Below are 72,089 nucleotides of genomic sequence, written 5' to 3'. Positions count from 1 at the left end.
AAAGGGCCGTTGGAACCCTGTGCCTCGGGGGCAGTCCTGCAGTGGGTGGTGGCCATGACAGTCCTCGCACACGTGGTCAAAGTGGCACCTAGTTTTGTGGGAGCTTCCAGCATTGAACTCCCAGCAGGGTTGCTTGGTGGCATGTCGCCTGAACCCTGAACCCTCGGCCCTAGTGCGCTCCCCATTGCCCCTATTGTTCACCGCCCGTAGCCAGCTGTCCGGCTGGTCCCAGCAAGTGAGCTTGTTACTGGATGCCTTCTTACGGAAGGTCTCGTCATATTTTAAGGCCGCTTGATCGCCCGATGTGGCTTTGATGTGTGTGACCTCCTTCATATGCATTGTGAGGTGACAAGCGCATTCAGGGTATTCCGCCTGCACCACCCCGGCATACTCGCAGTACCCCAGAACCCAATTAGTGCCGGCCGCTCCCTTTCCTGTCGCCTGCGCTTTCTCGGGGATCTGCTATCCCCCACCGGCTCCTCTGATTGCAGCAGAGTGAACACATCCACATAGTACCCATTCAGGATCCCTTCCCTCACCCGGGCAGGCAAATGGTACCCGATGGGGGCCACCCCAGGACCCACTGGTGGCGGAGAATTCCCTCATCGAGCTGAGTGGGTCTGCTCCCAGGCCGCCCTGGCCCCTGTGGTGGCTCTCCCATGGTGTCTGTGGCACCGAGCCCATTCAGCCAGTCCCAGGACGTAGGCTGCTGCCTCCCAATAGTCCCTTGCCTTCTTTTCCCAATCCTCATCCCCTGATGACTCACCTCTCGACGCCCTGGACGATGATGTGCTGCAGCTCCAGCTCCTTTGATGGGACCTGTATGTTCTTCGACCTGAGGCCCGGGACTGACCTCTGTTCTGTCCCTGTTTTGCGTCGCTCTCCCACACGTCTTCGGGGCTCGCCTTGTCCGCCTCATCTTCTTGCTCAATTAGGCCTCTGGCCTCTGCCGACGGGCTCCTTGGTGTTGGGTGCCTGGCCTCCCTCTGCCTTGCCACCCGGGGGGGGGGGGGGGGTGAGCGGCCATGCGCACGCTTGCCTGCCGCCTCCTTTGGGGGGCTCTGGTGAGCTTCGGTGGACGGGGGCTTGTGGTGGACACCCCACCTCCTCCGAAAGCAGTGGAGAGTACTGCTATGCACTCCTGCATGCCTTGCCAGGCTGCCTGGATGTCCACCCCCTTGCTCGGGGGGGGACACCCGGCGTGCACCTGGCTTCCCGTTGGACACTGGCTGCCCACCACTGGGAGCTTTGCGGGGGCCCCCTGCCCTGCGGGGCACCTGGCAGGGTTCCACCCATGCCTTGCGGGGGGCCCCCGCCGCACCCTTCATGACCGGGCCCTGGCCTTGGTCTTGGCCGTTGCCTTTCTGCTAGCACTAGCACTTGGAGCCATCCTGTTGAAAAGATAGAGAAATGCTCTCCCTGCGAGGTGGTCAGCCGGTCAACCCACAAGCCACCCTTGGCTTGTCCAGATGCCCGGGGCCGCCCCCGTGCTGCTTGGTCCGGTGAAGGGCTGGTGAAGGGTGCCCCCCTGGCGTCCCTACCCCCCATGCCCCAGCTTCCCAGCGTGGGCCACCCGACCCTGTGCGGCCACCCCGCCCTCCGGGTGGGAGGCCCCCTGCACCCAGACAGATGGATGCCGTGCGGCCTGGCACCCACAGGTCAGGGCTGACGGGGTTTACAAGGTGAGTCTCCCATCCTGGCTATGAACTGGGGATGACCCTGCCTAGCTTCTGCAATCTAATGAGATCAGGCTGGCCTGAGCTGTCCGAGTAAGGCCAGGATAGGCCCCAGGGGCCACAGGCCCCGGGGCAAGCAAATGGCCATGTGGCCTGGCACCCAGTATGCCAGCAATGGCCCCACCCCCGACTCTGGTGGCAGCCAGGCAGCCCACCTCACCCCACCACCGACAGAAGGCCCCTGGGCCGGAGGCCACCGTGAGAGAAGGGGGCCGCCACGAGGCTAAAAGGCCCCACAGGCCGCAGAACCCAGGGCGGCCACCCGCGCCTTCACTGCTCGGCTCCGGTGCGGACCGGGCAGCCTGCCCGCCACTGCCACCACGGGAAGGCCCACAGAGGCCGAAGGCCCCTGCACCGGCTGCTGGCCGCACGGCCCAACGGACCGCAGGCCACCACGGACGAGCCCTTTGGCTCTGGTGGCGGCCAGGCTGCCCGCCCTGCACTGCCACTGCAGGAAGGCCCCTCAAGGCCCAAGAGCCTGGTGCTGGTTGAAGGCTGTGCGGCCCGGCGCCCCGTCATCCAGCCGCAGCCACGCCATTTCGCTCCGGTGGTGGCCAGGCTGCCTGCCCGGCACCGCCGCCGAGGAAAGGCCCCCTGGGGACGGAGGCTGTGGTGCATTCTGGCCGCGGTCACGCCACCACAGGAAGGCCCCTCGAGGCCGAAGACCCCGGCGCCAGTTGAAGGCCGCTCGGCCTGGCACCCCATCATCCAGCTGCGGCCAAGCCATTCCGCTCCGGCGGCAGCAGGGCAGCTCGCCCTGCGCTGCTGCCGAGGAAAGGCCCCCCGGGGCCAGAGGCCGTGGTACAGACCGGCCGCGGCTGCGCCGCTCCACTCAGGCAGCGGCTGGGCTGCCCACCCTGCGCCACCGCTGAAGAAAGGCCCTCCTGGGCTGGAGGCCATGTCGCCAGCCGGCCGCGTCTATGCCACTCTCCTTGGCGGCGGCTGGGCAGCCTGCCCAGCGCTGCCACTGAGTAAAGGCCCCCAGGGCCAGAGGCCACAGTGCAGGCTGGCCACGGCTGTGCCGCTCCACTCAGGCAGTGGCCGGGCAGCCAGCCCTGTGCTGCCACCGAAGAAAGGTCCCCCTGGGCTGGAGGCCATGGCGCAGGCTGGCCGCAGCCTCGCTACCCTGCTCCAGTGGCGGCCGGGCAGGCTGCCCCATGCCGCTGCAGAGGGAAGACCCACCCAGGGCTGGAGGTTACGGCGCAGGCTGGCCGCGGCCGCACCACCCCACTCCAGTGGCAGCCAGGCAGCCCACCCTGTGCCACCACCGAGGAAGGGACCCGTGGCGCGGGCCAGAAAGCAAGCAGCCCGGCCCTTCGCGTTCATGGTGCCCCTGCTCGGCCCCCCCAGGGGGGCCATGGGTCATGGCATGCTCTCCCGAAGCGCCCGCCAGGGTGCCTGGGAGCCACAGTGGGGCAGGCGTGGGGGGCCCGGGCGGCAGCCGCTCACCCTCAGCCCCCCCACGCCCCCCCCAGCTGGGAGGAACCTGACCCTCCCAAACGGGGCAAGGCGGAGCCCCAGCGTGTGACCCCCCCACTGGGCGCTGGGATAGGGCAACCACCCACCCGAGCATCTGATTTTACCTGCTGACAAGCTGCTCCTGCAGATGTTCGAGAAGTAATGGCGCTGACCATGCGGCTGGACCAGCGTTGGCTGGATGCTCCTCCTCCACTCTTTGTCCCACCTCCACTCCTTCCTGCACCAGGTGGCAACCCTGCTTGCCAGTGAGTCGGCAGCTTCCTTTTAACATTGTTTTGATTGTCTGGCCCTTTGGGGACCCCATGTTGGGTGAAAAGGCTGCATTTTAGTTTTTGGAATAAATAAATTCCCCCCAAGTTTCTGCTTTTTAACCTCTCTATCTCCTCAGAAAGAATTGTTTTTCCTCTGTGACTTCAAAATTTCCAGAAATTTTACATCTCTAGGCTATCCAACCACCATGAAAGGCATAGCAACTGCAGGGGACAGTGGGTAAAGTTTTTGGTTGTGCCTTCTGACAAGCTGGCACTTGCACAGAGACAAGACTGTTACATCAGTTGCGTGTTGAAGAAAGTGAATGTATACACTTTATTTCAAAACAAAAACAAAGTGTGCATGTGGGCAAGGGAAGCTACAACATGTTTCCTTGTTACATGACTTTAGTACTTTTCTCCAGGCTGTTCCTTATACCAGAATTTAACTAGACTGGTAAAAAGGTTTCCTCCAAATGTCAAAGAAAGCACACACACACACACCCCTTATAAGCAATTAAAACACTCGTTTTTAAAGGGTGACTTGGTGTTTGAATGTGTTCCCCTCTCTCTCTCTGATGAAGTGAGCTTTGACTCACAAAAGCTTATACCCTGGAAAATTTGTTGGTCTTTAAGGTGCTACATCCCTAATCTGGATAACCCAGACTAGCTCAGTCTCATTAGATTTCAGCTGCTAAGCAATTTCAGCCCTGGTTAGTACTTGGGTGGAATACCACCAAGAAAGTCCTGGGTAGAGGTAGCTGTGATGGAGCGCATTTGAAAGCAGGTTTTCTAAGTGCAGCAATCAGAGAGCTGGGAAGGAAAGAGTTAACTGTTGCTTGGAATAGAGATCTTGAGTAATAGGCTGCTCTCTCCTCTCTGACTGGTCAGTTAGAATCCATCTGAAGGGTTGACAGTTGGTTTCAGTCAGGATTGTTCAGAGTGAGTTTGTGAGTTAGTCTGACAGGGAAGGTCAGACAGGTTCCACTCTAGAGTGACGGAAGAGGAAACTTTTGCCTTTACTGTAACATCAGTGTCCTGAGGAATTCAGTTTAAGAAATCTTTGTATAAGTGTCAGCAGAAGCTGAAACCCACTTGACACAGACACTATAGAACAGGGAGTGTGTTTTGGCAAGAGTGATTGGGTATTAGGTTAGACTCTCTTTCAAGCCAAAAGAAGAAGGGTTATATTTTCTTAGGAGAAGAAGGTTAATTCCTGCCCAGGTTCTAAAGGGGGTTTGGCTCTGAGGAGGGCCATGGGTCTGTTGTGAAGGGAAAACAGTTTTAAACTAACTTCAGGAAACCTGAGCTGTCACTGGAATCTCTGTGAAGAAACGTTGTTACTGTAACTAAAGTATTAAGTAAAACACTTCTCACTGCTAAGAAGCAAGAATATAAGAAACTAATCTTCAAGGAAATTATTTTGCCTGTTACTCAAAGTATATTCCATACTAACAATGAAATTTTACTTTAGCACTTTCATTCCCTGATTACACTTATCCAGTACCTGTCTGTTAAATAAAGTTATTTCCTTTTGAATGTTAAACAGTCTCCAGGGCCATTTCCAACAAAAAGAAAAAGGGCTCCTTCTTTCCCCCCATCAAATTCCTAGACTGGGCTAAAAAGCCAAAATTATATCTGACTGTTAGGATGGGACAAACAGAATTTCAGATCACAAGAATTAACACGCTACTTGGGGCTGCTCAGGCAAAGCAGGCAAACTGAATTTTGGCAGGAAAATCTGCCTCACAGTGGGGGAGTGAAGGGGGATCCATCATAGCAGGCAATAGCAAACCACTTCTGAATACCTCTTGCCTTGAAAATCCTATGGAGTTACCCATAGGATGACAGCAGAAAGACAGACAGTTTGACAGCAAAAAGAAAAGAAAAAGAATAAAAGGTCCCACTGGAACCAAATTTTGTTCTCCTGCTACCTCCTGAAAAAGATCCTCCTTTCCCTAGGTAGGTAGAAAGCCAATGTTGTGTAGCAGTTAGAGTGTTGAACTAGGATCTGTAGATCAGGTGGTTTGAATCCCTGCTCACTTGGTAACCTTGAACCAGTCGCATACTCTCAGTGTGAAGTACCTCAGAAGGTTGTTGTGAGGGACGCCACTTTGGGTTCTCATTGGGAAGATAGGGTATAAAATGAAATTAATAATAATAGATGTGGGTGTCTAGATTTTTCTCTAGGTTGTGTGCAAGTGGGGAGAATTCTAATTTTCTATCTGGGAGAAAATATTAAAACACAAGACAAAGGTCTGCTGGCAAGGTCAATTAACCTACCCATATGACTTGTATAGAGAGTGCATCCTTTGTCAAGCAGCTCTGAATATTTTGTTTTATTGGTATACTAGTAAACACATATATTAGATCACTGGTATGCTTAAATATGTCCTAAGATACGGGATTGGGAGGGTTTAGCTCTAACCTACACATTCTTGGTTTTATTTTAAAAGATACTCCCTTTGTTTACTTTACATGTGAACAGGAAAAGTTGCCTGCCTTTTCCTTCTAGCAGGGCTAATAGCAGGTTGAAGGAAGGGTGGTGGTGAAGGTTTGAATTTGGGGGAAAGGGTGTGCATCTGCTTTGTTCTTTTAAATATAGATGTTGAGAGATCACAGATCCTGAATCAGCAGTTTTTGGTCACCTTGAGAGGTGATCTGTTCCTTCCTCATTGCTCATCTCTCACACCCCATCTGTTTTGATGTGTTGTGTGTATAAAAGAGAGACAGAGAAATCAAAGCCCATGCCTCTGTTTGTGCAGTATTTAAGTACATTAAGTAAATTATAAAATAAAATAAACATCCTGGCTTCCCCAAGACAGGCCAGCTGTCTAGCCCGGGGGTATGTGAGTGCAAAACCTGGGAGTCTTTTCCCCATCTCATCTCAACAGCTCTGACTGCTTTCCAATGTGTGCAATAGGCTGCCCCTATTTTAAAAATGGACAAACTGGTATGGCTCTGTGCCTCCCCCCACCCCCACTCTCACCCCCAGTTCTGCTGGTTTGTATAACTGATGTACAACTGAAATATTGTTACCCAAATAGACAGTTTCCTAATTAATAAGTGGAATTTGTTTTAAAGGAGACAAATGAAAAGGAGTAACTGGGATTCTTCACCTATGTTTACAGAGATTATTCCCTTAGAGAACTCTCAAATAAGCCAAGCAGATATTCAAATGGAAAAAGGTTTTTTTATTAAAGAGAAATGAAAGACAAATGTACAGAAAATCACAGACAGCACACATACAAGGCTAACAGAAAACCAGGGAGAAAAGTGGGAGAAAGTTTTGGGAGGGCAATAATTACCAGTCTTGAAGATAGAGGTTCATGAGGCGGCAGCAAAATGACTAGCATTGCACAAGAAGAAGCCAAAACAGATTTGGGGGCATGTGGATGAATCCAGAATACACACACAATGGTGGCTAGGGAGCCCAATTATTGGGCAAAATGCTCCCTGGGACAAGCTGGCATCTTCACCGCAAAAAATAATAATGTAATGGGTTGTCTAGAGGTTGGACAATAAGTTGGGAGAGGTTTGAAGGTTCATACCTGAGGCGGACTATAGGTGAGAAAGTGCTTAATGACCCTTTGAGTACTGGATGGGAAAAGCTACACGGTTTGCTGATTAGGATGTGGGGAAATGAGATTGGACATTCTTGGGAGACAATGTGCGATGGCAATAAAAAAGGCCAACACTATGCTGGGGATTATTAGGAAGGGATTTAAAAATCAGCTAGTATCATAATGCCCCTGTATAAATCAATAGTACGACCTCATTTGGAATACTGTGTACAATTTTGGTCACCACACCTCAAAAAAGATATTATAGCACTGGAAAAAGTGCAGAAAAGGGCAACTAGAATGATTAAAGGGATGGAATACTTCCCCTATGAAGAAAGGTTAAAGCGCTTGGGCCTCTTTAGCTTGGAGAAACGACGACTGAGGGGTGACATGATAGAGGTTTACAAGATTATGCATGGGATAGAGAAGGTAGAGAAAGAAATATTTTTCTCCCTTTCTCACAATACAAGAACTCGTGGGCACTCAATGAAATTGCTGAGCAGTTGGGTTAGAACGGATAAAATGGAGTACTTCTTCACCCAAAGAGTGATTAACAAATGGAATTCACTGCCACAGGAGGTGGTGGCAGCTTCAAGCATAGACAGCTTCAAGAGGGGAGTGGATAAACTTATCAAGCAGAGGTCCATCAGTGGCTGTTAGCCACAAGGTATAGATGGAACTTTCTGTCTAGGGCAGTGATGCTCGGTATTCTTGGTGTTTGGGGGGGGGGCAATCAGTGGGACGGCTTCTAGCGTCCGTTCCCCACTGGCAGATCTCCTGATGACACTTGTTTTTTTGGCCACTGTGTAACACAGAGTGTTGGACTGGATGGGCCATTGGCCTGATCCAACATGGCTTCTCTTATGTTCTTATCTTCTTATGAGACCTCACGTTATGTGTATCTCTCCTGGGCATAGAGGGGCATCAATCAGTCAGCCACTCTGACTCACACTCTGGTAATTTTCCAGGCTCCTGCCTGGCTAGCATCCACTCTGGGCCAGGCAGTGCCTTGGACTTAAGATATATGGGAAAGGGTGTTTATGATATTCCATCCATAAACTGATCTCTTAGTAGTGAGAAGCAGTCTGACTGCTAACAAAATGGAGTATAAATACTTTAAGAAAAAATAAGTAAATAAATAGTAAATTTCCTCTGTCTCTCCTTATTGCCAGGCATGGAAACATCCTGGATGCCTGTTTCTTTCCCCCACCTCTGCAGCCCTACCTATTCACCAGCCAATACAAGCAAAGCATTTCTGATAGTTCTGTGAGGAGCATCACTGCACGATGACTACCTATTTATCATGCAGAGGGGAGCCACAACCTCTGTGCTTCTTTCATCTGCCTTGCTTGTCACTGGATACCAATGAAGCTTTTCTCCCATCTGCCTAGCTGCTGATAACAAATTAGCTCAGGGAACCATTACCTATAGTTCTGTATAATCAGAAAGGTTACCCCAGCCAGTGAGATGGTACGATTAGTGCAAAGTGGAAATGATGAGCACAAAAAGCCAGTCAGGATGATCCTAGGGTTACCAATATCCAGGTGGGACCTGGAGTTGTCCTGGAATTACAACTTATCTCCAGACTACAAAGATTAGTTTCCGCAAAGGAAATGGCAGTCTCAAAGGGCAGAGTCTATGGCTCCCTCCCTAAACTTTGCCATCCCCAGACACTACCCTTCCAAAAGTCCAGGAATTTCCCATGCTGGAGTTGGCGCCCATAGATTATCCAGTGGGACCATTTCTGGCTAAATGTTATCTCTTGCTTTGTATACAGCTGTTCTCTCCCCATCCTGCTCCAGCCCAACTCTCTTCTCAGGAAAGTAAAACTGGACAATGCATACAGCTGTTGATGATGTCTTTGTGTTATTCTTTTTCTCACTGCATCAGCTCCTTCTATGTTCTGCTACCTGAAGGAGAAAAAAACGACGACAGTCAGCAAGGCAGCAGAATAAATATTGGAATTACGTGGTTTGTGACAGAACCTCAAGGGCACATCATTAAACAAAACATGACCAGAACTGAATTTTCAGGGATGCTTATTTTACACAGGTAACAGGACTCTGCTGTAAGGAAATAGTTCAGAGAGAGGCATTGGAAAGGGAGAGGGACTGTAGTCTATAGTATTGTGTACTTTCTGTTGTTGTAAGTATGCTCCTACTGTAGAGTTCTGTGTCATGTAATATGTCATGTAAATCTGCTTCTGTTTTCTACTCTGTATTGGATATCTGCTTATTTTCAAATGTTGGCAATTATTACACTATTACACTAATATATTGTTTATTGAATGTCCCAGCTGTTGTTCGTATTGACCTACACGCTGTAATCTTCATTGAGTCTCAGCGAAGAAATGTGGACTACTAACCAACTAACCAACTAACTTTCATTCTTTTGTTCTTACTTTCTCCCCCCTTCTTGGTGTTAGAGTCTCTTAATGAGTTAAAAGTAAACTCTGTATTCAGCATTTGTGTTGATGGAACATTGCCTGAGGTATTCCCAGCTGCGATTTGGAAAGTACAAGAGAAGCAGCTGGAAAAGGCAACTTTATTGCAAAATAAGTCTTTGTCCTACAATAATTGAATATGGTGGCTGTCAGCACTAACATTACTTTATGCTTTCCAAAATGAAAGTCAGTGATTGCCAGGATGGAATGAAAGTGATTAATTACAATTCAAGCCTGTTATTATATTTGGTGACCTGGATTCCAAAAGCCACATAACCAGTTCTATGCACTCAAGAGAACTTTGGACTTAAGCTTCTCAAACAGCAGTGCAAATTGCTTTGGAAACAGAGGGCAAATCCAGAAGCAATTTCTAAGAAGGCATGGCCATTCCTTGGAAGAATTCCAAGAGGAAGAGGAATCCAATTCCACTGGGCATGCCAAGACCTTTAGGACAGTCAAAAATAGTTATTTGGATCCCAGCTAGTGTTATTTCTTTGTCAATTATCTCAGAATAATTATCTCAGAACTCGTAATATCTTAATCACGAACCTTGCCTTATACTATTATAAACCTAAATGGTAGCAGCATTGCAGTCTATTTTGGTTTGATTTGCATTTGTGGGTATGCTCTTTTGAAAGTGTCAGTATTGCCAAGTGCTTTTGCATTCTGATTATATACTGCAATGAACTTCATTTGTTTTGGCCATAGGCTATGCAGGATATTTATGTTGATTTATCTTGACTGTTTTGAAATCTACTGGAGTCTTTCTAGGTAGATTTGGGACAGGTCTACTGGACACACCATAGTCTTTTGTATCCTCTTATTAACTAGCCTGGTTTCAAGTGGTTTCTATATGAAAGTTCCTTCAGGAAAATAAGGCCAGAACTTGACATTGTGGTAGGTTTGGCAACTCTGAGTTGAGAATTTCCTGGCGTTTAGAGGGTGGAACCTGAGCAGGGCAATGAAAATGCTTCATTTTTCTTTCAAACATATATTTTCCCTAAATGATTCTGCAAAGAATAAGGCAAGAAAATCAGAAACAAATTTGTTTGAAGATTTAGATTATATTTATATGGGTATTAAGAAAGGCTGAAAATCACAGTGTAATCCACCTTGAGTCTCAGTGAGAAAGGCAGGCTATAACTGACATAAATAAAAATAAAAATAAATCATTAATGAAAAGGTCTGAGGGAAAGGGAAGTCCAGGAGTATGGAGCAGGTAGGAGAGAATAGATAAGAAACACAGCTATAGGAAAAGGGGGTCCCTTTACATTAAATAACTATTTTTAAGCTAATAAAATCTTGTCCTTTAAAGTAATGTGATGTTGCTGAACTGGGTTAAATTGGAAGTCAGAGAACAACACAATTAATTAACAGGGAGTTTTCCTTCTGACATCCAACGTTAGGCAGATGCTCGGTCAGTCTTCAGTTTTGAATCAGCTAATTTTCTAAGCTCGCCTGATGTGGTATGAGAAATGGGACTCTTGAAAGGCATAAGGGACTGGTGTGTTTTCCAATAAAAAGGAGATATCCATGTAAAGAATTTATGTCAAATGTCAACATGTTCTTTGGAGAACCCTAGGCTTGCTATCCTCCTGCTCAGGGTGGGGGAATATCCGCCTCCACTTGAAGTCTCCTGGCCCCATCCAGCGTTCCCCCTCCCTCCCTTCAAATTCACTGCAGGCAGTAGGGTGGGACTAGGAGTGTTGCCTGTGTCTGGCAGGGGGTGGGGTGCTACAGCGCTCCTGGTGTCTGACAGGCCAGGCAGAAGACTGCTGCAGGAGGGGGTGAGGTTGATGCTGGGATGGCAAGAAAAGTGTTGCTTTGAGCTTCGGTGTGCTTGCCACTTTGGGATCTGGGTTATTTCAAATTGTTTATCTGAAGCAGGAAATCCAGATCTTTTTCGGGTGCACACTACTACTTGCGAGTCAGTTTAAGGAGCTCCCACATCTGAACCGTATGAGCATGGCAACTACTAGAGCTGGAGTGGAAATTTTCAGAGGTTCTTATAAATATCAAAAATTTCCCTTTCAAGCTTTGACATAAAAAGGTTGGCAGCCTCTAGCACTGCCAACCTTTTTATGTCAAAGCTTGAAAGGGAAATTTTTCTCAACCATAGTCTGAATCCCTTTTTTGAAGACATTTTGTTTTTCAAAAGATACATTGATGATGTATATGTCCTTTACAGAAATGAAAACACAATTGGTGAATTTTGTGAATGAATGAATGCTATCAGTGCACACATTAAATTCTCTTGGCAGTCTGACAGATTCTCCATTGCCTTCCTGGGTGTAACTACCTACAGGACCGCAAATAATTCTGTGGCAATTAGATCATATAAGAAATTAACTGACAAGAATTCAAATTTACATTTTAGTTCCTTCCACCCTGCACACCTGAGGCACAATATTCCTTTCAGGCAATTCCTGAAAATCAAAAAGAATTCGACTTTCACAGCAGACTACCTTAAGAGTAGCTGTGCTCTGAGTGATGACTTTTTAAGGAGGAGATATCCAAAAACAGATAGTAGAGGGGACAGATCAGTAGGCAGGAACGTTTCCATCAGAAGGAGGAGAGACTTGAGCAGTGCCTGAGATGGGCTTTAGAGTTTTTGCTGCTTTCCAATAAGATAAAAAAAAATAATCTTACAACGTTGGTACCTTGTTGTGGACATTCCTGGATGTTCTATTCCCCCCTCAATTGAACACAGAAAGACAAGAACCATTAAAGACGTACTTGTCCATTCCCAATTTAAAGAGACCATGACCAGAGCAGCAAGCTCAGTTGGCCATTTTTGCTGTGGGAATTGCAAAGTTTGCCCCTTAGTTATGGAAGGATGTGAATTTGTCAGCAGCAGAAGATCCATTGCCTTATGGTTTTTTTCCACATGAAGCACTCCTGGAGTAGTATATGTTATTGAATGCACCTGCAAATTGCTTTCCATTGGGAGTACTACATGTCCTGCGAGACAAAGGATCTTAGAGCATCTGTCTCGCATTAGGAGTAAGGTAATGGAGGCTTCATTGGTGTCTCATTTCTCTGAGTGACATCATGATGTGGGAATGTTCAAATTTTTGGTTTTACACACGGGAGGAGCAGACAATGCTAATAATGTTCAAAAAGAGCTACAAAAAGAAGTGTTTTGGACTTTTCATTTAAATACCCTTGCCCCCTTTGGGTTAAACTCTCATACTGACTATTCATGTTTTTTGTGAGATGGGTTGTGGCCAGTCATCCTATTATTTAAAGGTACCACTTTAAGAATTGAAGTTTAGCTGGGGCAAAAGCCTATTTAGTCAATTACCCACTTGGCAGGAATCACCAAGGTGGTCCTTTGGAAACACAGATTGCAACATATACTTGTGTCTATGGCCTAAATAATACACATAAGTTTAATTTGTTAAATGATTTTTATTAAGATATTTTGATTTGGTTAAGTCTATTCAATGGCATCTGCTGTTGATATTGCAGCTTCTGGAGAGCAATCTTTGAACACGGCACATTCTTGAGAAAGATTACTGGAAATGAGGTGGCAAGCCGGGTCCTCATCAGGTGGGGCCATGAAGGTGCCTCTTCTAAAACAGAAGAAAAGAAAATATGAAGAATTAAGTTAGCAATCTTTGGAAGCATTGCACTGGGACACTTCATTGGATAGACCAGAAAAAAGCTAGGACTTATTTTGTCTGTTATTTTGACTTTTGTGTATGATTCTTTTGAGTACATTGACTCATTCAAGCACTATGCCACTTTAGGTGTCTGTTGTACTGTTCTCAAGAAAATCTTCATTATTCATACTTACTCAATGTTTTGCATATGATTCTCTGAATGTACATTGTATTGGCACTACGTCAATTGAAGAGGTCTATTGTGAAACAACTTGGTAACTTTTGCCAACGTTGGTTGTTTTTGTTTGTAAGTGAACTGTTGCCTAATTGTGGATTATATGTAGAAAGAGCAAGAGTCCAGTAGTACCTATAAGAGTAATACAGTTTGGTGTAGGGTATGAGCTTTCATGAGGCACAGGTACAGCTAGAATGTGAGTCCATCTGTCCTTATATCTTGGAGGAATGAGTTATTACAGAAGCCAAATGATAATAGCCTGTGAATAATAATGGCAGGCATGATTGAATAGGGGGGGTGGTATGCAGAGGGGTAGTGGCTGTGGAGAAATTAGCATTGGTAATGAGATAGGTAGCCTGTCATGTCTGTGCCCCATCCATGCCACTACTTAATGCTGATCTGTTGTTCTGAACCAATGTTTCATGCTATAACTTGATGTCATATTGCCGATGCCATAACTGTTTTGCTTTCACAGGCTTATTGAAGCTGCAGGTGCCTTATCTAATGGACTGTAGAAACTCTCATTGCTTCTGACCTTGTATACTGTTCACTCCCATGCACTGCTATGTCTCAACTTTGATCTCTTGCTTTCTCAGTGTCTCAGCCTGATAGTACAAATATGTGAGACATTCTCAGGATGAGTTTGTGCCAAAAGTCCTGTTTTACTGTCGGGAGGGGGAAGGAGTAAACGTGGGTGTTAAGAGAAAGGGTTTTCCCACATGTTACAATTCCTGTCAACCTGTTCTTGCTGCTTAGATGCTTACCTTGCTTCTGAGTAACCCTATGGACATATCTGTGGAAATGATCTGATTCCTGAATAAAACTTTTTAACCAAGAGCCTGGATTCTTGTTGTAATGGTACAGGGGTCTATCTGCCATAGCCTGTCATCCATAGCCTGACAGCCAATGTCTCGATTCAGTTCAGGTAGGTGCATTGTTTTGAGCGTTATCAATTGCAGTTCAGCAGTCTCTCTTTCTAATCTCCCTTTGAAATTCCTCTGTGGGATAACTGTGGATTACATGCAAGTGTCCAGTAGCACCTATAAGACTAACAAAATTTGTGCTAGCATATGAACTTTTGTGAGTCACAGCTCACTTCTTTTTGTTAGTCTTATAGGAGCTATTAGAATTTCACTCTTTTCTATTGCTACAGACAGACTAACCTGATGTAAGGATGCCAGGCAACTCTCAAGAGACTTCATTTCATGAATAACAGTTTTTTATTGATAAGATGCCAGTATCATACACTTACGCCATCCTTGCTAGGACTGGCAACTACAGACAAGTATCACGCAGATATAGGTTCCTCATGGCTACTCCTAATCCCCCCCCCCCACATTTCTCCTAGCAGTCCTCTAACTCTGCAGTCAGGAAAACAGGCTGTGTGATTGATGGACTTCTCAAGGTCAAACAGGCTCACCTTCTGCTCCCAATTTCCCACCCCACGTTCAAATGACAGAAACACCCCAACAGCATCAGCTTCAGCTGCAGGGGAGTATTGAATATGACGTATGGTCCTGAGCACCTGACACACAGCTACCCATCTTGATCCATGTGAATTACATATTCATGTTCATTTTGTATTTTTCAGTGTCTGGGATTGATATTTTGAGTTAGCTAGTTACAATGGGATTTCCACTTGCTTGGCTAACCTTCCTAATCCAATCAAAGAGTTCTCCTCAGGTGAGGTTGGTTGGTTTTAAGGGCCCTAATGTGATTAGTTTGGTAACTGAGGCTGGCATAAAGCAATCACTTAAAGACATCCTCCTCAATATCATAGACATCCAATGAAAAAGTGACTTTCTCAGTGATGGTGGCAAGGAGCTTCTTGCAAGCTGTATACACTTCTGGGTTTTTGCCTGCACAATTGCACGGGACAAAGTTACACATCTTCCATTTTCCTCCAGAATAAGGTTGGCAGCCATGGTCTGGCAATTAGCAGACCCAGTGGGGGCAGCTGTCAGTGACAGTGTAACATCACTTCTGGAAGAACCTGGAAGTGATGTTTTAGCTCTATAGGAATCACTGGAAACTTTGTGGTAAAACCATGGAGTTTCTGACATTTCATAGAAAGACTGACATAACTTCTTTCCTGCACCTTGTCAGGTGGTCTCCTCAGGAGTCAGTTGCTTGGCCTGGAAAGGTGATGGGGGCATGGGGTGGCTCAGAGTTTGGAGCACAAGGCTTGCAGGACATGAACCAGTTGATCCAGCACTGAAACACTGCCAAGCCTCATCCTAAATAGGCTGAGGAGTCATTTGGCTCAGCTACATCTGCCAGCAGGTGTTGGAGCTTAGAAGGCTCTGCTGTTTTCTGGCCATAGTCCTGCAAGGGAGTATCACCGTCAGAGTCTTGATCTGAGTCTGCAGGGAGCTTGCGTGTTGCTAGCCTTGCACTTCACCTCCTCTGTGCCACTTCTGTCTGTGCCTTCTGCTGACACCGTTCTCTCAGAGTAGAAGGTGATTGGGAGGGACTATTGGCCCTAGCTCATGTCCTGCCTGGCAGAACCCTGGTGGTGTTCTCGGAGGCAGGCAGCATGGACAGCCTTACAGGCGGCGAGGACTCACTTGCAGGTTCTGGTGGGATGGTCTTGGGTGCTGCTGGGGCATGGTTGGCCAGGGCCTCACTTCTCGGTTCTGGCAGAGTAATCTCTGGCATATGGTGCTTCTGCAGCACTAGGCCAAGCCTGATCCTGTTGCTCTCCTGGCTCCTCTTCTGAACCCTCCAGGTTCAAGTGGCTGGCCTGGTCAGAGGACTAGTCAGAAGGGGATTATGACACTTTCAAGTTTCCCCCAGAAGTGACATCATGCCATTGGACTGGTTGCTATTTTTCATTTTTTTCTGTAACTGCTACTTCAAGTAGTAGCAAGAAACAAGAGCTGGGTGCAGGTATCCCTTGATCCCACCGGAGGCCTGGCAACCCTACCCCAGAAACACTTAATCCCTGGGAACTATAAAGGTGCATTTTATTCTGTTTCAGCCTGTCCCAAGCAATTGTGAGGATGACAGCTGAGCTAGGAAGCCGGCCTCATTTCACTCCAGCCAGCTCCTCAGCCGCATTGCTTGAGTGTGGTGGGCATCTTCCTGTCCATCTGGAGCAGGCCTCATGCGCCTGTTGCCTTGGCTCCAGCACCCTTCCCACCAAATCCCACCCCAGCCTCTGGGCTAGGGAGATTAGGTTGCCTGCTATGGCAAGCAATCTCCTGCTCTCCAACCTTCAGGCTCCTGCTACTGCTCTGTGGAGCAGCAAGAGCAAAATGGGGGTGGGGAAACTGGCATCACACGATGCTGTAGAAATTCCCTAAATTTCAGTTAAGGACCATAGAGATTTGGCAAATACAGTGATCTCACTTCCAGATAGATACCCTGAAGTGATGTCAAGGAGTCACATTGTCCTACTCACCAGGCTGGAGGTGACAACAGGATTTCAGGCAGCAGTGGTTCTAGTATCACTGTCCAAAGTCAAAGTCCAGGGTCAAGTAACATAACCCAGAAGCAAAGTCCAAGGACTCAGCAAGCAGAAAAGAGCCAGAATGTATGTGAAAGACAGAAAACTCCCACAACACATCAGATGCAAAATCCTTGTGTTATTCTCCAATTAACATGAGAACTTTGTAATGTGTAGATGGAGCCTTAGACATGCTCAGAGCTGGGAAGTCAGTCTGGAAGCTGAACCCAGAGGCAGGGATTCTAAGGACAAAGAACGCAGAATGATAAAAGTACTGGCAGAGTGATAAGATGTGAAACCTGAGGAAAGGGTGAAAGCAAAATATAAAGGTCTGAAATAAAGGAGATCAGAAGGCAGAATGAACTGGGGGAAAGAGGATGCAACCAATAAAAAGAGGGAGTTGAAAGAAAGCCTCACAGAGTAGAGTATTGGAAGGGCAGACATAAAGAAAGGAGGGTATCCATAATATTTCTGGGATCATACGTTGCTGGGCTATCAAGCCTCTTGCCATGATAGGATATCCTTGACCACACACTTTTTGTGACATGTGACACAATGACTTAGCTATACTCAGACTGTTGCTGACAAAAAGGACAAAAGACAAACTTTTAATGAACAGAATTAAAGCCTATTTCTGAGGGGGGCCCAAATTGCCTGGCAACTCTCCCCCAGCTGACATCTACAGGAGCTCCATGCCATTATGCAACAGCTGTATTTTCTTTCATTCTATCATAGTAAATGCAGATGAGAACTTGAGGAATAGTTTATACCCAAACTACAGACTTGGATTCTGAATTCCAGCCCACCTCTTTTATTTCATTTGAGCAATGGCTAGAGCACTGTTGAGAATACAAAGAAAGACTTGCAAAACTTTCTGTGCAATGTGGAAGTGCCATGCTTTCACTGGAACATCCACAGTGATAGAACAAGACTAGCATGACTAGAGCTCTCACTAGTGGAAAGGAGAAGAATTGCTTGTTAACAAATCTGGCAATCTAAAACAAGAATAATCCAGGAAACCAGAAGTAAATAGCAGATCTATGAAGGCAAGAGATGTTTCCCCTTTAAAATCAAACTAAAATTACCATCTCTGTCTCCCCACTTTACTCCATTATTTCTGCCCTGAGCTACTTTCAATCTGTGTATTTATTTTGGTTTGTGCTTACTATATTTTAGAAGTCTTCCCTCCCACCCAGATATGTACATGTTACTCCTTTTTATGCCTAGTTCGCGCATCCTCCTTTGACAGTCTGTTGAGAGTACTAACATGGAATTCTATCTTATGCTATGCCTAAGATCTGTAACATGGTGAGGCACAGCTATCATGCCCAATGCAGATAAAGGCCATGATTCTGACACACTTATATTGTCTGACATAATGACTTATATTGTCTGGCTTACTTATATTCCACATTTGCATTGTCATTCCAATCACACTTTTTTTTTTGCAATAACAGTCTTGTGGCATCTTAAAGACTAACAGATTTAAACTTCTATAGCTCACTTCTATCAGATGCATGAAGTAAGTTGGCAGTGATGGGGCAGTGATAGATGGAAGTTTGTTTTCTCTGTCTTATTTTGCTTAACAGTTTTAAAACTGTCAGATGTGTTGTGTTCCTTGTGATTCATGGGCATCTTCTTCAGCTGTTGCTATAGGATAGGCAAGGTCACTGGTTTGTCCAGGTCAGTATGGTACAATTGAGATGAGAAAAAGGCAACCATAGACAGCCACCCTTTCTGATCTCTCACTTCATCACTTGATGTAACCTCTACAACACTGACAGCCAGAAGATTTTGCATAACAAATGTAATAATAATGTGTTTATATACTGCTCTTCTAGACAGATTAGTGCCTTACTCAGAGCAGTGAACAAAGTCAGTGTTGTTATTATCCCCACAATATAGCTGGGGATCTGGGGTTGAGAGCAATGGCTTACCCAAGGCCAATCTACTAATCTCTCGAATCTCATTAAATGATTGTACATGAGAAATAAACACATAATCACAGATCAGCATGCTAGCCAAATGAGAACTCTGTTACCAGAACTGCTCTTTATTATAATGGGGAATTAGCTTTAGCAGTCTGTAACTTAAAATTAGCGCGGATCTTAACCTATGTTTACGGAGGTCCCAATTCCAGACACTCTAGTGAAAAAGAGGCAGACTACAAATAGTTTCAATCACGTGTATTTGCTAACAATGTGGCGTAAGCCTAAACTTGCACAAGCATACAAGAGAACACACAAGATCTAAGAAATACAGAGTAGGAAATGCTCCAGCCACATTTCCCCCCTCCCCTCCCCCTCCCTCTCCCTGCATGAGCACCCCCTCCATCAAGAAAACAGCCTAGAATTTCAATCAGATCTTTTATTTACAGTTTTTAATTACAGAAGGTAAAAAAGACTCTGAAAACCTTGTAGCAAGAAGTAGGAAATACACCCCTGGATTTCGAGTTTCTCCATTAGTTTACAGGTTTTAAATTTACACCTGTGTAGAAAAAAAGTTTGAAATTCCTGCCTTTAATCAGCCTTTTTAAATTACCTAACAAAAACTTGTCTCCATGTTCCATAATTTTTTCAAGGGCGTTATGCACATTTGGGGCATTTTCCTCCTGGGATATTAAGCTGTAAACATAATCCATGAGTTCCTGTGTAAGATTCAGGCAGCCTAAACAATAGTTTAGTGCTGAAATAATAATCAGAACAGAATTAACAGAGAGTTCATCACAGACAAATTTTACTCTCTTGTCCCTCTCTGTTTCAGTCCAAAAAATGCAATCATGTGCCACTTGCTGCATGCCTCAAATACATGTTCATTAATATAGTGGTCCAGAATTTCATGCACAGCTTCCCTAGCAATATTTCTCATGACTGGATCACATTTCTGAGATTAAATGTGATCTGTTGTATCATCAATTTTCAGTCCCAGAAGACTTCTCATAGCTCTTACCTGTTCAGAGGGACTCATTATTCTTCATGGTTCCTTTTAAAAAACATTTTAGTTTTTCGAATGGAGAATGCATAAGTTGGCCCACTTTCCCAAAATAACAGCCTGTCCTGGGCTCCTGCTCAAGTGTGTTTCCTGGAGCTGGCAAGGGAGTTAATTCATAAAGTTCAAACATCCCTGACTCCTAGAATTGTACAAACTACAGGTTAAGTTTTCTTAAAAATTCCCACAGGAACAACAAGCTGAAAAATTAGCAATGTGTTTTAGAGTTTTCTTTTAAATCCTAACACTCCATGCATGGCAAAAGGGAAATAAATTACCTGGATCTCATTGTTCTTCAATGGAGCAGCATCTGCCTCCCTCTCACAGATTTCAGCTGCCATGGATATGTCTGTTCAGTTCTCCCCATCGTGCCCTGGTATAGAAAACTGAAGCTTTTTGGTTCAAAGTCCTCATTATCAGAGCTAGTGCTAATATAGCATCTTTTGAAGTTAGGCTTTGTCACCAGTGGTAGGCTGGTGAGCTCCTGTGGCCTCCCCAGAGTTTCCGTGATCTCTCATAGGTAAGAGGTTATGTCTGCTAGCATAAAATGGTGGCTTTCCTAAAACAGCCAACTTACACAAGTCCTAAAACTACCTTTTATTGGTTTGGGGGGGGGGCTGGGTGTGTTGATAGAGGGGTCACCTGCCCACTCCGGACCCTTCTCAAAGGTGACACCCCCATTTCCAGGGCAGGGATAGGTCCTATGGAGCTGCTGTGGGTTCCTACTTGTCCTCAGTCTCCCGCTAGGTCAAACTCGGGTGTGGACAAAATGATGGCAGTGGCCATTTTTTCCAAATGCATCATATTTCGCAGAAGTCTAATTCTGAATCTAATAGAAGCCTGCAGGGACTAAAGCAGAGGGAGAGGGAGAATCACTTCCTGCAGCCAAAAACATCACAACCGGGGTGGGGCCTAGGGGGAGTGTCATATAACAAGGCTGCATATCCGGGGATTTTGATGGTTCAACCACATGGGTCCCCAATTTTGACATGAGGTAGTTGTCCCTAACTACTTTCAGGTTATGTTGGTAGAAGTATTAGAAGGTTAAACATTGTTTTAAAATGTTTAAATTGATGTAATCTCTATTCTTATGCTATTAATCTTCATATATGGTGCCTGGCTACAACAGGGATTGGGCTCCAGTAACACAATGTAAATTCTCTCTCCTTTTTTGTTTTTTATTTGCCCCTTATGGAAGAATTAACAGAAAAATGCCTGAAAAGTGCTGGTGTGAATGGCTTCTTTTCTTTACCTCTTTGAAGAATGGTGGAGTTGTGCAACAAATTGAAGTTGCTTGATTTACAACACCTGAAATCTGCTGGGCAAAGTTTTTATCTTACTGAAAATTTTGGGTTTATGCACTAAATAATTCAGGCCAGAACTTTGTAGTTTACCTTTTGAATTATGGATTTATCAGAAAAAAATTATAGGTTATTAGAGGTCTGCAATATCTTAAAGTAATATGTTGCATTTAATATAATAGGGATGATCTAATTTTGGAAATAAATATCCCATTTGTTAGGCCTTCTCTATGGGGATTATTACAAGTGCAATATTTGTTCGCAGTATATGTGATTTCTACAGGCAATATTGTTTCCTTCTGAAGTGATAACTTTAGCCCATATTTTGGATCTTTAGCTCCTGTTGATGGAACTAAGTAGATAAGTCCTTGTTTTCTAATGAATTATTGATTGCTTTCAGTAAAAATGGATTTTATCTCAGGAACAATTCATTCTTATGTATCCAAGAGTGTCATATATTTGCACCAAGGCAGTGATGTACAAACTGAACTGAAATTTTACATCAAATTACAAGCAGCGCTTTGAATAGTCTTGAAAAATGTTCCCTTTTTAAAAATCAAGTACTAAAATTTTTAACTGTATTTTAAATGTTAGTGTGTGTTAGCACCTCTTAATGCTATCCCCTTCCTCTGTATACTCAACCCACATGACATTAAAGATATAAACTTGCATAAAAGAGGTGCGTTCTGAGTTGTCCTCATGCTGCTCTCTCTCCCCCCCACTTCTCTCTGTGTAACATATAAGTCTTTTCTCCAGTGTTCTAGCCTTTTCCATTCTGCCTGCTTGAATCCCCAAGCTGAGCTTAGTTGTGAGAGTTCTAAATTGACCTGTTAATACATTTTACATTATTTTGCTGCTTCCTAGAAACTGTAGTTTGATATTGCAAGTTCTGAGCATGTCCTGATGGATGCTGCCAAAAGCACTGACTTAAAAAAAAAGCACATACACACATACATTTGAACTGTCACAGATTGTAAATGACCCATGACCTGATAATGATCACTTGGGAGCATACATAAACCTAATTTGAGCATGTGCTATACCAGCTTCTTGGCCAGCCTTGATACTAACTTAAATGCTACCAAAATAATTATGAAGAAATCATCAATGTGATCATTTCAGGTATTTGGCTCAAGAGAGTCCAGTCACTGAGAGCAATATAACTTTGATTGTTGAATATTTTATTTGCAGCAATCAAATCTTCATTAAGGCAAAAGAGACTTTTTTGACTGAAGACAAGTAATTCACTGAGGTAACACATCATTTCCTGGGGAATGGTTAAAATATCTATAACATTAATTGAAATATATGCACTTATTGCTGGGAAAAGGTATATTGGTACACCAGCCAACAAATTTACCTCCATTTGCAATAAATATATTATCATATATTAAATAAATTATTATAATCTTTTAATGGTCTCCCAAACCTGCCGCTGAAGGCTATCTCCTCACTCTGCCTAATGGTAGGGCCACCTTGTATCAGATCAGGAAATATGAACCTTGAACAATTTGATCCTGAAAATACTGGAAAAATACTGAGTACTTTTCAACTGGATTAGTGCCAGAAGGTACAGCAATCTGGAGTATATTCTCAAAAGCCTATGCAAAATACTTTAATGCTCAGTTCAGACATCACCCAAAGTCCCAATATAATGACAGGATTTGAGTCCAGTGGTATATTAGAGACCAACAAGATTTTTCAAGTGGGTAGCTGTGTTGGTCTGTATTAGAAGAGCATGATTTGGGTCCTGTAGCACCTTAAAGAAATATATTATAACAGAAAAAAAGATCAGCTAGATTTCCAGAGTAGCGTTTTCAGTGCACAAGCAAGTAAACTTAGCCATTGTGCTCCGGGCTCCAAAGATTGATGATGAATTAACATTAGATTAAGCTCGTTCCTCCCATAATGAAGCGAACAACACGCTCCTGATGAAGGTGCTACGAAATCTGCAGCGTTTAGCCGGCCCCAGATTGGGCGTGGTTTGAGAGTTTGTTCCTCATTTCAAACGGTGACGCTCCCTTTTCATCTGGGAGGTTCCAGGAATTTGCTTGTTCGACACAAGATTTTGCATAGGAATCTACAATAGACTCTGTTTGTGTTTATGCCCGATTGTTGGATGTACAATTGTGAAGGTGTTCCCTGTACAGTTTATTATGGATATGGAATGAGATAATGTGAATGAAATTGATATATGTATGAATTACCACTATTTATAGCACTTGCACTTTGAATACAATTTTGTAAATTCTTTGATTAGTTTTGTGTGTGCTTCCCGTGGGCTTGTTCCCTCTCTGTCCACTTGTATATACGGGGGCAGCCAGCTGCTTTTTTCAGTTAATCTACCTGAAACAAGCCTGGTATAACGAGACTAACAATGGTTAGTCTCTGAGATCATCTGAGGGCCAAACTACACATTCTATTTTTTGACAATTTGGGTCTGGGAGGGGAAAATGATTTTCCTGTCTTTGGAACTGCACATGCATAGAATTCTCCATGAACAGCTTCAAATATGGGAAAATTACTTCATCCTCCCATTTCAGCTCAGGAAAATGGCAAACTGTGAGGAAGGCAGGATTCTCTCCTCCCCTCACAGCGATTCTTGGGATGTTAACAATGCGTTTCCCCACAGCTTCTCTGTGACTGAGAACTGCATTTGTGAATCCAGGGACCCTGGACACAACTCGTAAAAAATGTAATGTGTTGCTTGGCCCCAAGTTCAACCCATTCTAGTAACTACGTTTAGTTTGCGTGCTTCAAATGAGGGTAGGAAATTGATTTATTTTTTTAGAATATTTATGTGCCACCTGTCTAGAGACTTGCATGATTTTTTAACCACATTTAGACTTTACTGTGGTTTCACTTGGCACATCACTTTTTCCCCCTTTTCATCTTGAGTTAACTCTGGCTTGTTCTTCCTCAGCATATGGCCTGATTTCAGAGATGCCTGGCAAGAGTGCTCAGAATCAAAATCTTTGCCTTTTGTCACAGGCAGTAGTTTTCCCATTCATGGTTTGGACTGCTAGTCTAATCTCTCCACCACTTCCTCTGACTTCTTAAAGGTTCAGGAATTCTGGCATTTTCCGTTGTTACATGTTTAAGAAAAGTAAAGTAGCACTAAAGAAAGCTTTGTTTGTTTAACCAGATGCTGAACTGGTTCAAGCCCTTTCAGGACTATTATGGCTGTGGGACAGGTCTGGGCAATGCATCACACACACACACACACACACACACACACACACACACACACACACACACACACACCAGATTTGTGTTCCATAGGAGTTTTAAAAATCCAGGCAGTGCAGGTCTGGAAAGCACTCATCTACTCCCAATCACTCATGCTGTTGTCTTGGATCAAGCTGGCAGGGGTACAGGTTAGGGAAGTTTGAACCTCCTCCACCAACTGCACCATTAGTTCAAACCCCAGGGAGCATGGGCACAGGTCTCAGAATTGTGCTGCCACACCAGATCTTCCTTGCCACTGCTGGAGTGTAAGGCAAGTTCCAGGGGCAAAATAAGTGGCATAAAATTGCCAATTGTGGGATGAAAATTGGGGTGGGGGAGGAGAGATGTAAATACTCTGAACATTACTTTCCTTTCACTTGTCATAGGCTCACTGATCCTGCATTTTTCAACATAGTCTGGCTTCAATGGAGAAATGGAGGCAATTTCTCTTAATTCCGCTATAAACACACATAAAGTTGCCTTATGCAGTAAATAATAAGAGCCAGTTTGGTGTAGTGGTTAAGACCACAGGACTCTAATTTGGAGAACCGGGTTTGATTCCTCACTCCTCCACTTGAAGCCAGCTGGGTGACTCTTCCACTTGAAGCCAGCTGGGTGACAGCTTCTAGCTCTCTCAGCCCCACCCATCTCACAGGGTGCTTTGTTGTGGGGATAATAACAACATACTTTGTAAACCACTCTGAGTGGGTGTTAAGTCATCCTGAAGGGCAGTATATAAATTGAATGTTGTTGTTGTTGTTGTTATTATTATAAATACCAAATTCAGTATTGTGTTCTCTAACTGGCAGCAACTCTCCAGGGCCTCAAGCACACACCTTTCCCATAATTTATTACTTGGCCCATTTAACTGGATATGTTAGACTGAACCTGGACTCTATATGTTCTGTCACAGAGTCACAGCCCTACCATTTATTGGTATGTCAAGAGAGAAGGTGTTCTTCCCAACCCTGAGTATATTTTAGAATTGCCAACTCCAGTTTTGTAAATTCATGGAAGGGCAAAATTTAGGGAGGGGAGGGAGCTCAGCAGTGTCTTCCAAAGTTTCCATTTCCTCCAAGGGAACTCATCTTTATAGTCTGGAAATTGATGGAAATTCTGAGAATGCTCCAGGCCATGCCTTCAGATTGGTAAGGCATGGCCTGGAGCATTTCTGTGTCATAGATTCAGTTCCATCTCTACTCACAAAGCCTCAGAGATTAGCAAAGGAAGATTCTTTTATGAGAGAGAGGGTAACATCATGATTCTCATTATCCTCAGGATTGTTCTGTTCCCTAACCACTTCCTTCAACTCCATTTGCTCAGTGGCACCAGAGGGCAGCATGCGGAGATTCCTTCCTGAGGCCCTGCCTCGTCTTATCCATGTAGATAGGCATTCATCCAGTGTTCCCCTGAATCCTTCAGAGAGCTGCAGAGGAAGCATGAAAAGGTTTTCCATTAATTACAGAATGTAAGATCCAATCACCCCATTCTTCTCCAATACTACTGCCCAGGCTTGAAACTGCCACACCACACTGATCCTCCTCCTATTGGTAGCTCTTCGTAAATTAACACTTACTGCACTATATCTGCAAAGCCAGTGAGCAGGGACTTGCACTGGTACTGAATGCCATGTTTGGCACAGAGGGATTTCACCAGAGGAGCCACTTTCCAATAATTGTGTCGAGGCATAGTTGGGAAAAGGCTGCAAACAGAGAGAGCGTAAGGATAGTGTCAAGGTTACAGAAATTTCAGGAGACCAAAGTATTCCACCCATGCATAAGATCCCCAAACCTTTAATACCCAGAATGGATGTGGCTTTGTTTGTCATGAAGGTTTCTCCCCGACCCTTTAGTAGAAGTGCCTTAACATGTGCCAGTTTTTCGTTATGTTTTTCATACTCACTGATGCTCAATCTGGAAGTTCAAGTGCCCAGTAAACCAGTCATTAAATAGGGATTGATTCACATTACAAGTTGCAGCTGTCTAAATAAGAAAAAAAATTACGTGGATGCAGACATTATGACTACCATTTAGAAGAACAGTTCAAAGTCCTCTGAATTAACACATCTTCTAATTTTGTCCATGCAGCTGTGAAATGATGCTATAGGCATGAGTGAGGGGGGACTGTGCACAGAGTGGGCTTTTTGGTGAAGTTTCCAGTTGCAGTTGCTTGCAATGCTGAAGAGGTAAGCTCATTTAGCTGAAAAGTGGCTTGTCTATTCAACAACTGGAGGAAAATTCAAAGAAATAACTGAATCTTCACTATTTTTTCCGACTATTTTCACAAACAAGTGCGGTGCTATGAGACCTAGGGTGGGGAATCCCATTCTCCCTGCAAGGTTTGCTAAACTGGCCACATTTGTTAATTTGTCCACCTGCTACTTACACACAAACAAGGTTGGTGGCAGCTCCTGCCCCTGCATGTGCCCACCTGGCTCATAAGGCAGTGCTGGCTCTGGCTTCCCCTTCTCTCCCTCTGCCTGCCTGCCTGACCAGCTGGCTAAATTGGTGGCTTTAGATCCTTCCTCCTTTGCCCACTTCCAGCCCTCAAGCCCACCTGTATGTTACCTGTGCAAGTGCAGACAATGTTCCTTGGGTGTGGTGGAGGACACCTCTAGATTTAGAGGCTTTCACATTTTTCTGCAAACCCGGAGAGTCTCCCAGATCTGCAGAAGAATATCTTTGATCTGAATCTAGCTCCATTCTCTGGGTCTATTGAACCACATGGGGGCAAGTTTCAGCATTAGACATAGGATACTTTTAAATGTGAAGTAATTTTGCCTACCAGGCAAAATAGATGCCCAAGTTTAAACATTTTTCCTGCTTTAACAGCCTGATCACGTGGCAGGATTGTTATCTAAGGGGGTGGTATTTCTTTCATCTTAGTGGATAAAGAAATTCATAAATGATTAGTGTTAAAGTTCACTCCTCATGTAAGGAGTTCAGTGCAGTGAACACAGTGTTTCCTTTCCTCCATGCTATCCTAACAATAAATATGAAAGGAAAGATAGGCAGAGATTGATTGATTTGTGAAATAACAAAGAGTTAATCCTGCTCCTCTCTAGTCAAAGTCTAGCATCACTACATCAGCAGGACTACCAAGAGAGAGGAACTAGGGTAGAGGGGCAGATTTTGGATTTTCTACTGGACTCTTGCTCTTTTCCAATTTGTTTATGGCCTTCCTTCTTTTACACAATTGCTGTAGTTAAAACACTACAAAAAGAAATCTTGATGTGATAATGTGTCTCTTTGTGATTCAGATCATGCTGTAAATTCACACATATTCATGACCAAATGAAGAAAGATAAGTTTGAACTGGGATACTCTTAAGATTTGTCAGTAGCCATCTCTATGATATCAGCTGCAGTTTTCCACACAACTAAGTTCATGGAAATGAATCCTGGTTTACACTATGCACCACCCATTTCATACTAATCTTTTTCCACATGATCCCATGTACAGAATTGCATAGAAGAATTTACCAATAACAATATATAACTCGGCCCCGTATTATCAGATTATTAGATGGAAGAAAACTACTGCTTCTAGCTAAAATTAGAAATCTCACCTGGGTAGAGACCCAGTCCAAATTCTTGTCATAATCAATGTGCATTGGAATGTGGTTCGTCTGTGTGACCCAGATAAACCAAATCATTTCTAGGAACCTGTGTAGACAAAACACAACTATCATCATCTGAATATACTCCTAAAATGTTTTCCGATCAACAACTACTTTGCTCATATATGCTCAAATTAGAACATGTTCATTACTATCCCAACTTTTATATGCAGATCTCATAATTCATAAATCTACAAAGTCTGCTTAAGAGTAGCAAAGGAGTTTATTTTTACCTGGCCAGTAGGTAGAATAACACAAAACTGTAAAATCCCATTAAAGGAACAAACATGAGATGGATGCGTACATAATAGATTATAATGAAAATTAATTCCTGCCAAGAGAAGAGAATTACAAATCAAATTGTAATTTTTCACAATTACCATAATCAATTTGATAATTACTGTTTAGTGAGAGACTATGGAGAATACAAAGACTATTATGCAATAAGACTCTGCACAACATTTACAAACATGGAAACTACTGGGGATTGCATGAAGTTCCATGAAGGGGAACAGCAGAAGCACAAAAAGGATGAGTCTTAATCTGAAGGCCCTAGTGTTTTCTGCAAAATCTACATCCCATTTCAAAATTCCTGAAAGAATTCTTTTTTGTCCATCACAAGTTCTGACATCATCTAGGTTTTTGTCCTAAAGCCACCAATTCAGATTATTAACAATGCAATCCTAAGCAAAGTTACTCCAGTTTAAACCCATTGATTTCAATGGGCTTAGACCAGAGTAACTCTATTTAGGATTGCACTGTAAATCTTGGTTTGCATGTGACTCGTTAGCACCCACTCTCTCTCTCTCTCTCTCTCTCTCTCTCTCTCTCTCTCTCTCTCTCTCTCTCTCTCTCACACACACACACACACACACACACACACACACACTAAAATAACCTCATATTGCTCCAAACACATGGCCAATTGCTCCAATGCCAGAATAAGTTGAGAATACATCTGTTTTACAGATGGTTCCATTCTTAATTGTCATTGGGGGCAAAGTTTCATAGACACAGTTAACTTCTCTTTCTCTCTGGAAGAAATATCCACTGGATTAAAAAACTGCTGTCAATAACTTTGTCAATTGCAGAACATCACTCAAACACTGTTGCCTTCATTTACTTCCTTTGGCTATCTGTCACCTTTTTATAGTTCCCTTTCTCTGAGGAGCTCAGAGTGGTTTATTGGCATGTTTTGCCTGATTTACAGATGGAAGATGACCAAAGCACAGGTGTTTGGGACTTTGCTCGACAAACATCTCTTTATTCTATGATGACTAGTACTTATTTCCTGCCCCTAGGAGGTGAATAGTGATGCCTGTAAATTCTGACCCACTCTGATGACATCTGGTGAATAAAACAAGCATTATAAAAATTAGCAAATCTGTCTAGTGATAGGATAGAGAAAGGAATGTCTTTCTCTTCATAGAACAAGCATGATAAAAATAGATATACTCATTGAGTGGCGATACGTAAAGGAGGTCACACTATCCTTGGTCGTAGTTATGGCAAGGGCAAAGAGCCATGGCCAGGTAGTATAATATGTGCTTTGCACCTATATATTTCCATTTTTAATCCCTGACATGTCCATTTAAGGGATATAGAGAGGCATAGCTGGGCACTTGACACTGCAGAACAACTGATGGTCAGAGTAGACAATATTGGGCTAGGTACGGTCTGACTCAATATAGGCAGCTTCATATGTTCAAATCTGAAAAAGAAACAAATCATTGATGACATTTAGGAATCTTTGGATGCTGTAGAATGCAGGGCCGGATTGAGGGGGGCAAGGGGGGTAGTCTGCACCCAGCGCCACCAGGGAGGGGGGGCCAGGAGCAGCTGCCAGCTGCCAGAGCATGCAGGCGGCAACACGGGCAGCCTCACAGCCCTCTGCACTGCCTTTCGCCTGCCCTGCAGGATGGGGGATGGCCAGCTTGCTGCGCACCCCCTGTCTTGCAGGGCAGGCAAAAGGTAGCGTGGCTGCCTGCACCATTCGCCTGCCCTGCAGGACAGGGGGCAGCCGGCCGCCCCCTGTCCTGTGGGGCAGGCAAATGGCATGGGCAGCCTCGCAGCCTCCATGCTGCCTTTTGCCTGCCCTGCAGGACAGGGGGCATGCAGCAAGCTGGCCGCCCCCTGTCCTGCGGGGCAGGCAAAAGGCAGCACGGGGGGCTGCGAGGCCACCCATGTCATTCGCCTGTGGGGAAGCGAATGGCGTGAGTGGCTTCCCAGTCCCGCATGCTGCCTCCACTGCTCCGGTCTGCGTGATGACGTCACTGAAATGACATCATCACGCAGTGCTGGGAGCACGCGCGTGCACAGTGCGCATGCGAGGGGGTTGGACTAGGGTTGCCCTGGGTGCTGGCAACACTAGATCCGTCCCTGGTAGAATGTGGCAGTCACCTCCACACAAGTGCAGAATTATGGAAGTACAGTATATATCTGTTGTTTTTAGAACTAGATCATGAATGTGATGTTTGCCAGGATGCTAACTAGGAGTCTATCTAGGAACCATTTGTGTCAAATCTGAGTGTTTATAGTGTCTTGAGCAAAAATGCAAGAAACTTTTTAGTGGTTTTAACGCCTTGCCAATGGCTAATCATTGGTATTGATGGTACAGGAAACATGCTCCACTCTGATGTATATCAGTTCCGCAATATACTTATTCATAGGAGAAAATATTGCAACTACTTTTACTAATTACTTACCACCCACTTTTTCATTGAAAGTACGTAGCGGATATTAAGAGGCAGGGTAACCATAGCAAACAACAATGGGCCTATGACTTTGATAGAAATAAAACAACAAGAACAAATCAATAATATTTTTCAATAGTAAAGCATAAACATTCAAATCAAATTAAAACTCTCTCTTTGGGATTTATTCTCCCAAGTAATTCCAGTGAATAACCTCTTTCTATCGTATTTAAAAGTACCCACCTAACTGTCCATCCCACTCTTCTGCATAAAATATCCTACCTCAAGGATGCCTGCATAGTTAAAAACTCAAGTCAAGGAATCCATAAAAGACAAAAAGTCTTCCTTTAAAATGTTTGCCCAAATAAGTGCACAGAAAGTAGCACAAGTTTTGCCAATATAAGTATTAAGTTAACAATAAAGAAAGCAAAAAGAGAATATGAGGAGATGACTAAATATGTTAAGACAAAACAATACACATTTCTTCAAATATATTGGGAGCAGAAAACTGGCTAGGGAAGCAGCTCAGCCATTGGCTAACAAAGGAACAAAAGAATTACTTAGTGATGACTGAGATAGGTCAAAGAAATTGATAGAAAACTTTACATTTATTTTGATTGTGGAACATGTAAGGCACATACCCATGCCACAGCCAGCTAATAAGTCTAGGGGTCCAGATGGCATATGCCTAAGAGTTCTTAGGAATTCAGATATGAAACTGCTGATTTATTAACTAGGACATGTAATGTCACTAAAATCAGCCTCCGTGACAGATAACAGAAAGTGGTGAATGTTATACTAATTTTTTAAAAAGGTTCCAGAGTGGATCCAGGGAATTACAAGCCAGTTAGTCTAACATCTCTTTGGGTAAATTATTAGAAACTGTTATTAAAGACAGAATTATTAAGCACACCAAGGAGTAAAGGTTGTTGAGGGAGAATCAGCAGGGCTTCTGCAAAGGGGAGTCCTCCTGACTCACCAACCTTTTGAAGTTCTTTGAGAAGGTTAACAAGCATGTGGATAAAGGTGATCAGGTAGACATTATATACTTCCAGAAGGTTTTTGACAAGCTCCACCCATGACTCTTGAATAAGTTTAACAGTCATGGGATAAGAGGGCAGGTCCTCTTATGGATTAAAATTTGGTTAAATGACAGGAAGCAGAGAGTAGGAATAAATGGACAGTTCTCACAATGGAGGAAAATAAGCAACAGGGTCCCCAAATGATCAGTTGTATTTAATTTGTTAATAAATTATTTGGAATTGGGGATGAGCAGTGTAGTGGCCACTGGCTAAGTTTGCAGATGATATCAAATTATTCAGGAAGCAAACATTAAAGTGGACTGTGAAGATCTACAGGTGGACCTACCTAAATTGGGTGAATGGGCAACACCACGGTGAATGGAGTTCAGTGTTGGCAAATGTAAGGCAATGCAAGTTGGAAAAAATATTAACTTTAAATATCTGTTGATAGGTTCTGAACTGGCTGATACTCAAGAGTCTTTCTCCTTCAAGCTGCTCCCCATCCCTGAGATCTTTGGCATTGATTGTGTAGGCCTGATGTGGGGTGCCGAGGAGAGTTTGGCTATCTGCTTGGTGTACTGGCCACCTAGCGCACCAGCAGATACTCTGTTGTGACTGCTGGAGGTAGTGGCGGGGTGGGCCTTGGAGCACCCCAGACTAGTGGTTCTGGGGGACTTCAGTGTCCATGTTGATGATGCTACCTCCACACAGGCTGCGGACCTGGTGTCATCCATGGCAGTACTGGAACTCTCCCAATTTGTATCGACCCCTACACATCAAGCAGGCCACATGCTAGATCTGATCTTCGGAGTGGGGATGAATGTGGATCTGGAAACAGTAGAATTGGTACCATGATCTGACCACTCAGTTTTGAAGGCTTGGTTGGGTATACCACCCCTCCTCGCAAGGGCAACAAGCTGATTTATGCTCACCTGCAGAGACTTATGGATCCAATTGGATCCTAGAATGCTCTGCAGGATCTGATGCTCCATGGCGGATCGTTGGATGAGCCGGTGGAAGACTGGCAAGGCTGGCTCTCTGAAGCCATAAATGAAATTGCCTGCCATTGCCCTCTTCCCCCCCCCCCCGCACCAGACGAGCTCCCTGGTATACAGAGGAGCTATGACAGAAGGAGCAGAAGCTAAGACGGCTTGAACGAGTATAGCAATGATCTCAGGACAAAGAGGCAAGATCATCTTATAGGATGCTTATGAAAGCCTATGAGGTGGTGACGAAGGCTGTGAAGGATTTCTATGCAGCCTCTATTGCGTCATCTAGCTCACGCCCAGCAAAACTGTTTAATGTGGTTCAGTCATTGGTCTCCCTATCAGAGGAAGGCCGCCAAATTTTGAATTTGGATATTAGCTGTGAGGCCTTTGGGAGCTTCTCTGATGATAAAATTTTGTCTCTCCACCGCAACTTGCCAGCAACGATTGATACAGTAAATGAGCTAGAGACTCCTTGGCCATCTTCTGGGCTGATCATTTCAGACCACTCTCTGGGGAGGAGATTGACAGTGAGCAGTGGGAAGTGAGGCCCACCATGTGCCCCTTGGATCCATGCCCATCATGGCAGGTAAAGGCCAGTGCAGATGGGCTATGGTCCTCCTTGGAGACCATTGATAACTTATCCTTGGACTCCAATGATTCTCCCGGGGCACTAAAGGAAGCTGTGGTGAGGCCTCTCTTGAAGAAACCATCCTTGGACCCCTCTGACACAATCAAGGTGATTGAAAAGGCAGTGGTGTAACACCTGCAGGGTTTCCTGAAGGATACCTCAGCCCTAGATCTCTTCCAGTCCCTGTTCCGCCCGGGACATGGGACAGAGACGTTGCTGGCTGCTGTCATGGATGATCTTCTCAGGCATCTGGATCGAGGTGGTTCAGGATGCTGGACTAGATGGGCCACTGGTCTAAGTCAGCTGTGTTTTTCTAATGTTCATACACTGTTATTCTAACACAACATGGACATTGCCTGGCTGATGGTGGCAATTAGAGGTGGGCACAGCTGGGAAAACCTCAGGGAACACCAGCCCATGGTCTGTTGATTTTCATGGACCATGGACCACAAACTTTTTACGGACCAACCCGATTCATGGACCAGTTCATTGACCCATGGTTCACCATTTCCAGCAGCCCTGGCTCCGCCCGTTCATACCCAGAGAGCCCAAATTCACAGAGAATTTTCAGCAGCCTCTCCTCCACCCTCCAAGTTTGGTCAAGATTGCATTTCGGACATCCAAGTTACAGACCTCCAAAGCAGCTGCCCCCAGGAAACTTCCAGTAGATGCTGGAGTCGCAAATGCCAATTGACTTGCCTTGACTAGCAGCACCAAAAAGTTGCAATGAGGCAAAATCAAACAGAAAAGGCTGGGGAAAGAGCCCCTCACTCACCACGCAGACACCTTCCCAGCCGTTGCCTAGGGAATTCATTCTTGCTCTTTGCTCCATAGAACAGAATGGGAGCTCTCTGGTTGGCAAGCTGAGCTGCCTATCAAGGTTTTGAGGGCTAAGATTAGCTGCAGAACATCCACTCCTCTCTTGCAGAATGGGAGCTCTTTGCTTGGCAGGCAGAGCTGCCTATCAAAGTTTTGAGGGCTAAAATCGGCTGCAGAATGTCCACCCCACCCTTGCAGAATGGGAGCTCTTTGTTTGGCAGGCAGAGCTGCCTATCAAACTTTTGAGGGCTAAGATTGGCTGCAGAATGTCCACCCCTCCCTTGCAGAATGGGAACTCTCTGCTTGGCAGGCAGAGCTGCCTATCAAGGTTTTGAGGCCTAAGATTGGCTGCAGAATGTCTACCCCTCCATACCTAGGGAATTCATTCTTGCTCCTTGCTCCATAGAGCAGAATGGGAGCTCTCTGCTCAGCAAAAGGTCTGTTCAGCAAAAGGTCTGCAGACGTCACCTCCATTGCCTAGGGAATTGATAGATCGGCGCCAGGATGTCTGGACTCATGGACCATAGACCACCGGACTGGCCCAAACAGACCAAAATTTATGAAAAGTCCCATGAACTGTGTTCACGAACTACAAACTGGGCCGGACCATGTCTAATTTAGGTCCGTTTTCCAGACCATGCCCACCTCTAGTGGCAATTGTCAGATTTGGCCTCCCATGCAAAATAGTAAAGATACTTACAGCAGAAATATATGTGCTGGAATTGGTAAGGCATGAATTTCTTTTTCTTTTTACCAAGCTGTAAATGGGGAATAGAACACAGTAATTAAGCTGGTGCAAGATAAATATTACCTCAAGGTAGCACTACTGTATTCCATCTATCAACAATTAGAACAAAAACTATGAAAAATTACTGTCTATGAGTGAGGTTAAGGAAAATGTAGATACTAGACTACTTAGTCTACTCAGAAATCCCACTCAGGTCTATTCAGTTGGGCTTACTCCCAGGAAAGTATTCTTAAGACTGTACCGTGGATTTGCCAGCTCTTGCTAATTTCCATGCATATCTTGTGGCAGTGGGTTCATTAAGTACCTGGATGTACATGTCAGTATTAGTAAAGGGAATTCAGTTTCAAATTAAATACCCAGTAAAGGAAACAGAGGTTCACTTTTTCATTTACAACTCTCATCTGCTGCCAAATCAATTAGTTCAGAGAAAAGGAATATATCAGCACAGCAGCTCTGGTGAGCCCAACATGAAAGCCCTTGAGAGCTTGTATAGGAGAAAAGAGATCTTAGCTACTCAGGATGAGTAATAAAGGGTTATGTTTAGATAAGAATAGGAAATAAGGAACTATTCTGATAGTAGAGTTCAGTGCATTTTTTAAAAAAGAAGTGCCGATACTCATGATGTTCTCCCCTCTCAGCCCAAGACCAAAATGCACAGATGTGCCAGTAAGCCGTAAAGAGGAGCCAGTACTCTGTATTGATATGTACTTCCTGAAAAAAAAGCCTTGGTATAGTTTCTATATTAGCTGTCCAATAAGGAGTGTACAGAAGCTGATCTTCACAGAGAGTATCTCTTCCCTTACCCAGGTGCCCCCACAAAGTATCTCTGTTCTTTTAAATAACAGTCTCTTTTCTGTGTGCTCAGAGTCAGTCCCTGATATCTTCTCTGCTCACCTCAACAGAAAGTTCCTTTCCCAAGCTGAAGAGGAGAGGATGCATGTTAAGGTCAGGGTCCTTGAGGAAGCAGTTAGGTTTGGCGTGATGCTGGTTATGCATATGTTTCCACCAGCTGGGCGACACACCCTATATACATACATACATACATACATACATACATTGTTATAATTAAAAATATTTTTCATCATCACCACCACCCAACTTCTAAGCCCCAGAAATCATTCTTCTTGTCTCAAAAGAATATAAAGAGGAGAATACTCTTGAGATAACAAGGCAGAGTCTGTTTTCACCACAAATAAATTGTACTATATATGGCAGACTGAGAGGCAACAATCCAACATCATATAGCACTATCCTGAGATTGTAGCTAGCAATGCTAGAAAGAATTATATAAACTGATGAAGGAATTTCCTGCAGATTTACAGAAGCAAATCTTCATCAGCACAACCATCAGGCTTAACTGGACATCATCTTCTTACAGTGCAGTCCTAAGCAGAGCTACCTCAGTCTAAGCCCACTGAAATCAATTGGCTTAGACCAGAGTAACTGTGCTTAGGATTGCAGTGTGAGTACCACAAAGCAACAAATCAGGCAACCCGGGGCACTGCTTTCTTTTCGGCATTGTCTTTGTCAGGATAGGGGTGTCTGGTTACACAGTCACTCCATCTGCAGACCGTAAGCTAGCACTACCCCTCCCCCAGTTACGTGTGGGACACCACAAACTTCCTGATGAAAATTCAAACCATTGACATTCTAGAAGACATTATCATCCTGGAAACTATAGATAAGAGGATTTATTAACATTGTCCATAAAGATGGACTACAATTCACCAGGATTAATTCTAATGATGAACGGAGCTCTAACTCTTGAAAGCTCATATCCTGGAAATCTAGTTAGTCTTTAAGGTGCTACTAAATGTGAATCTTGCTCTTCTAATACTATATCACACTTGCTCACCAGCCTTTACCACTTTTCCTTCACCAACAATTAATTCAGATTTGGAGGCAATTTGTATCATTAGACTTATGGCACTGGCATGGAAAACCACAGGGCTCAAAAGTATACCAACAAATTAATGATTGACTCAGAACTATCCCAGATGTTGTCCCCCAAATCCTCTCCTCTAATTTAGATGCATTTATAATGGCTTTATCATCTGTTCTGGATAAACTTCTTTCATTTTGGATTGCTTTATTATAGTAATGATTACTGATGAATTACACACATTTTAAGGGGACAATGAAGAAATTGAAAGTGTTCAAGGTTTTCTTTTCCCTGGCTCAATCATCAACCAAAAGGGAGACTACAAGCAAGAAATCAGAAGAAGATTGAGAATTGGAAGAGGGAACTAGAAAAGATCTTTAAGGATAAGGATGTCTCTCTGGGGACCAAGATCAAGATAATCTAAACTATGGTGTTTCCCATCACTATGTACAGATGTGGAACTTGGACAATGAAGAAAGCTGACAGGAAAAAAATGGATTCATTTGAAATGTGGTGCTGGAGGATAGTTTTGCAGATACTATGGAAGGCAAAGACCAATAAGTGGGTTCTAGATCAAATGAAGCCTGAATTCTCCCTAGAAGCTAAAAAGACAAAATTGAGACTATCGTACTTTGGTTGTTGTGGGTTTTCCGGGCTGTATTGCCATGGTCTTGGCATTGTAGTTCCTGACGTTTTGCCAGCAGCTGTGGCTGGCATCTTCAGAGGTGTAGCACCAAAAGACAGAGATCTCTCAGTGTCACAGATCTCTGTCTTTTGGTGCTACACCTCTGAAGATGCCAGCCACAGCTGCTGGCGAAAGGTCAGGAACTACAATGCCAAGATCACGGCAATACAGCCCGGAAAACCCACAACAACCATCGTTCTCCAGCCGTGAAAGCCTTCGACAATACTATCGTACTTTGGTTACATCATGAGAAGACAAGACTCTCTGGATAATAATGCTAGGAAAAGTTGAAGGCAGTAGGAAAAGAGGAAGACTCAAAATGAGATGATTGACTCAATAAAGGAAACCACATCCTCCAGTTTGCAAGATGTGAGTAAGGCTGTTAATGCTAGGATGATTTGGAGGTTTTTCATTCACAGGGTCACCATAATTCAGAAAAAATTTGATGTCACATAACAAATACACACTTGACAAACTGAAATGAAGCTCTTAGAATAGTCCACCAGAATGTCAACAACTTCCATTATGAACCTTGTGCAGTCTACACAGCAGATGAACTTTATCTGTTGATGGCTGGTTGGCCAGCTACTGTTCCAGATGATCTGGCCAGGGCTCTGGAGGCTGTGACTGGATGGCAAAAGCAGAGCAGACTGCAGTTGAATCCAACAAAGACAGAGGTCCTGTACCTGGGTCATGGGCTGTCGGGATCAGGGATCAGGGATCCAGCTCACACCTCTCGATGGGGCATTGCTTACACCTATTTTGACGGTGAGGAGCCTAAGTGTGGTCTTGGATGCCTCCTTATCTATGGAGGCCCAGTTCATGGTGGTTGCCAGATCGGCATTCTACTATCTTCGCCAGATCAGGCAGCTTGCCCCCTACCTCTCACCCCGCAACCTTGCAACAGTGATCCATGCAGTGGTCACCTCCAGGCTGGACTACTGTAACTTGATCTATGCAGAACTGCCCTTGGGCCTGCTCCAGAAACTACAGCTGGTCCAGAATGCAGTGTCATGGATTTTGACTGGGATGCCATTCCAGGCTCATATGACACCTGTCCTGCACCAGCTGCACTGGCTCCCAGTGGAATTCCGGATCAGGTTCAACGTGCTGGTTTTGACCTTTAAGGTCTTTAGTGGACTGGTACCAGCATACCTTTGGGACTGCCTCTCACCCTATATACCCCAGAGGGCACTTTGCTCAGTAGGGAGGCATCTAATAGAGATCCCCGGCCCCAAGGAGATATGCCTTGCCTTGACCAGGGCCTTCTCGGCCCTGGCCCCAACCTGGTGGAACTCTCTGTCTGAGACAATTTGGGCCCAGTTAGATCTTCTAGCATTCTGCCGGGCCTGTAAGACAGAAATGTTCCACTAGGCTTTGGGTTGTTGAGGTGGGCAGGCGTCCTACCGAAGGGGGGGGAGACCCCCCTCTTGGTTTTTAGTTCATTGTTGTACACCAGCCTCCATAGACCCAGTAATTATGCAGGACTGTGAAATCTGCCGTCTGTTTTGAAATTTGTTGCCAGTTTTGTTTTAGCTGTATTTCTATTTATTATATATTGCATTGTATTTTAATCGGGTTGTGAGGCTCTCTGAGCCTGCATCACAGGGAGAGCAGACTATAAGTCCAATAAACAAATAATAAAATAAATAACTTGTTGGAACTACCATACATGGAAACTCACAGACCATTACCCATATCTATGTATTTCAGCTTTTATGCAGAAGAGAGGGGTCTTCCATTGCCATTGCTTCCCCACGCCAATCCAGACAAGTGCAGCATACAATCCAGTGTACAGCCAAACCCTTTGATCCCAGTCCTATTCCCTGGATTGGGATTCACATTTAGAGGGTTTATACCTGGCCTTTATTTGTAAAAATACACACCCAGTGAGGCGAGAAAAGAAACTGACAAGGACATACTGTACAGCATGCCATGGACAGGCCCCAAATAAAAAATGACAAAACACTTGCTATCATCACCTGCAGTCCCAGAAAAAATAACACCATCATTCATTTACGAAATTCTTCGAGAAGTGTTAATCTACTTGTTTAGACCTCAAGAAGAGTAATGGTTTCCTCTCAGACTGTAAGTGTTCAATTAGCATAGCAAGTATAGGAAGAATATATTATTGCCTATTAACATCTGGCCTGAATCCAGTCATGCATTGATGGGAGGCACATGGAGTTTTCCTCTCTATTCTGGCAGTCCTTTCTGACCCCTGGAAAGATCATTTCTGGGTTTGTGGATGCTCACAAAGGAATAGCCATTCAGGTCAGAGTGCTGCAGTGAGAAAGAGGAAGGGGGTAAATTGCCTCCCTGGTTTTCTTCCATTAGCAGCTTTGTGCTGCTTGAGGAAGATACAAATGGAAAAATTGCACCCCCTTCCCTCTTCTTTATCCACCTGCTTGGCACAGGCAGCTATTCCTCTGTGTGTGAGTGCAATAATCACTGAAAGGATATTTCTGGGGTCTGGGAGGGAGGAACACGGCATACATTTGGATACAGGATGCTGTTGTGAATGATCACTGTCCTTAGCTTCTATATAATCAGTCACAGACCAAACTCCTTACATTTCATAGCCATTTTCTTTCTCTAATTATTTATTTAATATTCTAAGGCATACTCTATATTAAAATAGTCTAAGTCTATGGCATTCAACCCATGAGTCAAGCTATTCCAATAAGTCCAGTGAATCTCATGCACTGGGTTTCAAGTCCCTAAAAAAATCAACATTTTGTGGCCTTTTGGAGGGATCTGCTGCTAGCATGCATGCATATAGAGTAGCAGTATTACACTCCTGTTTCTCTTTGCAGGTGATATCCCTCAGTTTTGGAAAGAATCATCTATTACTCAGACTCTTGCATTACAAACCACTGCACTATTGTTCCTAGTATCTGCCTTGTGTTTCTTATCTGCAGCTGTCTTGTTCTGCTGCCAATGTATCATTCTGCTTGTTTTCAAATTTCTGCAAACATGCATTTATATTCCCTGTTACATTGTTTATTGAACGCCCCTGCTATTGATAACATTGACTTACATTGTGTAATCCACCTTGAATCTCAGTGAGAAAGGCAGAGTATAATTAATGGAAATACATACATACATACATACATACATACATACATACATACATACATACATACATACATACATACATACATACATACATACATACATACATACATACATACATACATTTGGTTCCCCTTCTATCTGAAATGTGACTCTGATGTCATGTGACTCTAGTGCCATATGCCTGCAACTCCAAAGGCTACTTCTTTGGAATTTGTTATTTTGATACAATCTCTATCATCCAAATAAAAAGCAATCAGTATTTGATTCTTACCTTCAGTCCTCCGAAAACAATTAAATGTAACAGCCTATTCCACTTGAGGTTCTGAAAAACTGAAACATGCCCAAGATCATGCTGGAAAAAACCATACTGGATCTGTGAGGCAAAAAGTGAAAATATAGCAAGAAACCATTTATTTTGTTTTAGGGGGCAATAAATATTTACCATCTTTATTTATCAATATTTAAGAACAGCAACAACAGGTGCCCTAGGGCATAAGATTACAGTGTAGGCACCCAAATTTCAGCAAATTAGGTTTTTCAGAACCACTGAAGCCTTAACTATAACATGAGTAATAAAGAGAGAACACTGTATCTCTCTGCATGGCCATATCCTCTGTTCCCTTGGCGACATGAACAGTAGAAGGATTGGTACAAGCATCATGTGTGTCAAAGTTCAGACACAACAGATTGATGAAATGGTAATGACAGCCGAATGTCCACGGTTCAAAGAATGACAAGCTAACAGCCATGTGGGCACAGACAACTGCATGTGCACAAGAATATACTTAGGTCCATTTCAATTTTGCTTTAGGTTAAATTTTTTATTCCTTATGTTTATTATGCGTGTATGATTTATTTTATTCAGTTTTCATTTCTACTGGTTTCAGTGGGAAACACATTTCTTACCAATAACATTTTTTGTTTGGTTGGTTATTTATATACAAAAAATTGCCCCACTTCTCCACATTCACAGGGCAACCATGGCCGCTAATAAATTTAAAACATACACATTAAAATCTCATCTTAAAAGCCATTAAAGCCAACACATAAGTGCATCATTAAAACAATTTAAAACTAGAATTTAAAATAAATACAAAAGATAAAAACAACAGGTAAAACATTGGAGACATAGGAGGGATCACTGAGGGAATGCCAAGTGGAACAAATAAGTCTTTACCAACTGGTGGATGAAGGCAACAGAAGGGGACCAGCAAATCTCCCTAGGGAAAAAGTTCTAAAGTTTTGGTGCCACTACCAAGCAGGGCCTCTCCTTAGTTGCTTCCTAATCTTGGAAGGTGGGGGCACCTGAAGCAGGCCTCCAACGATGATCTCATGGTCATGTAGGTTCATAAGGGAATAGGCAGTCCTAAACCACATGGGGCGTTGAAGGTCAATACCAGGAGCCAGTGTAGATGGGCCAAAACTGAAGCGATATTAGGGTTGCCAGGAGCCCTGGGGCTAAAAAGGGGTGTATGGGGCTGGGGGCAGTGGGGCAGCAGGGTACTTACGTCTTGTGAGTGTATTTTGTGTTTAAAGTGCTCTCCCATGCTCCCCCGTCCTGTTGAACTGAACAGCGTGCCCAGCATTTCCTCCTTTGAGGAAACAGAAAGCCGCAGGGTGCTCTGAAGCCAAAAATCACTTCTTTGGAGGTTTCACCCCATGGCTCTCTGTTCATACTGATCAAGGGCTGCTTCCACACACATCGGATAATCCACTTTCAATACTCTTTAGTGAAGATTTGAAACTGATTTTCCATGTGTGGAACAAAAAATCCACTTCTAAAGGATTACGAAAGTGCATTGAAAGTGCATTATTCAATGTGTGTGGAAATGGCCACGATGGTGACTGACTAAAAGCACTATTTAATTAGGCGCTTTCCTGCCTCTTTTGCACCATGGGTTTAATTGCAGGGTTTGAAGTGAAAACAACCCTAGCCCCCCTCTTCGCAACTAATAGGGTACCAACTATTACATATGGGAAGATTAGAGGATCTTTGAGTCTTATTTATTAAAGGATATTAGGGTTCTTTGTCTTCTGAAGCGCAGTACCATCAGAGTTTGCCAACTACTAATAATTGTTTATATATTGAATGGAACTTGCCTATCATTACTTCAAAACTTCTAAGTATGACTTTATCTTTCTGGCATGTTATTTTTTTGGCATTAATGGAGAATATCAACAAGACTGCAGCCTCACATTAAATGCAATTCTTACTTTTTGCTGTGATATTTACTTTTGCCACTAACCAAACTGTGCTTAAAGAAATAATGAATAGTGAACTGAACTGTTTTTAATCTGCAAACTTCTGGTGTTATAAAGAATATAAATGGAAATACTTTACAAGACTAGACAAACTGTCATTTTATTTCAGCAACATCAGTGGCTAATTGGGAGAATTTAAAAGCACTCTGAAAATATAACTGGGAACATCTCCAAAATGGAACACTGCTTTTTAAAAACTTTTAATCAAACACTATTAGATTTCCAAGAAGGAGAAATTTTAATTTTTGGAGATGTGAATGGGGTGCTGGATTCTAAAAAAGATCGATCAAATCTTGGAGGAAAACTTCCAAAAATCTATTTAGATACAAGGAAATTCTACAACTGGAAGATGTTTGGTGACTATTTCATCCAGATTAAAGAGATTATACATATTTCTCTGACAGACACCATTCATATTCAAGAATAGATATGTCTTGATATCAGAAACCTTAATTACAAAAGTAGAGAAAGCAGAGGTTCCCCCAAAGATTTTAGAGGATCATAATCTGATAGAGTTAATATGGAAGTATGGGAGTAAGAGAGAAAGAAGATGGAGATTAAATAATATATCATGGTTGCAAGATGAAGTAATACAAAAATGTAAGAAACATTTGATGGAATATTTTAAGATGAACAATACAACTGATACCATTGCGGTAATGATATTGGGAGGCCAGTCAAGTTTATATTAGAGGAACTTGATTGGCAATAGCCGCAAGAAAGAAGAAAGAGAAGAGTTTATAAAGAAAATAATAGATGAAGATGTAAGAACAAGAGCATAAAACCACTGGTAACAGGAACAAAATGAAGGAAATGAAACAATTAAAAAATCAATTGGACTTTTTAGAAAAAGAAGAAGAAATTGAAATATTTAAAACAAAGATATTTCAAATTTGCAAATAAAGCTGGAAGATATTTAACGCACCAAGAAAAGAAAGAGAAAAAAGAAGATTTGGGATGAGGAAATGAAATAAAATAATTTATGCAGAACAAGAAGTGCATGAACAAATAAAATGTTTTTTTCTTAAATCTTTATAAGAAAGAATCCATAGATATACCACCGTTTGGTGAAGTGGTTAAGAGTGGCAGGACTCTAATCTGGAGAACTGGGTTTGATTCCCCACTCCTCTGCTTGAAGCTAGCTGGGTGACTTTGGGTCAGTCACGGCTCTTCCAGAGCTCTCTCAGCCCCACCCACTTCACAGGATAATTGTCATGAGGATAATAATAACACATTTTGTAAACCACTTTGAGTGGCCTTTAAGTTGCCCTGAAGGGTGGTATATAAATCGAATGTTGTTGTTGTTGTGTTATGAGGAGGGGATGGGAAAATACTTATCTGAAGTACCAATTAAACATTTAAGTCTGAGCACAGAAGAATTTTGAATCAAGTGGTAACAATACAAGAAATTAATCATGCCATACCAGCAGCATATTATAAATGCATTGAGGATATATTAGCATTACCATTGCAAAGAGTAATTAATGAAATATAAGAGATGAAGCATATATCACCAATGTGGCAAGAAGTGAACATTACTTTAATATATAAAGAAGGGGATGAGCCACTATTAACACAATCATATAGACCAAACTCATTATTTAGTGTGAATTATACCATTTTTACAATTGTAATGGCTGAGAGATTAAGAAAATATATTCTAGATTTAATCCATGAAGGTCAAATAGGATTTGTTCCAAAGAGATATATAAAAGATAATATCAGATATCTGTTTAATATAATTATTTCAAGAGAAAAGGAGAAAAAAGGGCATTTATGTTTTTGGATGCAGAGGAAGTGTTTGATAACGTCTTGGTTATTTTTAATGAAAGTATTACAAAATGTGAATTGTGGAACTGAGTTTTTAAATTGGATGCAAATTATCTATACAGACAAGCAAGCCAGAATTTTAGTAAATGGCTTTCTAATGGGGAAAATTGAAATAGCAAAAGGAACTCAGCAGGATTGTCCAATATCACTGTTATTATTTATTTTGGCAATAGGCCTATAAAAATTAGACAAGGTATTAGAATTGTTGAAATAAAAGAAGATAAAGAAAAATACAAGATTAAAAGCTATGGCAATGATGTTGTAATAACCAATTCTTTGAAATATACAATGGAACAAATAATCAGACTTGGAATGCATTCTGGATATAAACGGAATAAAAAGAAGACCAAAATAATGTTACCACTAGCAAATAAAGTAGAGGAAGAAGAGAGAGAGAAAATAACAGAATGTTTTGTTACCAAAAAACCAATAAAATATTTGGGAATATATATAACAGGGCAAAACAATAATTTATATATAAATAATTATTAGAAAGTCTGGACAAGCATTATTGAAAGTTTACAAAGATGGGAAAGAGTGAAATTTTCATGGTAAGTAAGAATCTCTGCTGTCAAAAGGTGAATTTTTTGTTTCAAATGTTACAAATCTATATAGATGAAGACTTTTAAAATGGCAAAAAATGATAAATAACTTTGTATGGAATGGGATGAAACCAAAAATAAGATTTAAAACAATACAGGATGAAAAACAGAGGAGAATTAGCTGTACCAAATATCAAATTGTATCATCAAGCAGCTGCATCAGTCTGGATATCAGACTGGATTATAAATCCATATAGAACGAATCTTAAACTGGAGACAATTGATACTAAAGAAGGAATTCATAATTATTTATGGATTAAGAAATTATTACAAACTATTCAGTGACAAGATGGCACATATTTTGAGGGATGAATTATTAAGAATACGGTTTCAGTGCAAAAATAGAATAAGTCCACCAATTTCGCCCTTGATATCTCCAATTGAAGTTTATAATGACATAGTATAAGAAATAAAAATTGATTATATAAGTTATGAATATATGATGAACAAACAAGGGAAAATAAAATCCTGGCAGGAAATTCAAGATGAAGGAAAAAATATCCCATGGTGGTTGTATTATCAAACAATGTCTAAACTTAAAAAACAAACAGCTAAAGAAGGAGGTCAGCTAAGAGACAAAACAGTTTTTGAACAATTAATTACTGGAGACATTTATTATGAAAAATATGTTAATTGTTATTGCAATATGACACAGAAACAAAGCAAACAATGACTTGTATGATAACATGGATGAAAAATTTAGGAGAAAATATATGTTTGAGTCAGTGGGAAAATTTGTGGAATAAAGAAATTAAATTTACTGAATGTCAAGCATTAAGGGAGAATTGAAATAATATGTTTCTTGGTGCATCAAAGAATGCAAAAACTAATAAAAAGTATAATGGAAAATGTTGGAAATGTAAGAATATGAACGCAACATATTCTTGTTGCGTCCACATGTGGTGGACATGTAAAGAAGCAAGAAAATACTGGATAGAAATACATGAATGCAAAAGATATTGAAATTTAAATTTGTGATAAATCTCCAAAATATGTTATTCAGTATTATACCAAGTAATATTACAACAATGCATAGAAATCAAGAATAAGAGTAAATGTAAGCTTAAATTAGAATAGGAAGTAAAGAGATTGGCAATACATGTTTGTAACAAAATCACTATCAAATATGAAGATAGATGGCAAAGATAGAATAGAGATATCTGAATAGAAATGAACAATCAAGAATATATAAGGCAAGTTATATAAGACAAAGTCTATATAGATATGTGAACTATACAATTTGAATAATTTTAGTTTAAGTTTATATTTTAATGTACATTTTTAGTTTATGTCTATGGTTTACAGGTGTCGTGTATGATTTAGATGATGATAATTTATGTTTTATGTAGATAAATGTAGTAGGAGATTATAGCAGATGTATGATTTCGGTGATTGTATGATCATATTTTTGAGTTTATCAATTGATTTTTTTAATTTTAAAAAAGAATTGCACTAACTCCCTGAATATGAATGCACATACAATAAATCATCAATTCTGAGCCCAGCCAGGCAAGAGCTGCATATAAAACCCATTACACTGATTCACCCAGATAGTTATTGGCTTTAATTATGTAGCAGCACTGTGGGATGAACCAGAAAAGCAGTTGCCACGGTATTACTACAACATTTCAAAAATATCTTTGAAAAATATCTTTCTAATGTAGGGACATTTCAATATTTTTCTGTTAGTATCCGGCTTGTTCATTTGGGTTGCGAACACAAGCTTGGGAAATTCTGGGAGATTTGGGGGGTAGTATCTGGGAAGGGCTGGTGTTTGGGGAGGGGAATGTGCTCCGTGGAGAATGTGATGTCATAGAGTTTGCCATCTGAAGCTGCCATTTCTTCTAGAGGAAATGATCTCAATAATCTGGAGATCAATTAGGGAAGACTAATAGGGGGATTAGAGTGTTTCTGTTTCCATTCAATTTTGATTCCCAGAATTTCTGCAAGAGTTCTGAGCAGCTACAGAATAACTCTTTATCACTATTATTGCACAAAACTTTTAAAAATATGGCTGAAATCCCACTTGTTATATTGCATGGCTGAGGACAGTATTTAGTTCATGAAACATAAAACATTATCAACCCCATTAATTATTATTAGTGTATTACCCCAAAGTGTAAACACAGCCATCCTAAGGACACTTTCCTGGGGGCACCACTGAGTAGGTGGCAGTAGGATTCTGAGTAGCCCTGTTTAGGATTGCACTAAAAGAGGTTGAAATTCCTCTACCTTCATTCACTGGCTTGTAGGAATATTATGAAACAAAATAGACAGTTTCAGAAACAAAGTAGATAGGTTCCAAGAACACAGACATGTTACCTGGGCAGTGAAAAACATTGTTATACTGACAAGAAGGGTCACCCACGATTTCCCGAAGTACCACATAGTTAACCATGATGCAAGATCTATTAGTAAAGCATGTAGGCCAATGAACAGGAAGAAGAGATAACTGGATTTCATGAGTCCCATCCTCTTCACAGTGCTGTGTAGCTCCCGAAAATCATTTGTCAGCATTACCTGTGAAAAGTGCCAACAATATCTCTCTTATTTCTGGTGAGATTCAAATTTTCCCTCAAATTATTGTGCTTTCTCCTACAGAGGATTGTGATGACAATATATATGCATATATATACCTGGCTAGCTCTGTTTAAACAAGAGGCGTTGGAAACAAGAAGTTCTTGCTCAGCTCAGCATCTAAGTAGACACACATGACAAGACTCTATCTGCTCGCTCTGTACCTTAAGTTCAACAAAGCACAAAGAGTGAGCTATAGTGAGTGACTTGGCCATAGAAGTAGGATGTCTTTGCAACTCAGATTGTTTGTTAGACAATAGCTGTTCTTATTGTAATCACTTGCAATACTGAGGTTATAGAATATCATATTCTATAACCTCACATATTCAATGTAACCCAGCCTTTAATGAGCGATAAGACTAATGGCTATGGAAGTAAAAAAGAAATACAACTATTGGATTTGTTTTTGGTTGTTTAAAAATGATAGTAAACAATTACATTATTTCAGGGGACATGTAACTTTTGTAATTAAAGTTCCAAACTACATCAAAGTTCAGAGTGAGAGATCAATAAAAGGAAGTGTAAGAAAGACTATTTGCAGAATGAAAATATACCCCTTGACATTATTGATAATCGACATGGTGACTGATAAACCATAAATGTTCTGTAGACCAAACACTAGTTATTCCGAGTCTTTTATTAGGAGTATACAGAAGAGTACATTGAACCATTGTTTTAGTGCCCTTGCATAAATCTGTGAATGGCTCACACTTGAGAAACTGGTGACAACTGCTCACCTGTATTATTTCTCTTTCTGTACAGCATCTCCAAAAACAGCATTCGTCCCATAAAATCTGTCTGCAGTTCCCTTCACATACTGTTCATTCTAGAATCTCATCTAGTACTCCAATATACTAACTTAAAAATTACATTTTCTTTTTAGAAGCCAGGTCTCCTACTATAGCTGGAAAACTCCTGCCTGGACCCCCCATTCCCCATTGTTATACTTGACAGGGTGGTGTTAGGGAAAAGGGGAGATGATGCAATGTTGCCACAATGTCACTTCTGGCATGAACTGGAAGTGATACTATCACATCAATGCAGAGGTCTTGCATTAAACCATAGAGTTATGAAGATTCCCAGAATGTTGTGTGGATGTGATAACATTGTTGTGGTATTGGTATGACACTGAGTAGGCACGTTTCCTCCCCTGCAATCTCTTGCCAGCACTGTGCTGGAAACCCTATAAATGTACAAGGTAACCCTTGGGGCATACACCCTATTTCAGCCTAACAGAGTTGTTGTAAGTGTAAAATGGAGGGGAGAACAATGTATGCCAGCCTAAGATATTTGAAGGAAGAGCAGTATAAAGCACAGTAAAACAAACAAACAGAATTATCTTTCATTATCACTGATCTTCTAAATTTGGTTGCCTTGCTGGAGGTGGGGGTGGAAGGTAGGCATATCTCTGTCCCTCCCTAGGCTGCAGGTCATGTGGACTACCTGTCATGAGGATATTAGTGTGGCCAAAGCCTGGTCTCCCCCCCCCCGCCCCACCTGCAAATCAAACTTCTGTCCTGTGCAAAAGAGGGAAACTGTGCCTATTATTGGAAAATGGGAAGTGTAGCCTTGGCTTATGTTTTGCCATCATCCCCCTATCGTCAAAGCAGGTAAACTGGGCCATTGCCTTTATCCTCCTCCCTGGCTGCTCTCCCTTCCAGAGGGTATGAACAAAGTGTTTGTCCCTGCCTAGCAAGACTAGCAACAGATAACATAATAGCTCAGACAAACAGGAGCTGTTCTTACTTAGAATTTAGAAATTCCTTCCTAAGCTACTGATATGGTGCTGCACTTGGTTGAAATAATGTGCGGAAATACCAATTTCAGACAATCCTTTTAGTGGAACAGAGTGTTCTGGGTGGATTATATTCTTGCAAAACACACACCTGCTGAATCACTCTCTCTTCATACTGTCCCTCCTCTTTCTGGGGAGCAGGTACCAAATATAAAATCTCACCTGTTTTAGCTCATTAATGAATGTCAGAAATTATTTCATTTGTATTAATGTATGTTCTGGTATTAAAGAATGGGGAGAGGATGGGTCAAATTTTGCTTTTTTAAGGTCTGGACATACGCACTTAATTCCTTCAAACACTGAGACTGAGTATACACATCCACTAAAGGAGTCCTGCCCCAGGTTCTTCAGAACAGAACAGAAAGGATATATCTAAAACACAGAGCATTGTAGGAATGTTAGAGAATTGTGCTACAGCATTGCCAGAATGAGGCTGGCAACCAGCAGGAGATTCACCCAATGGTGATGTAATGATGTCTTTAGCACCACAATGACATAACTTCCAGGATGAAAGGAAGTGACATCATCACAGCACCAGGCACACTGCAGCATTCGGACAAAACTCTATGATTTAACAATACAGTTTGGGCTGAATACTAGACTGTTCCTGATGCCACAATGCCATCCCTTTTGATCATACTGGATGTGATGGCATTGTGGATCTGACAACATCAGTGGCCTCATCCCTTCCCTTTTTTCTCCCACCAACCAGCTGAGCAGTGGTGAGAAGGGGCAGCAGGGGGAGGGAAGTGTCCTGCTTCAGCAAGCCTGGCAAACCTGTTGTGCCTGCAGCGTAGTATATTTCATCTCACATAATCAGATATTTGTCTGTATGAGCCCTGTGGAAAACTCACGGTTTTTTTTATTATTATTATGGGTTCACAAACATACACAGAAATCATTAACATTATCTATCCCATAACAATTTCCCCATCCTTCCCTCCTCTTTTCTAGTGACTCCCAGCACTTTTCCATACCCAACTTAATCTAAAAAGTATATCATATAAATTCTTAAAGTCTATAATGTATATCTATATTATGCATATTAATCAAATCTCTTTACTTATCTTAACTATCTACACTTACTATATTACTTATCTTAATTAAAAATATAAAAATTATATAAGTATATAATAAGTACTACTAAATACACTAACTAAAAAAGATACATATATATGTGTAACATACTATTCCTTAAATACCTATTACTATAACACTATAACTCCATACTAATCCAACAAAATACAATAAAATATACCCCTTTTTGATCTTAAGTTTCTATTTCCCCTTTAATTCTCCAAAGACCACAGTTTCCCCTTCATGGAAAACTCACGTTTTTAGTGGGCTCACAGCTGGGCTGATCAGGTGCTAGTTCCCCAATTAACAATGACTTCAAATATTTCTTTACTTGATCCTCATTTTTGTGGAAAGCTGTGAAAGCATCCTGAGAAGAAACAAAGCAACAAGGAGAAGAGATTATGATTATGAACAGGAGAAAGACCACTGTGCAGAAATGATTAACACAAAAGTTTGTTCTCAAGCAGAGAAGTTCATTTTCATCAACATATGGGACATTTTGGTACAGAAATCAAAAAGAGTCCAGTAGCACGTTTAAGACTAACCCATTTTATTGTAGCATAAGCTTTCGAGAATCACAGTTCTCTTCGTCAGAGCGCTGTGGTTCTCGAGGGCTTGTGCTGCAGTGGAATTGGTTGGTCTTGGAGGTGCTGCTGGACTCTTTTTGATTTTGCTACTACAGACTAACACGGCAAACTCCTTTGAACCTTTACAGAAGCAAACTGATCCCCACATCAAAAGGAGCTGTTTGCATCTCCATATCAAAGAAGTTGTCTGCATCTCCCCTCTCCTCCCCCCTTCCCCTCTCCTCTATATCTGACCAGTTTCTGTTGGCCCTCCATGCATCTGATGAAGAGAACTGTGATTCTCGAAAGCTTATGCTACTGGACTCTTTTTGATTTTGCTACTACAGACTAACACGGCTAACTCCTTTGGTACAGAAGAATATGTACTCTAGGCTGTTGCTTTTCATGGCCCTTCCATGACTAGTAGAAAGAGTTCTTAGTGTAGAATTTAGATATATCATATTTTCATGGAAGTATTTCTATATCCCACCAGTAGCACTGCTTCACTTTCTTAATAATAATTCTAGAGGGGTAGCTATATTTGTCTGCTGCAGCAAAATTAAACAGGAATCCAGTGGCATCATAAAGACTAACAACATTGGTTGTTGTGGGTTTTCTGGGCTGTATTGCCATGGTCTTGAATCTAAATCCATGACTAACAACATTTTTTCCAGCTTTCATGAGTTAGAACTAGGGTTGCTAACCTATGACTGGCAACCAGTGGGGGTGGGGGTACTGATTTTGGGGGGGGGGCAATGCCACACTAGAAGTGGTCACAATGCTTGAGTGATGTCAAGGAGATGGTCTATGGGAAAACCATAGAGGGCAAAATGTGCCCTGGGGCAAGCTGACGTTTTTGTCCCGAAAACAATGATTTAATGGGTAAAACCATAGAGCTTTTCCCAACTCTATTTGCTGGAAGTGATGCACCACTGGTGCAGCCCCATTTTTTTAAAAAAAACAACAAAACCTCCCACTGGCCCTTAGCAGGGTGGCAGGCAACAAGCAGGGAGACCAGGAAGTCTTAGAGCGCACTTAGTCAAGTGCATTAAGCATAGATACATTTATTCTCAAAGTTATAAGCAACAGGTGGGTGGGATGAGGAATGTTAAAAAGGGAACCCCAAAAGCCTCTGTTTCTCAGACTGTATATATGTTGACTATGCTGAAGGGCACAGGTGAAACAAGATCCAAGTGATCAATCTGTCTGAATTTGATTCTACATTCATCTTAATTTGCTAGTTCATCATCAGTGGACTGATTACTCTTTTGACTGCATGTTCTTTTATCAGACCCTTGCAGTATAATGCTGTAAGAAACTGGAACTTCAGGCACCTCTTTGTAATACTCCCCCTCTGCAACACTTTTATGTATGTGTGTGTGTGTGTGTATCTGTTAAATGAATGTGCACCAGTTTGGTGTAGTGGTTAAGAGTAGCAGGACTCTGATCTGGAGAACTGGGTTTGATTCCCCACTGTTCTGCTTGAAGCCAGCCTTGAGACAGTCACAGCATCTCAGGGCTCTCTCAGCCCCACCCACTGCACAGGGTGATTGTTGTGGGGATAGTAATAGCATACTTTGTAAAGCACTCTGAGTGAGTGTTAAATTGTCCTGAAGGTCAGTATATAAATTGAATGTTATTATTGTTATTATGATGATGAGCTCTTTAACTCACAAATGTTTATGCAGGAATAAATGTGGTCAGTTTTAACTTCTTTTACAGAGCAATCCTAAGCAGGTCTACTTAGAAACCTACTCAAGTTACTCAGTGGGGCATACTTCCAAGATTGCACTGTGAGTTTCTCAATTTATTGCAAATCTATTTTCAAAGGAACTACTTCTGTAATGAACAAGATAATCAACAGTTTCTTAACACTTGTTAGCAGTCAGACACCTCCTCTTGCTGAAGGGCAGCTTATAGATAGGAAATCATAAACACCCTTCCTCGTATAGCATAAATGCAAGGCACTGCCTGACCTAAAATAAAACAAAATGGATGCCACCTAGGTAACAGAGTATGGAAAATATTTTAAAAGGAGAGTCAGAGCAGCTGGCTGACTAAAGACCCCCCTCTTTGCCCTGGAGAGATGCATAACTTAGGACAGTGAGGCTTCCAGGAAGCTCCTGAGTCACCTTATCCATGCTCTGCCTCACTCTCCCCCACTCATTCACCCTGATTAAGTATCGCCTAATGCTATTCAGCAAACTGGGTAGCTTTTCCCATCCAGTACCATCAAGCACTATTCACACCTATAGTCCACCTCAGGAAGGCCCATTAAGTCTCTCCTGAACTCCATTGTCCATCTCTGGAGAAACCCAGAAAGTCATTGTTTTCGGGGCAAAGATATCAGCTTGCCCCAGGGAGCGTTTCACCCTATATCTGGACTCCATAGCCACCAGTGTGTGTGCATGTGTGCGTGTGCCTTAGCATCCAAACAGATGCCCCCAAATCCATTTGAGCCTCTTCTCCATGAAATGCTAGTCATTTTGCTGTTGCCTCTGCAGACCTCTGTCTTCAAGACTGGTAGCTATTGCCTTCCCCAAAACTGCTTTCTCCTCTAATTTCCTTTTCATTAGCCTTGAATGTGTGCTGTGTATTGTTTTGTGTATGTTTGCCCTTTTATTTCTCTTTTTTTACAACAACCTTTCTGATTGAACATCTGTCTGGCTTACTTTGAGAGTTCTCTTAAGGGAATAATCCCCGTGAACGTAGATGGAGAATCCCAGTTACTCCCTCTTGCTTGTCCGCCAACTAATTAGGAGATTGCCTAGTTGGGTAACACACTATGTTCTGCTTTCTCAGATTCTAACTCAGCCCTCTATTAAATGAACCATTCCAACCTTATAAATATTTTAAACAGTCTAGCTTTCTCAGTCAACACAATCTGAACCTCACAACAGGACTATTACTCTATCCAGCCTGAGCAATTACCTTTCTAGCTGGAAATGTTATAATCGACTGAAAGGGTGGGAAGAGAGCCTTTTACGTTACTTCATTTTCTGAGTTTTCCAATGTAACAATGTACAGAAAATAGAAAGTTACTGAGGGATATGACTTCAGAGGACTTAGAAGGGTATAGCTCTGGATTGCACTGTAAAGTCACAATAGATATCTCTCAACTACTGACTCATGTGGTTTCTGTTCCTGGTACATGTGTGTTCAGCAGTACCTAGCTAGGAAGAACTACATTATGCAGAGAGGATAGGTAGAAGAGTAGTTGCAGTGACAGGAACTGGGGTCCAGAATGGTTAGGTTTTCCAGGGCTCCTGCTATGGTTGGAGGCCTCCCACTGATTGTCACTGTCAGCCACTGTGCCAGTATGTCACTTCCAGGTACAACTCAAAAGTGGCAATGTGTAGTTCTAGAAATTGCCAGAAACACTAGAAACACAGAGTTTCCAGTGATTCCTAAAGAGCCTGTTTGGTGTAGTGGTTAAAAGTGGTAGGACTCTAATCTGGAGAACCAGGTTTGATTCCCCTACTCCCCACTCCTCTGATTGAAGCCAGCAGGGTGACCTTGGGTCAGTCACAGCTCTTCCAGGGCTCTCTCAGCCCCACTCACCTCACAGGTGGTTTACATACTTTGTAAACCACTCTGAGTGGGTGTTAAGTTTTCCTGAAGGGTGGTATAAAAATCGAATGTGGTTGTTGTTATTAAAGAATTACCCATTGTCACTTCACTGGAAATGATATAGTGATGTTGGCTACGTTGCCAGTGTCACTTGCCCCCCCCCCACATGCCCCTTCAACCCTCTTGCTGATTGGCAGTCTTGGCCAGGTTAGGCCTGGCAACCTTGGCAAGGGGGAACCAAATACACTTTAGCAAGGTCCAGGGAGGGGCATCCTGGGCTGCAATGCTGTTATCATGGTGTGGCTATTTATGTCTTTGTAGATTTTTATTTTTTATAACTGATTAAGTTAAATGAATCTGTAATGGGCCTAAGAAAATTGTACTTGGTCCTGAACACATGTGATAATAGTTCATTCCAGTCCAGGTGGCCTTATCCTTTCTAAAAGAGTATCATTTCCTTGGATGAATTTGTCATGGTTCAACCATCCTTTTTTGTATGTAAAGAGGACAAAAAGCCTCCCATGTGCAGTATAGCTTGGTTGCATGTGTTGGAAAGACTAAGATGACTGAAGTGAAATTACAACTGAAAATAGCTGACAAAAGGATTTTTGGTGATATGTTCACAGAATTGTGTTATCATGAATTATGTATCAAATCAAGTGCCTCTTTATATGGAAAGGTAGAATGCTCCCCGCTCCCCGGCATAAGTTTATAGAACCTTATTGAAACACATGGCTGAGGTGTGATACAAGAACATAGAAATCCATACTTAGCTCTATCCAGGACTAAAAAGAAACAAACCAAAGTTTTTTATCTGGTTCTGTGCCTTTGGTATTTCCTTCATAGATGTCATAAGTTGAATGAGAAGAACCAGGCAACATACAAAATTTACCCTGTGTTACATTTATGGATGTCAATTGAAATAAGCTCACCTGTCATTTTTAGGTGTTAGTGTGTTCATTTTGTTATCAACAAAAAATATACAAATTACTGTTTTTAGTATGAAACTGATAATTGAGCTAAGAAAGCATAAAATGTTTGCGATATGTAATTTTAATTCACCAATATCACCCCATTCGTTTTAATGTAGCATTATTATTTTTAACACACTCAGGATGAAATGTCCTATGTCTATTAGAATGTACGCCATATTCCATTAGTACTTGGCTGAAACAAATTCTGAGCCAATATGTCTTTATCAGAATACTCTCTAGCATCTGTTTCACTTTAACTGCAGCCAAAAAGATTAGTATATTTGGAGGAATATAAGACATTCTTGAGTGAAATACAAAAAATATGGTGTAAGATTCCCTTTTGATTGCAAATTAAGAACAGGGTACACACTCATGTTCCTGCTGTTAGATTCACTCAGCAGAGATGGATGTGTTAAAAAAAAACACCATCCATTTATTAGCAAGAAAATACATGGAGGGAATCAACTGGTTTGAGCACTAGAGCTCACACAGTCTACTATTCTAATGTAAAAACAGAACTAAGGAGCTGGTACTCCACTCTGAGACTAAACCAACACATACAAGTATCAGGGGGCAACATATTTTTCCATTTTAATGTATACAATAGGTTGAAATTCTAAGCAAACATAAGCTTTGGGCATAGGGTAGGGGTCAGTGAGGGAGTGGGGAGGGGAGTTGCTGTGAATTTCCTGTGTTGTACAGGGGTCAGACTAGATGACTCTTGGAATCCCTTCCAGCTCTATTTTATATGTTTCTATAGGAGAAAATAACTTCCCTTGTATAAAATCTTCTTTGTCTCTTGAAATTGCTCAAATATTTTGTTTGAGAAGGTCTACAAATTTGATTTGAATTTCACTTGAATGTTATTTAGGTAACTACTGGGGTTGCCAGGCTGAGCAGGAATCACCAGAAACTCTATGGTTTTACCATAGAATTTCTGGTGAATCCTAAAGCTATCCATCATCAATTTTGGGTCATACCTGGAAGTGATATACTGGCACAGAGGCCAGAAGTGAGAGGCCTGAAACAAGACATGGGCACGAATGGGGAAAAAAACCCCAAACACCCTGTTCATCGTTTGGTGCCATCCACGAACAACGAACAACGAACATGGATGAACATGGACTGTTCCCGGACATGTTCATTGTTCGTTGTTTGTGGGAGCCAGAACCACCCCTACCCCACAACCCCCCCCACTTAGCCCCCTCCCCTCAAACTCACTTACCTGGCCCTTTAAAGATCCCTTTAAACTATCAGCTGGCAGGCGGCAGGGGGGAATGCCCCCCAGCCGTCTGCCAGCTGATAGTTTAAAGGGCCCTTTCCTGCCACGTGCAAGGAGAAGGGCCCTTTAAACATCCCACAAACTGACCTTCCCAATGTCCAATATGCACCAAATTTGCAGGGGACCTGTTCCTCACTGTCCTCTGAAGACCCCTCAAGTTTCAGAGAGATTGCACCCCGGGAAAGGCATGATCCATGGGTCTCCCCGTTGGCTGTCATTTTCTCTTCACAGTGGCAAAAATGGGACTCTCTGCTGGAAGTACTTTGAAGGGTTAAAGCCAGAAGGAAAGCCAGAAGGAGTTCAGACATAGTTCAGTCCCTCCCTCCCTTCGGTTGGCAAGGGGATTGATTGCAGCAGGCACCAAACTATCTGGCTTGCTGAACGGCTGCTGAAGGCAATGAACAAGGCTTTTAACGACCACCTGTTCGTTTAGGATGGGGCCTCCTGAACAGTTTGCTCGTGAACAGCAGATTGGGCTGTTCAATGGGTTTTTTCTGTTCATAATGCTGTTTGTGCCCATGTCTACCTGAAACCCCTAGTAAACCACTCTGGTTTGGGGTAAACATATTTAGAATAGACTTAGAAGTCCATGGCTGTAAACCTAAAAACATTTTCCTGATTGTAAACCTTATTGAATAAAGTGGGGCATTCTGGGGAGGTGCTACTCCCTAGATAATCAGTCTTGTATTAATTTAGAATGCTGACCCTTTGAACTCATTGGCCATTTCCACATGTTGTTAAAGCAACGAGCTACTTATTCAATGCTGGCGGGTTTTCTTTTTTTACAGATTCCAGTTGCCTCCAATTTCAAAGCGAAAGCAGGCAGTTTGTCTTTCATCTGATCAGCATCTTTTCTGAGACCGGGATTTCCTGTTCTTTCCTGTGCCGGGTCAAGGACACTGATCAGACGAAAGACAAACTGCCTGCTTCCGCTTTGAAATTGGAGACATCTGGAATCTGTAAAAAACAACAACCCAGCATTGAGTAAGTAGCCCGTTGCTTTAACAACATGTGGAAATGGCCATTGTGTTTTCAGTAACCTCACTATATGCAGAACTGCAGCCAATTATTTCCCAACACTTTCATTGTTTCAGTATTGAAATAGGGCCTGCATAATATTGCTTCATTCACCCATGTCCAAATACAGCCCTAATTTCCCTCCTGGACAGAAACCATACACATCTACTTAGAATTTTACTAAAGTACCAAAGGTGCTTACTCCCAGGAAAGTGTTTTTAGAATGGCACTTGTAGGGTTCTGCTACTCCTTCTGTACGATTTCCTGTCTCTGTAAGATTCTCTTGACATGTCATTGTAACATTGTGCTAAATCTGTATCCAATCCATTTCAGATATCTGAATCTTCTTTGTCAAACAAAAAAATCACTCCATAGACAAGAGCAGTAGTTTAGCATTCTCCATGACATAGACTTGACAGGGCTCCCACTATGGTGGGAGGCCTCCTGCAAGCAAGCCTCATTGCCCAGGGAGAAAAATAAAAAACTGCAAAGTCATTGACATTATTATGTCACTTTTGGGTTGTATTCAGAAGTAAAAAAGGATAATGCTAGAAATTGCAGGAAATTCTATTGTTTTACCATATAGTTGTACCCAGAAGTAACGTAGCAATGTTGGCGATGCCATGCATGTGCCTCCAGAGACTAGGCCAATTCATCCAGTACAGTGCAGTAGTTTGTGTTTCAGGCTCGGATCTGGGATACCCTGGTTCAAATTCCAGCTCTACAACATACAAATTATTGAGATCTCTCCTCTCATTTGGATTATCCATCTTGGGTTCTCTTGGATGCTTATTGTTTTTAGGTTCTACTTATATTAAAATGGACTCTGTTCCTCCTGCAATTTCTGCAGTTAGAGAAGTATGGCACATAACAGTATCAATTTGACCTATTCTCGCATGCTAAAATAAGATTATGGTCCAATCCACATTAAAAAAAATGGGAAGAAAATGATTTTTATGGAAGGCTTGGACCGACAAGGGAATTTTTACTTTAAATCAATTGATAGGCTATGATGATGAGTTTTTGTCTTTTTCTCAACTTGAAGTCTAGATATGATATGTCGGCTTCTGTTGTATGGCAATATTTACAACTGCAAAATTTGTTTGTGTTCAAATATGGCCCTGTGGCTTCAGAATCTCTCCCCCACCCTGCATCTTATTGAATCAACACAGTAAACAAAACTTACAATATTTGTTTATAAATATTTGATGTCAGTCAATAAATATGATATGCAGAGTTTCAGGGAGGAATGAATATTGAGCTAGATTGTCCAGTTCTGCCAGACCAATGAGATAAGGCTTTAACCCTTATAGCTTTTGCTGCTATGAATCTTAAACTGCAACTTATTCAGCAGAAAATTATGTTTAGGATATACTGGACACCACAGCATTGTTTTAGTAAAGGATTAAGTAGTGTCCAATTGTTGGCATTGTAATTTACGTCTCTTTGTAACTTATGTCTACATTGTAACTTACGTCTCTTAAGCATATTCTTTGCACTTGTCCAGTCATTCAGTCCTTTTGGGAGGAAGTCATTACTCATATTAATTTTGTATTAGGATACCCATTTATTTTTGAGAATGTTTATGTACTTTGAAATTATTTGCTTGTTTCTTGGAATCTAATTGATGGTTAATGGAAATGGACCTTCCATGCCCTTACAGTCACTAAAAGACTTATACAATAGCATTGGAAAGACATTTTTTTCCTTTTGCTTCTCTCCCCCCCACCCCCATTTTGCACAAATAAATAAATAAATAAATTTTAAAAAATACAGTGGAAGCTAGCTGGATGACCTTGGGCCAGTCACCTTCTCTCAGCTGAGCCTGTCTCACAGGATTATTATTGTAAGAATAAAATGGATGACAGCCACTTTGGGTCCCTACTGGGAAGAAAAGTACGAAATAAATATCTAAATAAATAAAATTGCTATGTGCGTGCATATGACCATACAAAGCTGTCATATACTGAACTGTACTACTGTCCCCATTTATACTTTCACTTAATTTCAGTGGTTCTTTCTCAGCCCTGCTATCTGATACATTTCAAGATAACTGGTAATCCCAGGAGCTGAACCTGCAACTTCATAAATACAAAGTTTACACTCTAGCATTGAATTCTGGTCCTCCCCAATTCTTCTGACTCCCTCAGGAAGATCTCACCGTGGCATCTTGTCCTGAATAGTGGCTGATGACACGAACTCCACCAGGGTGCTTCCAGCGAAAATTGGTGATGTTGTAGACTTTCCTGTTGATGACCAGCCATCTTTCTTTCTCCGAGTTTTCCTGGCCAGAATGGAGTCCTATCTCTTCCCAAGTAAAAAGGTGTGGAATATCTGAGGAAGATTCTGGCTTTACTAGTCTAGTTCCAGACTGTGGAGGCATCCTGAGCACTGAGAAATGGGTCTTCCAACTAACTACTCATTTGCCACTCTGTCCAACAAAACTTTGGAGCAATGTTGTCTTTCCATGCTGCACGATGTGCAAGGTAGATTTATATAGACCTCTTGCAGCAATCCTAACTGCTTGTAACACTGTATTGCTCCAGACATTATATTCCTTTCAAAATTGCCTTCTCCTCTTCTTACTCCCTCAGCTCCGTTCCATACCAGCACTAGTAGAGGCATGTCCAGCCATGTCACATCATATCACATCAAGTCAAATCATTTCTACTCAGGCTGCTTTTTCCTCATGATCCTTTCTTCACTGAGTTTTTGAATGAGCTATAAATGTGTTGTTTGGGGCTATGTACTGTGCAGTAGCCACAGAACTCCAACAGGACATTAAAAGGGCATTTGGTGGAGAGTAAATTGACTTGATAAATCTGGCTGAATTTTTTCTCATTGATGTCGATATGTTGTTTTTATGTGTTTACAACTTATTGTTGCTTCATTGGGTGTCTGGGTCAAGCAAAATGTGCAAGCTTTGAAAGAGTTAGGTCTGGTTTCCTCAGACCCAATTCAGGTTTCTGCCACCATACAGCAATTAAAAAGTAAATGGCTGTTAAAAAATAAAGGAGAGCCCAAATGGCCTCAGAAGGCATCCGCAGGGGGGAGGAGGAGCTCTTCCTCCCCCCTCAAGCGGTTTGCCCATGTCAAAATAGCACAGGGGGAGTTCCCCTCCCATTTTTATTGCTCTATGTGCACAGAATACTCCATATAGAGCAGAAAAACGGGGGAACCCCTCCATTTCAGCTGGGGCAGAAGGATGGACAGTGGGAGAAGCCTCTGCCAAGGCATTAGAGGTTTCCGTGGTAGCAGCATGAACTGTGGCCATGCTAAGGGAAGGGCCCCCTGGTGAAAGAGTTGGGCAGAGGGCAGGCAGCCAGAGGCAGCAATAGACACCACCTACATGCCCAGTCCACTGCAGCACCCAGTAAAGAGCCACATGGCAAGGAGGGCTGTGTAGAGGGCAGGCAGATAGGGACAGAAATAGATGCCTCCATACCTCTACATGCCCAGTCCAGTACAGCATATGATAAGTGGGGAGTTCAGCCAGGTTTGAGGCTCTTAGGAAGTGTCAAGCAATATAAAGCTCATGGACAGAAAAATATTAAAGGCCATAAGGGGAAGTTACCTAAATTAGATTGTTTCTGGGTGCTAAAACTCAAAGTGACCCATGCCAGGTGTTGGGAATTTGTGTTGGTGAAAACATCCAAACGTGTCAGGAACATACATCAATGATAATGTCTGATCACAGAGGTCCATCTAGATATAGGTGCCCTGGTAACAACCCAAATAAGGCCTCAGAAATAGAAGAGAAAAGGGTATAAAAGGGTGGCCCAAAAAAAGTGGCCCCAAAGTGTCTTATGTATTCAATAAAGCTGTGAGGCTATTGTACTTTGGAATGATACAGTAGTTCAGTCACATCATGAGAAGATATGACTCACTGGAAAAGTTAATAATGCTTGGAAAAGTTGAAGGCAGTAGGAAAACAGGAAGACCCAAAATTTTATGGCTTGACGCAATAAAGGAAGCTACATCATCCAGTTTGTAAGAACTGAGCAAGTTTGTTAATGATAGGATGTTTTAGAGGTCTTTCATTCATGGGGTCACCGTAAGTCGGAAGTGACTTAGCACATAACACACACATAGCTGCTTTCAAGGCATATGCTTGTCTCAACCCTTTCTTCCCCTCCTGCCAGCATCTTGAGCTCAAAACATATCCCAGCGTGTGTGGCTTGTCTCTGGGGAATCAGATCACCTTCACAGACGATCCCACATCAGGGTGGAACCCCCGTATATCTAAGCCTTTGCACTTTCAGTAAATGGAAGCTCCACTGGAGTATTTCCTTTCTTTTTTAAAAAAAAAATTATTAAAATTGATTTTAACTTCTTATAAACAACAATAACATTAAAGATAAACAACAATAAAATTAAAGATAACAATAAACTCAGCTGCTGCAAGGTACAATATTGACATTCCTATGTTATATGTCTATTGAGTCAATAACTCAGGTTATCTGTGTGGATTCTTTCGATGTTACACAAGATTGAAAGCTTTATTTTGTTGTTGATTATTCATGAGGATAAAATGTATCATAATGAATCAAATGACTGAATAAGTTGTTTGCGCATCTCACTTGTTGTTGTGCGAGGTCTGACAGGATGTAAAGTATTTCCTTTCCTCAGGAAGCAAAAGCAATTGCAGAAGGAGGCCCATCTAAGTAGATTTGGTGGAGGGACAGAAATGTTTGTCAGCCTTTTCATGGGGAAATGCCAAGATTCTTTTCTGTGAGGAGAATGCTTGTGCAAGTCTCTTCCATAACTACCTTGTAATATGGGAACAATTTACACATTTATAATGGAGAAACAGCCTTGAATTTTACTGCAAGTTTGATTACCCATGTTTAGCAAGGTCTTGTCCTTTTAATGGAGGTTTAATGGTCTGTTATTTACCAGGAGATGATACTTACTTCTGAAGATATTTACTTCAGCCACCCATTTTCCACACATTAAGCCTCTGTTTAAGGGATAGGACTTTTTTTCCAGGCCACTTGGTAACTCTATGTTTATGAGTGATTCTGCACATGTTGGATAATGCACTTCCAATCCTCTTTATAGATCATTTGGAATGGATTTTTTTCTGTGCGGAACAAAAAATCCACCTCAAACAATTGATAAAGTGCATTGAAAGTGCATTATCCAACGTGTGCAGAATCACCCTATATTAAGTATTTAATCAAGAAAAGCACCATTGTAATTAAAAACCAATAACATTAAAAATGACCTGAAGGTAGTTAGCCTTAAGGTTACTACACTGCTACACTGATTGTCCTGTTAGAAAGTCTTTCCTAATGTTAATATAAACTCGATTATTTTTAATCCTAAATCATTATAGCGATAACTGTAATGTTGTCACTAAATCATTATAGTGACAATTGTACAGTGACAACTGAAATTATTTTGAATATGAGAATAGTGATAATGGTCTCATATTCAAAACAGTGTGAAATATACTGAATCCTGTAAGGGTTTCTTCATACTCACATCTTTTATCACACATAATTTCCTTTGAATCTTTTCTGTTTGGCCATTGTCCGTCCTTTTGAAAATTTAACATTTGCTTAAAACAAGAGGTTGCTTCAATGGCTGACTTGCACAGTATCACTGTGATGGAGCTGTTCGGTTTTATATAAAACATGGACCTAAATCTGGTCATGTACAAATGATTTATGCAGGGTGCTCCACAAGTATGTAAAGCACTAGCAATAAGAGGCAATCCCTTTTAGCCGTGCTCAACAACCTCCCTTTTAACATCCAGAACAGATGTGTTCTTATTTGAACCGTTTAGATCAGCCATGTTATTTCATGAATGGTGGGTACAATGGTGTAGATACAAAGCAAAACAACATCAGTATATTGTTGTTGACTCCTATGTAATTTGCATCTATCACACCCTCAAGGTATGGTTACCATTGCATGTTTTAGAAAATAAGGGCCCACCCATTCTAGTTTTATTTTAAAATAGTGGTCCTCACCCCACTTCCTTTAATGAGCACTAGGGGACTTTGCTGTCTCTTTCCTTAGTAGCAGCTGAAGGAGAGTGATTTGCATCAGGGAAAAGTGTGGCTCTTTAACATAATGATATGAAATTACAGCATTAGAAAGGTCATGTAGAGAGATGATTAAAACTATTGTATTACTGATTTTTTGCATCTCATCTCATCTGGTCTGGGGTATGCATGTTATATGAAGCTCTAGCCTTTACCTATATCTACCTAGCAGGCTTGCAGGGCTGCCTATCAGTGCAGGTTGGAGGTAGGGGCTATGGGCATTTGCCTTAATTCTCTTCATATCTTTGGAACCCCGCTTGCCAGCCAATAGGGGTGTGCTTAACAGAAAAAATGAACTGAAATTACTCATAGAATTCACTGGTTTGGCTCCTTAAAGTAGCTTCCGGAACTCTGAACCAAAACTGGGAAACTAAATTGAAACGTGTCCCTCCCACTAAAAAGTGTGTTTTGTTTTGGTTTCTACCTTGTAGCACCCCCAGGCACTGGGCTCACCTCATAGGACAGCATTTTTGTTTCCCTTAACAGCATTTCGTGAATCAGATCCCAAGGAGAGAGAGACTTTACAAGGAGGGGAAATGAGCAAATGTATCTCTCCCCCTTGCCAATCTCCCCCTCCTCTCCCTTCCTATCAGCTTTGGAAACCCTTAGAAGGGAGACTTCAACCATAGACTGCAATTTTATAGACAGTTCCCTGGGAGTAAGCACATGGAAACATGGTACAAAAGGTAATAATTTATTGGCATGATAGAAAAAGTAAAAAAGTGAACAAAAAGGATTGTACCTTTCCTTTCTTTCAAGTTCTTTTGATCCAATGATCTTAAACAGTGGATAAGGAGTCCTTATTTCTTTAAGGAAAATATGGTGGAGAGATACTTGACCAATGCCAACGTGATTTTTGGGTCTCTATCCACCAGCAAATAAGGAACTATATTGTCTTTTGATACAGTAGCAGGTAGTTTAGTTAAAATAGGAGTAATCCACAGTTCATGATAAGAATTATAATAATGGCATTCCAATATCATATGGGACAAAGAGTCAACCTTTTCCAAATCGCATCACAAAGTCTATCGGAGTAAGGTATATTTTGATATTTCCCATATAAAACTGCTGAAGGGGCAGCATTTAGATGTTTGAATGCATGCAGCCATGCTTTGTCTTCAATAGAACCCTGACCCAGTTCTAATCTTAAAGTTATCCCAGCTATACATTTGGGGTTCCTGCAATGTGTCACAGAAAATGGCAAAGTGAATAATCTAAGTCCTCATTTACTTGTAGAATCCATATCAAAACTCCATTAAGGAGGTGCAGAATGGTTTTCATATTAAATACATGCAGACCTCCTGGAGTATATTTGCCTCCCTTGGGGAAACAAGAAGCATTTAGTTGCTGATACTGAAGGCTTCATTTTATTTGTTAAAAATTTAAAATGCGATTGCCAGTTAAGGTGGGAATCAAAGACCACCCCCAGGTATGGAAACGTGGAGACTAGGGCCATTTCCACAATCCTTAAAGGGACAGCCCACTCACTTTTCCCCTTCACTCCGCACGTCTCTGATTTCAAAAAGGTAGCAGGCTGTTTGGCTTCCATTTTTTCTGAGCCTTTTCTGAGAATGCACTTTCTCATGGTCCTTGAAAAGAGACCAACAAAACAGAAACCAAACAGCCTGTTACCATTTTGAAATCAGAGACGTGTAAAGTGAAGGGGGAAAGCTGGCAGTGTTCCATGAGAAGGCTGTATCTTTAACAATGTGTGCAAATGGCCTAGTTTTAATTGAACGCTGTCAATTCTGCAGTCTGAGGGGGTAATTTTCTTGGCTTTGGAGAAGACCACAACCAAAAAGGATTGTAATGCCATCACCTCACCACCTTTCCCTTAGCCAGCCAGTTTCTCACAACACTCACTTTCTTCAGGATCTGTTGTTGTTGTTGTTGTTGTTGTGTGTGTGTGTGTGTGTGTGTGTGTGCATGTGTGTGCACGCGTGCATGCGCCAGAGCTTTTTTTCTGGGAAAAGAGGTGGTGGAACTCTCTATTATCACATGTGCATGCGCAAAGCGTGCAAAGTGTATGTGCGTTCCCAGAAATGCATGATGATGTCACTTCTGGAGGTGACGTCACTCCCGGGAGTGACATCACTCCTGGAACCCAGCACAATGCATTACGACAAGATAAATGTTAGTAAGCTTGGAAGATTACATTATTATGAGAAAGGGTTTTTTTCTTTTCTGTATCCACTACAAAAAGTAAAATATTCCATTCCCTTTCCCAAACATTTCATTTCTTTGGAATCATATTTTAAAATATGCAAGAAGGAGGGGGCCTCTAAAAATCCAAAACCCATCTCACAAATCTAAATTCTAACAGATTCCCCCTGCCAGCATAAAAAAAAATCCAAAATTCTTTCTCAAAATTCCAGAGTCTGAAATTCCTAATTAATGAATATTGAATTTTCAAATTTTCAGGGAGGGTTTTGCTTTACTGGAGCAATTCAAAAGAAGATACTCAACTTTAGCTGCATTAGATTTATACTCCGTTTAAAATGGCTTTTTTCGTTGCCTGCCAACTCTAGCTCACCAATGGCTACGCTGTTGAGATATTGAGAAATGCTCATAAATATTCCAATGTCTCAAAACAAACGATATTCATAAAAACGTTCTTAACACCCATATGTCCACTGCAATTTCAGTGATGTTAATCAGCTGAGGGTGGGGAGAACCATTTGAGTTACAGCTATTAAGACATAAGAACACCTCTATGATGATGAATATATTGATGAAAGCCTTCTGTGACTTGGACACAGCTATCCATTCCTAGCACAAAACTGGAATAACCATAACTGATATTTTAGCTAATACAAATAACCATAACTGATATATTTAACGAACACTGAACCAATTTGCATTCAAAAGCTATGGAAACCATAACAATGTCAACTTCAGTCAACAAAAGAATGAAAGCAACATGCAAAAAGTTGGGCCTGAAATACTTGGGACCCTTCCCAATAAATTTTTTTTTAAAAAGTAATCAATAATGTAACTGTAGAACTGGAATTACCAAAGAATCTATGCCAGGTCCACCCAACTTTCCACATCAGCCTACTCAAGAAAGCACCTCCCCCAGATGTGTGGCATCCCAGCAGATTGGTGCCACACCCAACAATGATAGAAGATCAAGTTCACTATGAAATTGAAGAAGTCTTGGATTCCAAATGCAGGCACAATAAGCTCTTTTACCTGGTTAGATGGAAGGACTTTGAGGAGGGGTATTGTGAGTGGGTAGAAGCTTCTCATGTAAATGCTCCCAGACTGATTGCTAAGTTCCATAAAAAGTACCCAGAGAAAGCAGGAGCAGAAGGGTGAGGGGAGAGGTCTTAAGGGGGGCAGAATGTCAGTGTTGGTTTGCTAGTCAGTTCTCAAGCCAAAGCTACGCCATATTCTCATGTTATAACCGGTAGTTGTTTAGTTCTCTCCCTCCAGGCCCAGGTGCTGCCCGAGCCGCATATATTCATGGGAGCGAAGAATTCTTATCAACCCGTTCCGGCCGACCTTGACGTCCTCGCCTTCCCAGGCCTTCTAGACAGGACTAAGGGGGGGAGGCTGGGAATGGGTGTTTGAAGTGTTGTTACTTCCATTTTGTGTGTCATTCTCAACAAAGCTTTCGTTCAGCCAAGGCTTTCCTAATCCTTGGAATATGGACACTTGTATCCTGAGCATTGTCTTTCAATAAACCTTTTGGAATCAAGAAACTTTGTGCTTCTTGCAGAAGGGGGAGAAGAACTCTAGATAACTGGGATTCCATAGTCTGACACACACACAGACACACACACACATGTACAGCCCCACCCACCCCCATGAAAAGATAGCAGAATGAACTCAAAGCAGCACACACACAGTCCCCACACCCCCATGAAAAGAAAGCAGAATGAACTCAAAGCAACACACACACAGTCCCACTCCCTGAAACGAACTCAAAGCAGCACACATACACACACAGCCCCACCCACTCCCCCAATGAAAATAAAACAGAATGAACTTAAACAGCATGCACATACACAGAACCCCCTGAATGAAATGAAAGCAGAATAAACTCAAAGCAGCTAAGCTTCCTCTGGAGAGCCGGCCCCAGCAGCTCTGCTTGCTCTCTCTCTCTCTCTCTCTCTCTCTCTCTCTCTCTCTCTCTCTCTCTCTCTCTCTCTCTCTCTCTCACACACACACACACACACACACACACTCACAAATGGGAAAAAGCAGAATGAACTCAAAGTAGCAAACCTCCTCTGCAGAGCTCGTGCCAGGCCCCAGCTCTCTCTCACAAACACAAATGGGGAAAAAAGCAAAATGAGCTCAAAGCAGCTCACTCTCAAGAAAGCAGAACAAACTCAAAGCAGTTTAACCTCCTCTGCAGAGCCTACAGGGCCGAAGGAGGAAGGAACCATGTGGCAGATTCTAGAGCTTCTGGAATGGTGTTCTGGAGCGTTCCCCCTCAAAAAAAGCCCTGGTGTGTGTGTGTGCATGCACGTGTGTGTGCATGCATGCATTTGTGTAACTGAGGGAAAATTCAGTGGGTCGATGGTTTAGAGGGAGGACTATATTCTGTGCGATATTAGTGCCATTACATGTAAAAAGAACTGCCCCAGCACCTCATTTCCCCACTCCCTTGAAAAGAATAGCATGCATCTGCACATGTGCAGCCAAAGACCACATGTTGTTGTTGTTGTTGTTGTTGTTAATGTCATTTATAGTCCACCTTTCTCACTAGGACTCGAGGCAGATTACATAGTGTGAGATCAGTACAATCAGGGGTACAAGCAAGGACAAGGGTAGGCATTTCCACACAGTGTCAAGGACATTTCCATAAACAATGTCATAGGGTAGATGAATACAAGTTTACAGAGACATAGCATTAGCAAGGATCCAATACAGGGTTGAAGAATTGCTGAAACAGAACATAATCCATTCTAGGATTGACATTAGACAACATAAAGTACAAGCAGTATATACAAGTACATATTCAAAGCAACAGATAATATGTAAAGCAACATAACAGTAGAGCCCATGGTTCCCAACTCACTGGCGAAACATCCAAGACCCCCTCCCTATAATACCGCCCTTCTATGTGAATAAAAAGCCTTTTTGAATAATTCAGTTTTGCATTGTTTGTGGAAAGCCAAGAGCGTGGGAGCTCTCCTGACCTCCTCAGGCAGGCTATTCCATAGGGTAGGGGCCACCACAGAGAAGATCCATGTACAGGTTGCAGTTGATTTTGCCCATGCAGTTGATTTTGCCCATGTGCAGGCTGGCACCTGCAAGAGACCCTGTTCAAATGAGCAAAGCTGCTGTGGAGGGGCATAGGGAGGGAGGTGGTCCTGTAGGTATGTTGGGTCAAGGCCATGAAGAACTTTGTATGTAATAACCAGTACCTTGAATTGAGCACAGTAGCTGATAGGTGGCCAATGGAGTGACTGCAGGATGGGAGTGATGTTCATGCTCCTGCTTGCACCTGCTAACAGTCGAGCTGCAGCATTTTGCACCAATTGGAGCCTCCTAGTTAACTTAGATGGAAGATCGATGTATAGTGCATTACAATAGTCAAGTTTTGATGTTACCATAGCATGGATCCAGGTAGCCAGGTCAGCCATGTCAAGATAAGAAGCCATCTTCCAGGCTAGAGTGAGATTGTAGAAAGAATTTTTTGCAGCTGCCTTAACTTGTTTTTCTAGTAGTAGCACTGGATCCAGTATAACCCCTAGGCTCTTAACCAAGCCGTCTATCCCCATATATTCCCCAGAGGACACTCCGATCAGGGAACAAACAGCTGTTGGTGGTCCCTGGCCCCAAGGAGGCCCACCAAGCCTCAACTAGAGCCAGGGCCTTTTCGGTCCTGGCTCCCACCTGGTGGAATGCTCTGTCTACTGAGATCAGGGCCCGGCAAGACTTACTATCCTTCTTCTGGGCCTGCAAGACAGAGTTGGTCTGCCAGGCATATGGCTGAGGCTGGGCCTCCACCAGCCTGAAAAAAGGGGTGTATAAAATCTTAACCCTCCCTGTGAAGGCTGTCCACCATCCTGTTTTAAATGTGTATTAATATACTGCTGTTTTAATGATGTTTTAATGCAGATGAATTTTTATTGTATTTTAATATGTTGTTATCTGCCCTGAGCCCACTCGTGGGAAGGGTGGAATAGAAATTTGAAATAAATAAATAATAAAATAAGTCAGCGAGGGTCAAACAAACTCCATTGAAAGTGGGGAGTTCAATGTCTTTAAGAATATTTGACTTCTCAACAAGCATCACTTTGGTCTTGTCTGGGTTTAATTTCAATTTGTTATTTTTCAGCCATTTCACCACGGCTGTCAGGCAGCAATCTAAGATTTCTACTGCATCCTGCGGGGACCTGGGTTGCGAGATATAGAATTGGGTGTTGTCCTCATATTGATGACACCCAACTCCATAGCTGCAAATGAGTTCTCCTAAAGGTTTTATGTAGAGGTTGAATAACATGGGAGATAGGATTGCACCCTGCGGAACTCAACAAGATTGTTCCCATTCTGGAGATAGCTGATCTCCGACTGCAGCCCTTTGAGTCTGTTGCATGAGAAATGATTTAAACCAGTCCAGGGAACATCCTTTGATGCCTCCTTCTGTTTCTAGACGCCTCAACAGGATAGCATGGTCTACTGTGTCAAAGGCTGCAGACAGATCCAGGAGGAGCAATAAGGAGGCGCGGCCTTTGTCTATATTCAGATAGAGATCATCCACTAATGCCACTAGTGCTGTCTCTGTCCCATGCCCTGGTCTGAAACCTGACTGGAAAGGGTCCAGAGCATTAGAGTCACCCAAGAAGGACTGGAGTTGGTCAGCTACTGCCCTCTCAATCACTTTGCCCAGAAAGGGCACATTAGAGACTGGGCGATAATTGGCCACATCAGTTTTGTCTAGGGATGGTTTTTTAATTAGTGGACGAATAACTGTTTGAGCGGCTGGGGAAAGGTGCCCTGAGTTAGCAATTGATTTACAATACATCTCAGGGCCAAGCTACACATGACGAATGACACTTGAACGGCAAGTGGATTGAGTGGAGGGCAAGTGAACAGGGAGAAATACACTTGCTGTTCAAGTGTCATTCGTCATGTGTAGCTTGGCCCTCAGTGGTTCACTTATCTGATCTTTACTTGATTTTAACAGCCAAGATGGACAAGGATCAAGCGCACACGCAGTGGCTTTCATAGATGCTAAGATCCTGTTAATTGTAATTGGTTCAAAGCAGTCTAAATATAAGCTAGATGGTGTATTAAGCATTTCTTCTATCTCATTTGTAGCAAGCATTTCTTCTATCTCATTTGTACTGCAGCTAGCATCTAGATCAGAGTGTATTTGTGCTATTTTATCAGCGAAAAACTTAGCAAAGGCCTCACAGCTAATTGTCTGTTCTTGGGACTGTAAAGGTTCAGATTTAGGGGTTAGAAGGTGTATGGATACTCTGAACAAATGGGATGCTCATGAACTAGCCAACACAATAGTTGCCGAGAAGTAATGTTTCTTTGCTACTTTCATTTCTGTTTCATAGATCTTCCAGTGCGTTCGGTAGCAAGTTCTATCAGCTTCTACATGAGTTTTTTGCCAGCGTCTTTCTAGACATCTTCCAGCCCTCTTCAGGTCAGCCAGCTCCATGGTAAACCATGGTGCTCACTTCCATCCCAAGGGCCGGAGGGGTTGACAAGGAGCAACGGTGTCGATAGCTTCAAGGAGCTTTGTGTTCCACACTCCTGCAGCAGCTTCTGTGGATCATGCAGCTGAAATTCTAAAAACCCCCAAGACATTTTGGAATCTGGAAGGGTCTATGAGCCTATGTGGATGGATCATTTCAACTGGACCCCCAATTTTGTGGGGTGTTGGGGCTATATTCACTTTTGCCTTCAGCAGATGATGGTCTGACCATGGTTCAGGCCAAAGCTCTAATGTTGAAATAAGACTTTCCCTCAGAGGTTCACTGCAAAATATTAAGTCTAGTGTGTGGCCTCTTTCATGTGTAGGGCCTGACACTATTTGAGAGAGGCCCAGGGTTGCCAGGGAAGCTATAAATTCCTGA

At 42.3% G+C, this 72,089-nt stretch overlaps 1 protein-coding gene across 1 annotated transcript; it reads right to left on the bottom strand.

Annotated features, from left to right (window-relative positions):
- Positions 1–25,569: 25,569 nt before the first annotated feature.
- On the bottom strand, positions 25,570–60,431 carry LOC129324322 (acyl-CoA (8-3)-desaturase-like). Its single transcript, XM_054971513.1, has 12 exons — positions 60,150–60,431; positions 50,836–50,946; positions 47,453–47,650; positions 40,708–40,809; positions 35,686–35,814; positions 34,744–34,801; positions 30,598–30,674; positions 28,126–28,223; positions 27,842–27,938; positions 26,177–26,256; positions 25,851–25,976; positions 25,570–25,700 (listed from the first exon to the last, which is right to left on the bottom strand). The coding sequence occupies exons 1-12, from the start codon at positions 60,369–60,371 to the stop codon at positions 25,649–25,651; spliced, it is 1,350 nt and encodes a 449-aa protein (XP_054827488.1). The 5' UTR covers positions 60,372–60,431; the 3' UTR covers positions 25,570–25,648.
- Between the last annotated feature and the right edge of the window lie 11,658 nt (positions 60,432–72,089).

This window comes from Eublepharis macularius, chromosome 2 (assembly GCF_028583425.1).
Source record: "Eublepharis macularius isolate TG4126 chromosome 2, MPM_Emac_v1.0, whole genome shotgun sequence".
Taxonomy (NCBI): Eukaryota; Metazoa; Chordata; class Lepidosauria; order Squamata; family Eublepharidae; genus Eublepharis; species Eublepharis macularius.
Note: the sequence above shows the minus strand (reverse complement) of the source record. Positions and strands in the feature narration are given on the sequence as shown.

Coding starts and splice junctions, on each gene's coding strand:
- LOC129324322 (XM_054971513.1), bottom strand. CDS start 60,371: ATGCCTCCACAGTCTGGAACTAGACTAGTAAAGCCAGAATCTTCCTCA. Junction 50,947..60,149: donor ATTCAGGACAAGATGCCACG/GTGAGATCTTCC, acceptor GTTTCTTCTCAG/GATGCTTTCACAGCTTTCCA. Junction 28,224..30,597: donor TTTCAATGAAAAAGTGGGTG/GTAAGTAATTAG, acceptor TTCTCTTGGCAG/GAATTAATTTTCATTATAAT.